The sequence below is a fragment of the Lactuca virosa genome, chromosome 4 (assembly GCF_052849685.1).
Source record: "Lactuca virosa cultivar CGN04683 chromosome 4, Lactuca_virosa_CGN04683_v6, whole genome shotgun sequence".
Lineage (NCBI taxonomy): Eukaryota > Viridiplantae > Streptophyta > Magnoliopsida > Asterales > Asteraceae > Lactuca > Lactuca virosa.
In genome coordinates, this window is record NC_136429.1 from 32,690,175 (window position 1) to 32,762,263 (window position 72,089).

The 72,089-nt window shown below is 38.2% G+C and overlaps 1 long non-coding RNA gene and 1 pseudogene across 14 annotated transcripts; one reads left to right on the plus strand and one right to left on the minus strand.

Annotated features, from left to right (window-relative positions):
* Nucleotides 1–21,168: 21,168 nt before the first annotated feature.
* Nucleotides 21,169–25,813, minus strand: LOC145103863 (uncharacterized). Of its 14 annotated transcripts, none has more exons than XR_013706909.1 (9): nucleotides 25,227–25,813; nucleotides 24,924–25,147; nucleotides 24,722–24,823; nucleotides 23,220–23,523; nucleotides 22,491–22,611; nucleotides 21,852–22,000; nucleotides 21,692–21,765; nucleotides 21,564–21,629; nucleotides 21,169–21,343 (listed from the first exon to the last, which is right to left on the minus strand). It is a non-coding gene; the product is annotated as an uncharacterized LOC145103863 (long non-coding RNA). The 14 variants fall into 14 exon arrangements; XR_013706912.1 differs by lacking the exon at nucleotides 21,692–21,765 and having other exon boundaries at nucleotides 24,924–25,013; nucleotides 25,121–25,147; nucleotides 25,227–25,811; XR_013706914.1 differs by lacking the exon at nucleotides 21,692–21,765 and having other exon boundaries at nucleotides 24,924–25,019; nucleotides 25,121–25,147; nucleotides 25,227–25,811.
* An 11,688-nt stretch (nucleotides 25,814–37,501) lies between these two features.
* On the plus strand, nucleotides 37,502–39,267 carry LOC145103865 (3-ketoacyl-CoA synthase 5 pseudogene; annotated as a pseudogene).
* The last annotated feature ends 32,822 nt before the right edge of the window (nucleotides 39,268–72,089 follow it).

The following is a 72,089-nucleotide window of genomic DNA, read 5'->3' on the forward strand; positions in this document are numbered from 1 at the left end:
CAAACATATCTATGACATTGTCGCCTTTGTCAAATTAACAAGAAGCGCATATCCCAACTCCAAAAGCATGGACATTTAGAGGCAAATGATACCAAGTCATTTGATATATGTGAAGCTTGTTTGTATGGTAAGATGAAAAATTCCCCTTTCTCTGGTTCAAGTGAAGGGCCAAGTGTTTTATTAGGTATCATACATATTGATATATGTGGTCCTTTCAAAACAATGTCAAGATATGGTGAAAGATATTACATCATCTTCACTGACGATTTCGGTCGTTTTGGTTGTGTATTTGATGAAACATAAACATGAAGCACTTAAAAACTTCAAATTGTTTCAAAGTGAAGTTGAAAATCAATTCGACAAGACCATCAAAATCCTTCGTTCGGATAGAGGTGACGTGTACTTGAGCCAAGAGATCCAAGATCATCTTAGGATTCGTAGGATTATCTCATAACTTACTCCCCCCAGAACACCACATCTTAATGTTGTATCTAAAAAGATAAATTGGTATGTGTCTAAAAGGAGAAATTGGACCTTGCTTGATATAGTTCGATTCATGATGAGCAAGAGTACTCTCCCTTTATCATTTTGGAGTTATGCCTTACTCACCGCAACCAGTATCTTGAATATGGCACGAACTAAAAAGGTAGATAATACACCTTATGAGATGTGGTATAGAAAAGATTCATCCTTATCTTATATGAAATTTTGGGGTTGTGAAGCTTATGTTAGACAGGAAACTTCAAGGAAACTCGAACCTAGGTCTACCAAATGCATCTTTGTAGGATATCCTAAAGATTGTTTAGGATATTACTTCTACATCCATAGTGAGAATAGATATTTATTTCATGAAAAGCTGAATTCTTAGTAAGCAAGTTTCTAATGGATAAGGAAAGTGGGAGGCGCGTGGAACTTGAAGAATATCAAGAACCACAACCCGATGCAACTCTATTTGGAACTAGTATTAAAAAAGAGGTTGTTGAAAATGAAGAGATCATTATCCTTCAACCTACTAAAACATAAGGTGTTCGGAGATCCGGTAGGATTTGTCAAGAACCTAAGAGATATGAATTTCTCATTGATGAATGCTTCAGGATGATGAATGTTGTTGAACCCGTCAGCTATCGATATGCAATGACAGATCCCGAATCTTACAAATAGCTTGAATCCATGAACTCATAAATGAAATCCATGAGGGAAAACCAAGTCTAGGATTTGGTTAAACTTCCTCTCCATTATAAAGCTGTTGGTTGTAAGTAGGTCTTCAAGAAGAAGACTGACATGGATGGCAATTTACACACATTCAAAGCAAGACTTGTTTCTAAAGGATTCATTCAGACCCAAGGAGTTTATTACGATGAAACCTTTTCACCAGTCGCTATGATTAAATCTACTAGGATACTGTTGGATTAGTGTCTAAGCCCGTAACTATATTTGGTATGTACTTGACCCGGTTGTGCATGGTCCTTCTGGGTTGCCTTCACCAAAGCAACTTGACAAGGTAATTTGATATGAGAGAGAGGATATTATGGTTTATTAGTATATTATAAGAATAATATATTAAAGGAGAAATCATATTTATTTAATTAGTATTAGTCATAAATTAATTAGGAATTAATTTGGTGACTAAAAGAGATTAATTAAATAAAGGGGTATAAACTGTCAAATGTGTGATAGTTGGATTTTGGGCTAGGAAACCTAATGGACAAGAGGGGGAACGAAAATATGATGAAAGGATCATCATATTTCGTCCAAGGCCCTATTCCAGAAGGTTCCTTGGGCTGCTTGGTGGCTAAGCTGTCCATTAGGGTTTAGACTGAAACCCTAGTAGCCTACAAGTATAAATATGACCCCTAGGCTATGGAAATCGGCTAGACATTATTCCAAGAGAAACCCTAGGCCGATTTCTAGCATCCTCCCTCCTCTCTCTTATTGCCTTCTTTCTACTTGGTGTTTGTGATCCATTAGAGGAATTACAATTGTGATTCTAAGCTCAAGCAAAGAAGATTCAAGCTATTTGAAGAGGTAAACATCTAGATCTGATGTTGTTTGTTATTTTGATAATATGTATGCTAGTTTAGGGTTTGCAAGACTTGGATTCAAAGCATGTACAATAGAGAAACCTAGATCCAAGCATTAGGGTTTGTATGAGCACATAGGATTGTTTCTTATGTATAAAACTCATCAGTGGTATCAGAGCCTTGATTGGTTTCAATTGTATGTGATGCTTAACTGTTTTGCTTGCTGAAAATCGAGTTTTTTTGCCTCTGCCCGACTCGACTCGGCGAGTTGGCCCCTACTCGGCGAGTTCAGAGCTGACTCGGCGAGTACGAGCGTCAGACAGAGGATATTTCGGGATTTAGTTGCTGTTTTGACTTGGATACAATGCCTAAATCATTTTTTGAAGTTAAAATCCGAATTTTATCTTAATTAAATGATTATCCTTGCCAAAACAATAGATAATTTCAAATCTTTTGAATATTGGTTGTTTATATGATAAATATGGATTATTTAAAATTATTTGGTAATTATCTTATGACTAAATAAAGTTAGATCAAATATAGATAATTATGAAATTAATTGTTTAATTTGAATTATGTGTTATTTGATCCCTTATGTTTTGAAAAAAAAATTCAAAACTTGCCCTCAAGTTTTGAAATTTGAATTTTGTGATTAAAAGTTTAATTTGAATGATTTAAATTTCAAACCCTTAGTATTTTACAAGTTTAAAATTCAACCCTATGCTATTATATTATTACAAGATTAATTAATATATATGTATAAGCATAAGCTAGTCTTATCGCTAGTAGGCCTCATTCACGAAGCCAGTCTATAAGGTGGGTATAAGGTTGCTGCCTATAAAATGGCGCTTAATGGGTGTACACTCACACCTACCGCTTGCTTGACTGGTGGAGGGTCGTTAGCCGAACGGATAGGATAGGGCGTTTAATTCCTCATTATAAGTATAATGGAAATATTAAAGTAACTACATTGTTTTATAAATTCCCAATCTTAGTTACTTTAGGGTAAAATGTGAAAATGATGCTATTCCATGGAATTACACTTTGTACCCCTGTCAAACGTTAGTGGAGCGTGCGTTGTTAACCGGCACATTAATTTGGGATTGACATTGGTGACAAAGGGTGGCTCGATGTTTTATCATAGATCAATGAAGCGTGCGTGGATAACCAGCACATTGATTAGGTGGTGAAGACATTGAGTGCACCATGTTGATTCGCATGGTTATTCACAAACTTGTTTGCGATCCTCGGCATCCCAGTCGCAAATTTGAAGTGCATATCGAGATTTAAACATGTCATTGAATTGTTCAATGAATCTCAAAAGAAATCTAGGAATTTTCAAACACATCTAAAACTTAATTTCCATTCGTTTTTATGGTGAAAATTAGTGAATCGTTATTCACTTACCTTCAAATTATTTACTTTTAGATTACGGCATCCCTTTTCTGAGTTGTAAATAATGTTGTTGGATCCTAGCCCTAATTTCTCATTTGGGTGTTTAATTGGGGATTCATTTCTAATCAAACTTTGTTCCTTTCTATTTCAGATGTCTAACGCAAACGCTAACAACAACACTTCCGGGTCATTCTCGTTGATGAACCTGTGTCAAAAGGTGACATTTGATGGCTCGAACTTCAATGAGTGGATGAGATACATTCGCATGATAACTCGCTACGAGGACAAAGAATATGTCCTCGACGAGAAGCTAGAGAAGATTAACCCAGAAGAAGCTATTCCTGAAGAGCTGGCTGCCTTTGAGGCCCACGAGCGTGATGCAACGAAAGTTCATTGCATCATGTTGGCCACCATGAACCTCGAACTCCAGAAGTCCTATGAGGACATGTATCCATATGAAATGCATCAAGATTTGGCTGGACAGGTACCACCAGAGCGCGAGGCAAGAGCGCTATGAGATCATCACCAACATGATCACTGCTAAGATGGGAAGTGGAGAATCCCTAACATCTCATTTGCAAAGAATGCAAAGGTATGTTGATCGTCTTCTCAAACTTAATGTTAAGTTTGATGAGGATTTGGCTATCGACATCATCCTCCACTCCTTGCCTCCTTGCTACAACCAAGTCAGGATGACCTACCACATGAACAAGGAAGAGGTCACCCTGAGTAAACTCCAAGGGCTCCTGAGGACAGCTGAGAGCAATCTCAAGGACAAATCTGTTGCATCATCCTCTACTATAGCTGCTCCTGTGTTGGCAGTTGGCCAAGGAAAGGGTAAGAAGAGGAAGGCTCCTTCCAAGAGCCACCATAAGGGTAAGACCCAAGATGGTTCCTCTTCTAGTGGGACCAAAGCAGGTTCTATTAAACCCTCTTCTGACCCAAAGGAAGCAGAGTGCTTCTACTGCCACCAGAAGGGCCACTGGAAACGAAGCTGCCCCAAGTATCTGCAGGATATCAAGGATGGGAAGATAAAGCCCACCTTCGCAGGTATGTATTTAATTATATCTAATAACTCATCACTTGCTACTTCATGGGTCCTTGATACAGGATGTGGTTACCACATTTGTTCTGATTTTCAGGGGCTAAGAAAAAGTAGGGAAGTGGAGCATGGAAGAATAAGCTTGATCATGGGAAACAAGAAGTCTTCACCAGTAACCAAGATCGGAGTTTATTCCTTAGTGTTGAGTAATGGGTTAGGACTAGATTTGAGTAATTGTTGCTATTCGCCAGATATGGCAAGGAACATCATTTCTTTTCATGGATTGTTTAGACAAGGTTTCAGATATTCGTTTGATAATAGTAGTGGTTCTATTAATGCTTATTTGAATGGTGTCTTTTATTTCAATGCATTACCTTGTAATGGGATTTATGAATCTGTGTTAGTTATTGATAATTTAGGAAATGATGTTTTGAATATTGATTCGTCCATAAGTTTGGACAAAGCATGCTTGTGGCATTGTCGCCTTGGCCATGTTAACAAGAAACGCATAGCCCAACTCCAAAAGGATGGATTCTTGGAGTCATTCGACCTAAGGGACGATGACGTGTGTGAGTCTTGTTTGCTTGGGAAGATGACCAAGTCACCCTTTACTGGCATATGTGAAAGGGGTGAGGGTGTATTGGATCTCATACATACAGATGTATGTGGACCCTTTAGATCCACCACAAGGGACGCTTGTCGCTTCTACGTGACTTTTACAGACGATTATAGCAGATATGGATATATCTACTTGATTAAGTAAAAGTCAGAAACCTTTGAGAAATTCAAAGAGTTTAAGAATGAAGTGGAAAATCAGCTGGGCAGGAAAATCAAGATGCTTCGATCTGATCGAGGAGGAGAGTACCTAAGTCTTGAGTTTCACGACTATCTAAAAGAGTGTGGAATAGTTTCACAATTGACGCCTCCTAGAACGCCACAATTGAATGGTGTGGCTGAGAGACGTAATCGAACCTTGTTGGACATGGTTCGCTCTATGATGAGTCGTGCTTCGTTACAAATCTCATTCTGGGGGTATGCCTTAGAGACTGCCGCCCATATCCTTAACTTAGTTCCCACCAAGAAGGTTACCAAGACACCTCACGAGATGTGGACAGGGAAAGCTCCCTCGTTAGCACATATCAAGGTTTGGGGTTGTGAAGCTTTCGTAAGACGAGAGACTCACGACAAGCTAGAACCTCGTAGTGAGAAGTGTTATTTCATCGGCTACCCACAGAAGTCTTTTGGCTATCTCTTCTATAGACCAAGTGACAATGTTGTCTTTGTTGCTAGGAGAGGGGTTTTCAGAGAGAAAGAACTCATAAGTCAAAGAGACAGTGGGAGTCAGATTGACCTTGAAGAGCTTCAAGAGTCAGGAGATGAAGGAACCTCTGACACTGGCATGCAACCTGAGGAGGAAACTCCGGTTGAACCAATTCACCAGTCCTTACCTCTTAGACGTTCAAGTAGAGTTATTGTTCCACCCCAGTTTTATGGTTTCCATATTACTACTGACGGGGACACATTTATTAGTGATAGTACACTAGTAAATCTGGACGAACCTAACAGCTACAAGGAAGCCATGGCAGGCCCAGAGTCTGATAAATGGAAAGAGGCAATGGACAGCGAGATTCAGTCCATGTATGACAACCAAGTTTGGAATTTGGTTGATAATGTACCAGGTCGTAAGACGGTCGGGTGCAAGTGGATCTTCAAGAAGAAGACAGACATGGATGGGAAAGTGCACACTTACAAAGCGCGATTGGTCGCAAAGGACTTTACTCAAACTCCTGGAGTTGACTATGATGAGACCTTTTCGCCAGTTGCCAAAATAAAGTCTATTAGGGTAATGCTCGCAATAGCTGCGTTTCATGATTATGAAATCTGGCAGATGGACGTAAAAACCGCTTTCCTAAATGGGAAGTTAGCTGAGGATGTTTACATGAATCAGCCAGAGGGCTTCGTCGATGCGAAGCATCCAAATAGAGTGTGCAAGCTTGAGAAATCCATTTATGGATTAAAGCAAGCATCTCGCAAATGGAATCTTTGTTTTGACGAGAAAGTCAAAGAGTTTGGTTTTCTGCAAAACGAGGATGAGTCATGTGTGTATGTCAAGGCCAGTGGGAGTATAGTGAACTTCCTCGTATTGTATGTCGATGACATACTACTCATAGGAAACGACATCCCAACCTTGCAGGAGGTAAAGTCCTGGCTTGGGAAGTGTTTCGCTATGAAGGACCTCGGAGAAGCTGCATATATTCTGGGAATAAGGATAGTGAGAGACAGAAGTAAGAGACTGATAGGACTCAGTCAGGATACATACTTGGAAAAGGTACTAAAACGTTTTAGTATGGAAAATTCCAAGAAAGGGGAGTTACCAATCCAATGCAATACCAAACTGAGTAAGACTCAGAGCCCAAGTATAGAGGCAGAGATAGCATATATGAGCCGAGTACCTTACGCTTCCGCAGTTGGCTCGATTATGTACGCTATGACCTGTACTCGCCCTGATGTGGCCTTCTCTTTGAGCATGGTCAGCAGATATCAAGGGAACCCTGGTAGAGCACATTGGATTGCTGTCAAGAATATTCTTAAGTACCTATGAAGGACCAAGGAATGGTTTCTAGTCCTCGGTGGGAGTGATGACTTAAGGGTGCGAGGGTACAGTGATGCTAGTTTCCAGACGGATCGGGATAATTACCGATCACAGTCGGGCTGGGTCTTTACCCTGAATGGAGGAGCAGTGACTTGGAAGAGTTCCAAGCAAGAGACCGTAGCTGATTCAACGTGCGAATCGGAGTACATTGCGGCAAGCGAAGCGTCAAAGGAGGCTATATGGTTAAAGAACTTCATAGGAGACCTTGGAGTTGTGCCAACCATAAAGGAGCTCATGGAAATTTTCTGTGATAATGAAGGAGCGGTTGCCTTGACCAAGGAACCAAGGGATCATGGCAGATCTCGACATATCGACAGGAAATATCATTTTATTAGACATCGGGTAGAAGAGGGACTCCTCATTGTGAAGAGGGTATCGTCAGAAGATAACTCAACAGATCCCCTTACGAAGGGACTGAGTAGGGTCAAGCATTTGAAGCACGCTAGGAGCATTGGGCTAAAGGACGATATTAGTTTAGATTAGATAGGTAGGAAACTTGTAATAGATAATTTTATATTCAACATTTGATGATTAAATAAAGGTGTTTTATTTATAAGAAAGTTACTATCCTATGTTGATTATTTATCTATTGTTTCAATTTTGCATGTTTTGACTTCCTGAATAATAAGATTATTCGAACAGTCCACAATCGATCATATGTTGGAAGTAGATATGAAAGAAGATTGTCATAAATTAGTTTGTAGATTGTCTAAAAGGTTTTAGACATAGCAAAGGTTTGCTGCAAAGTTTATGAGTGCTTATGAAATATGTTTTGAGCATTGGAATAAACCCGCACTTGCTAGTATCACTTCTTGAATGTTATCATAAGTGATCGCAAGATGATAATATCATATAATCTTAAAACCTAGAGATATGGTTGTTGTTTGCTAGTTGATTATATATTGATAATACGAAAACACATCAGTAACTTGATGTTATAAAACGTATTATTGTGTGTAACTTAGCTAGTAGATAATAAGAGCATATAAGTTGAAGTTTATCTGTTCCTTTTATTCTAAGAGGATAAAAGCGATATCATGGCCACTCGATGATTTGGTTTGACTTATGTGCCGGGCCCGGTCAGGATAATGTTGATGTGTTCAACTGAATTCTATGTCGAACGAATCAGAGATCGAGAAACAGAATGCTAGACAATAAGTATTATCTGCATGATATCTAGAACAGAGGATTATAGGATCCCTTATCTGAAGGACATGATTTTGATCAGAGTGACAGAAGCGTATAAGAGCTACGATTGCTAATCGGATTCTGAAGACGTATGTGAGATATAGTTACTAGACTTATTCAAGTGGGAGACTGTTGGATTAGTGTCTAAGCCCGTAACTATATTTGGTATGTACTTGACCCGGTTGTGCATGGTCCTTCTGGGTTGCCTTCACCAAAGCAACTTGACAAGGTAATTTGATATGAGAGAGAGGATATTATGGTTTATTAGTATATTATAAGAATAATATATTAAAGGAGAAATCATATTTATTTAATTAGTATTAGTCATAAATTAATTAGGAATTAATTTGGTGACTAAAAGAGATTAATTAAATAAAGGGGTATAAACTGTCAAATGTGTGATAGTTGGATTTTGGGCTAGGAAACCTAATGGACAAGAAGGGGAACGAAAATATGATGAAAGGATCATCATATTTCGTCCAAGGCCCTATTCCAGAAGGTTCCTTGGGCTGCTTGGTGGCTAAGCTGTCCATTAGGGTTTAGACTGAAACCCTAGTAGCCTACAAGTATAAATATGACCCCTAGGCTATGGAAATCGGCTAGACATTATTCCAAGAGAAACCCTAGGCCGATTTCTAGCATCCTCCCTCCTCTCTCTTATTGCCTTCTTGCTACTTGGTGTTTGTGATCCATTAGAGGAATTACAATTGTGATTCTAAGCTCAAGCAAAGAAGATTCAAGCTATTTGAAGAGGTAAACATCTAGATCTGATGTTGTTTGTTATTTTGATAATATGTATGCTAGTTTAGGGTTTGCAAGACTTGGATTCAAAGCATGTACAATAGAGAAACCTAGATCCAAGCATTAGGGTTTGTATGAGCACATAGGATTGTTTCTTATGTATAAAACCCATCAGATACTACTTTCCATAGTTACATATTATGACTATGAGATATGGCAAATGGATGTCAAAACTGCTTTTCTAAATGGACAGTTAGAAGAAGATGTCTATATGGTTCAATCTGAAGGTTTTGTTGATCAAAATCATCCTAATAAAGTGTGTAAGCTCAAGAGATACATTTATGGGTTAAATCAAGCATCTCGAAATTGGAATCATTGTTTCGATGATGAAATCACAAAGTATGTTTTTTTAAAAACGAAGATGAGTCTTGTGTTTTCATGAAACCTAGTGGGAGCTCGGTGACCTTCCTAGTCCTATATGTGAATGACATACTGTGACAACCCGGAACTTCTATCCTGTACACTTAGTCAATTCAATCAATATTCAACTTGTTTTGTTGATTTCTGGTACTGTTTAAGGGTTCATTTAAGTGTTCTAAGCTTGAATTTGACCAAGGATGAGATTAGGAATGAGTCAGCGTGTCACATAGTGAGAAAACCGGGCCATACACACCTCTTGAAGGAGTGTACGGCCGTACACATGGGTGTGCGGCCGCACACCCACTCCTTGGCCACACACTCACTTTTTGGCAGCACTCCCTCCTCTATATAAAGGGTAGACTCATTTCCCCTTCATTCTTTTCACTCCTTGGCCACACACTACTCTATTCTGTCAAGTTTCTCCAACCTTGAACCCTCCAAAGCTTCAAGAACGTGAGTACTTCATCCTCTAGCTTGCAATCCATGAAAGACCACTCTATCTAAGCCTTAAGTGTGCAAAAATCGACATGTTCTCAGTGTTTGGAAGTGAGTGCGGCCGCACACCCTCTTAGGGTGGCCGCACACCCTTAAAACACCCTCCAAAGTGAGAGTTTGACTTCCATATTCGAGATAGACATGCCCCTAGCCTTGTTGCACCTTGGAATGGACATTTTGGACATCATCTTGTGGGGTGTACGACCGCACACACCTGTGTACGGCCGCACACACCCTTGTGCGACCACACACTCAAGCGTGCGACCACACACTCTAGTGTGCGACCACACACTCATCATAGGGTCGCAAACCCACTTCTAGGACCCTTAACTTGCACTACAATTGAGTATAGACCTAGAACACTTCGTGGATGCAAGTATGGACCTTGAGAACACTTCAAAGGCATCTTCTGTCATGAGTGAACGGCCGCACACCCATTGGGCCGCACACCCATGGCCGCACACAAACTCAAGGTGGCCATACACTCCCCATACTCAATCCTACAAGGTTCTATCACTTGGTGCAAGTAGTTCCAAGTCCCTAGAGTGATTCTCTATGGTATTTAGTAGGGAAATACCTTCATTTGACTCCTATGTGTGTCATTACATGTTATTAGGATCAAATTTAGTTCAAGGTTTCACTCGTCACTCAGCATCTCGTACCGGTCTTTTGTTCAAACCACTCGCTCAAGGTGAGTTCATACCCCTACACTTTTACTGGTTTTAAAACGTTTTCAGGGGGAGAATACAAGCTAAACCATAAATGCTTTTGCAAATTAATACAAAGAGATTTTAACAAATATAAAACTCATGCAAGTCTCATACTTTAACCTTTTTGTACTATGTTGAGCATAAGGGAAGTTTTTCAACTTATCACTAAATTGCATAGTTTTCCGGACCCGATATTCACTACGCTATACATGCAAACTATAATCGGTATAGTTTGGGATTTTCGAAACATAACAAGTACAGAAACTTTCACTACTAAACATATATGACAGATTTAGTTATAGTTTACATCACAACATGAACATGGCATTCATAACTATAAATGTCACTACATACGGTATACATACAGATTTCACTACGGTATAATGCTACAACAATACATGTAAACTAGATTATACGATACTGTGAGGCTCTACTTCAACACTGTACCCTTTGGTGTACAAGGATAAATCCTATCATAGTATAACCAGAGTCTCCTGGAGGAGAGCATGAGATTTGTGAATAGATCTATTCGGGACTGACAATCCCACACCCGAACTGCTAGCTACAGTTAGGAAGGCATGCCTGGGGTGACAAATGTCATTTAAATCGATGCCTGAAGAACGTTGGAAAGGTCTCTTGTCATATCAAGTATGGTTATACGACTCACAATATGTATAAATCACCTTTAGTTTACAAGTTGGCACTCTTCAAACTGTTTTATTTATACTAGATAGAACTAATACACACTACGACTGGAGAGTTTCCAGGGTTTTCAAACAGAACCGATCATACAATGGTTTCACGTAAGAAATACTTATACATCATGATTAGCATTAGCTAGTCACATGAAGTATTATTTTCGCATATCACTACATTTTTCAGTAACGAACATTCATGGTTTTATACAGGATTGAAAACACTACATTCTCACTAAAGAAAATATCGGATTTTCTTGAAACTATACGAACACCTTTACAAGCTCATCAACAAGTTTTCATTACAAAATACCGCTTATGAACTCACCAGCTTTATGCTGATATTTTTCAAACTGCTTGTATTCTCAGGAAATCAGTAGACAGGTACCTGCTGGATTCTTGAGGAGGTGGAGCAATAAGGGTTTTATGTTTATATTTTACATACTATTTGATGTAATTCAAACAAGTTTCAGACAAAGTTCCAAACTGGTGTAATCATTTTCATTTAAGTAATCATTGTAATGGTTGTGTTGCTATGATTGCTATTATTCATTGGTTGTGATGCTATACATGACGTCCTCCACCCTAGAACGTTTCCGCCATTCTGGTTTTGGGGTGTGACACATACTTATCATGGGAAATCACATTCTGAATTTATGAGGTGTAAAGTCTTGGCTTGGAAAGTGTTTCTCAATGAAGGATATTGGTGAGGCGCAATACATTCTTGGTATAAAGATCTACAAAGATAGATCGAAACACTTAATATATATAAGCCCTAGTACATATATTAACAAAGTCTTGTAACGGTTTTCAGATGGAAAACTCCAATAGAGGATTTGTACTTATGACACATGGAACAACACTAAGTTAATACCAATGTCCTAACACAAAGGTTGAGCTAGACAAGATGAAATATGTTCCATATGCTTCAGCAGCTGGATCCATCATGTATGCTATGAATTATACTAGATCTTATCTTGCTTGTCCTATGCATATGACAAGCAAGTACCAAGTCATTGGATAGATGTGAAGAGCATCATTAAGTACTTGCATAGAACTAAGGATATGTTCCTCGTCTATGGAGGCGTGCAAGAAAGCTTACATGTAAAGTGTTACACTAATACTTCATTCACAACAGATCGAGATGATTGTAAGTCACAATCAGGATATGTGTTCATTATCAGTGGGTGTTCAATGTCTTGAAAATGCTTCGAGTAAATTTTTGTAGCGCAATCCACTACGAATTCAGAATACATCACTACTTCAAAAGCTGCACAAGAAGCTACTTAGATGAAGAAATTCATTAGAGGTATAGGCATTGTTCCTTCTATTCGAGATCCCCTATAAGTCTTCTGTAACAATGTGGATGCGATTGCATTGGGCAAAGAATCAAAATTGCATAAGAAGATCAAACACATAAACAGGGATTCAACTACATTCGACATGAAGTTGAAGATGGTGAAATTAGTATCCGCAAAGTTCACACTAATCAAAATTTGGTGGACCCTTTCACGAAGCCCCTTCCTCAAGCAAAGTTTAAAGTTCATTCTCGAGGGATTGGACTTTAGTATTCTAGTGATTGGATTTGATCTATGTTTTAGTATTGAATGATGGAACATTGTAAAATATCATCTATTGTAATGACCAAGATATATACGGCATATTATGTTTTCATTAAATATTTGTTGCATTTTCTTATTAACATGTTTAATCCTTGAGTAAATTTATCCATTATAAAATCCATAGTCGGTTATTACTATGGGAACAATACTGAAATAAGACTAATATCAATTGGAATGGTTGTCAAAGAAATGTAATCTGTTTCATATGTACCTGCTAGAGAACAAGTATTGGATAGACTTGTTCAAGATCACTTAAAGGATTGTTGTCATGAATGATACTTGATAAAGGTAATATCTGTATATCCTTGTTACTTGAGATGCATGTGTAGGACTTGAGTATCGGAAGTGTTATGCTTTAATGTAGTCAAATGGTGTTCTTTAAACAGACAGTTATAAAAGCTATTGTCAGGTATGATGCAAGCCATGCAAGAGGCATATGCAGTCAAGATGGGATTTGTTCCTCTTATTCGTTAAGATGTAGACATCTAAGGCCTTATATAAATTTGAACACTTAAATGAGATTGATTGCGATCCATATCTCATGTTCAAAATGATGTCGGTAGCAAAAGGGATAACTGATAACTTACCAATTGTAGCATTGAGCCTATAGGGAATTGGACGTTGATAGAATGGAACAAAGTCGTATGTTGTTGGGGCATTGAAATGTTTCTAGATGTTCACCATTGTCTATGTCAAGTAACATAAACTCTTATAACTTATTGAAAATTATTTATTTCATGGAAATAATAATTTTCAATGGCAAGTAACATAATAATATCATAGGATATGATTTATTAAGTCATGCACATCATTTTGGACTATAATGACTTTTGTCTTTTAACAAAATGTTAAAGTTTATATATATATATATATATATATATATATATATATATATATATATATATATATATATATATAAACTAGTTTATAAATTAATAAATTTTGGCTTTCTTTTGTCCTCTTGAAAATGTATGTAGATAAGAGAGAAAGGGCATGGGTTCTTGAATTGTATAATCAAAAGAACTTGCCCTAAGAAAGCATGCATGGACAACATAATGAACTAGGGACATGGTAGATCAAAATTGTTAAGATCTTATGGGTAATACTTTAGCTTTAAGACCACTATGAGGCTTTCACTCTTTCTAGTGAAAACCGTAAGCCTCCCCTCATACTCTCTTTCAAAGGTGATAAAGTTCTTTCTCCTTGCTTTCATACTCTCGCTAAGTCATACTTGGTTTAGCTTAAAGCTTAAGAGGTTGACTAGCGTCTCATATCAAGTTGGTTTCTTTTTGGTTTCCACAAAGGAAAGGATTTCATCCATATTCTCGATCAACTTCCAAGCCTCCCCTTGAAGAACCAAAGGCAACAAAGTTTGTTATATTCTTTTACCTTCTATGCTTATTGTTTTTCTCTCCATCACTTGCAAGATGATCCTTAGTGGATATAACTTGTTTATGTTTCTTTCGAAATTTCAAGTCTTAAATTGCTAAAATATTGAGTTTTTGAAACTATTTTTGAATAAAACTCAATAAATTACACATTTAATGTATAATAATGTAAAATAAAATATCATACATATATAAAAAGGCAATCATTACATAAACGATAGTGTCAAATTCAAAATTGCGTTCCAAATTCATCAAAAATTAATTGTCAAATACATATTAAATAAATTTTGTAACATAAGTATCCCATTCTTCACACACCTCATCTAGCTCGATGTTTGTATATTCATTCTTCCCTTAAAACTAAGACAAAATTACTATATTAGCAAAAAAAACAATTAAAAAAGTATATACGTGAATATTCTACAACACTTCAAGTCCATCAATTAACTAATAGATTTACTTACTTTGTTATTCAACACCTCAAGTCCTTTATCAACAACCGCTTTTATGAACTTACAAACATAATACCCGCATTCCGTGTAACCGGGATGAAGGGAACATTGTACAATTATATAATAAACTGATTAGTCAAAAATAATAATATATTAGCCAAATCCATCTGAAGTTAAAGTTGCAGTTTGTGCTAACCATAACATTTATCGAGTTGACATCAACCTTTTTCTTTGGTCCACTTTGTCTTGCGTGTAAAGACAATGCTCTACAAAAAAATAGATGAAACATATCAAAAAAATAATTTAATGTTTCAACAATTTATATTACTTACGCTTAAGTTATCTGCTTCAAGTCTGTATCAACATCAAGGGGCCTTAGAGAATCAAGTTAATGCATGTTGTTGTTTGCATGTCTAGTACTGCTAGAAATAGAAAAGTACATTGCAATAGACTATACTTAGGGACATAAAACGACAAGGAAACTTAAATGCAACAAAATTGAAAAGTACATTGCTATTTATGGGTACATAATAGGACAAGGAAACTTAAATGCAAGAAATAGCAAAGTGCATTGCTATTTCCTACACTTAGGGACATGAAAGGACTTGTATAATAAAAAAAAGTAAGTTATGTTTTTTCTCAAGTGAAATAAATTAAAGTAAGTTGCTATTTCTTACAATTTAACAAAAAAAAGTCCTAAATGCATGAAATAGCAACTTACTTATACCTATTTATGGTAAAGGTGGGTTAAATGTAAGAAATAGAGAAGTATATTACTACTTCCTACACTTCGGACATAAAAGGGCTAGTACAACAAAAAGATTAAATTATGTCCAAAGTCGAATCAACTAAAGTTTTTTGCTATTTATTCTATAGTAAATTCATGTTAAAACATCATACTATTATTTTCATATTCTAATTTTAGCTTAACAACAACCAAATGCAATTAATTTTTTTACTTAACCCATTAAATCATTATATTTTGATTAAGTTAATCAAATGGAAAATATAACCCGAGACTGTAAGGCATTAAGATGACATGGTTTCCTTTCTTGTGGATAGTCGTCATGCTATGACTCTACTTGCTTCATCGCCTTTCATGACGTTGCCCATATGTATATCTTTAGAGATCGCATGAAACAGATTCCATGATATGTTTTTCCTCCATTCTTGATTTCTTCATACAAGTACCTGTTAAGACACAAAAAAAATACAAAAGATACAAATGTTTAGTAATATGGTTAAATACACAAAATAAAGTAAAATGGGCACTTACATCATATAACTGGTTATTATAGCATCAATAAACTTATCCATTGTAAACACTATTTCAAAATCATCCCAAGTTATATAGGTGTAGCACTCAGACACATCAAACAGATCGTCTTCACATTGGATTTTTGTGATTGCCCATGAAAGTTGTGTATCAACTATATGTGAAGTCAATTTAAACACAAATTATGCATATATACATCTTATCATTCTACTTTGACTTATTTCTGTTACACCATTGGATTTCCAATTTGTTCCTAATAATTAAGGCATTGTTCTTTGAAATATTAAAATAACATGGTACTTTCAGTTTTTTCTTATTAGGACATTATACTTTGATACATTTAACCAATTATAGCAGTGGAAATTGCTATTAGAAATGAAAATAGGATGTTGTAATAAACAAATCAATGAAAGTATATTGTTATTTTTGACATTTTATTAGACACCCTCCAATATTAAAACATTGTAATAAACTCAGTAGAATCTTTAACCTTGATTTCATTGTTGCCAATCAAGGCTCACACGTTGACAACGTGATTAAGGGAAACAAAAATGAATAAATCTAAAAAATCATTAAAGACATCAGGTAGACTCACTTATGACTTATCCCATTTCTTTATTGACCCAATAAATTAACAAGAATTGACAAAAAAGTTAAATGTAACTTAGTAAAATGATACAAAAAATTACAAATTTCCACAGTCAAAAGATTTACATTTTTAATGTTAAATGGGGACTTTAAGTAGGAAAAGAAAGTGTTGGTATTTTGGACAGCCATCACAGAAAAATACAACAATGTGGTAGTTGGGCTTAATGACAAAGTGGAGAATCTTTTATAACAAAATAATAGTAAGTAAATACCTAAAATACCACTCTACTAAATGGATGCCTAATAGTTTATTACCCCTTTCTATAATACGTGAGTTAAGTGGATGTGTAGCTCTAGCATAATTTGGTTTTTCTTGATCATGAAATTAGGTATTCTAATGTCAACTTTAAATCTTAAAAGTAGAATAACATTGACCTTTTCTTGCTGCAAATCTTGGATGCAAATGTTTCAAACTGTAACTTACAAGTTAAAAGTACAACACTTATGTTTTTAATCTTAACCTTGCTATATTATATAAGCTAAATTTATTGAAAATGATACATGAATTCATGAAGAATATCAATTCTTAAGTGTAAGCATTTAGGTCATCAACAGATTACAAACTATGACAATGAAAATGATTTATTTACTTTCCTAACAAATACTTTTAGGCAACTTATTTTTATCACTTCTCATATTCACGAATAAAAAAAATCAAAAGAAATTGATCAAATAGTATCAAAAGCTAGCAATGGTGAGAAACTTACCAATGCATTCATGTCTTAATCCCCGTTTAATTTTGTGTTACTCCAGTTTGATAGGCTAATGTTTTGTTGTTCGATATATCTTGTAGTTAATTAGATATTTTAATAGATAACTAGTAAAAAAAGTTTGGGCTTCAACCCCGGGTCGTGTTTTTTTTTAACTTTTATTTTTAAAATAAACCAAAGCATGGGGGCCTTTAAATTCATCGATTAAAAAGCAAACGGTAAAGAAATCCACTACAAATTCAATACGCAATACAACAAAACAAAAAAAAAAAAAGAACCACATATGCCAAATAATAACAAGTATTTGGCCAAAAGTATCATTTAAAAAAACATTTATTCAAATTATGATTGAAAAGTCAAAAGAGAGAGGACTAAAAGTGTAACCTTTACACCAAATAGCTTGAAGCCTAGCAGTATCCGGTGTTGCCCTCCCTCCTTGAGGTCGAGGATTCAAGTCCAGCTGTGGACATAGGTAAAATAATTTAGGAGTAGTTTAGTATATTTTCCATTTAAAAAAAAAGTGTAACCTTTACAAAGTGGTGTGGTCAAAACCCAAAACAATGAAACTTTACTATTCCCTAAGGGTTCGTGCATTAATATATACCCACACCCCGCTTTGCGGGGGACGCAGACAGGGTGTACAGTGGGCGTAATCTATAAATTTATTTACGTAGCGACCATTTTTGTAATTTTTAAAGGCATGGGCGAAATCTATAAAACTGCATAAGGACATTTTCTGTAAATTATAGGAACAATTTTTGTATTTTATTTTCTATATAGGGGTCAAACCTGTCAACATACGGAAATCTTAAATATATGGACTATTTTTGGAAAAAGAAAAGAAATTTACAAGGACCTTTTCTATACAATAGTTATGTGGCAAAACTCTAAGGGGTTGTTTGGTTCGCAAAATGTTGCTGAAGGAATTAGAATTGGAATTGGAAAACGATTATGTCAGGAATTTGAATCCAATTCTATATGTTGTTTGGTTGGAAGGAAATGGAATTGGAATTAATTCCAAATTATGTTTGCTTAGCAGGAAATGGAATTTGAATACATGTAAAATGAGAAAATTATCGTTTTTGCTTGTGTAGTTTAATTTTACCTTATTTTCTAACTTATATGTAAAGATACATTATATAAATTATAAAAACAGTAAACTTTTGGCGGTGGTGGTAGTGGTGGTGATAATGGTGGTGGGTGATGGTAGTGGTGGTGGTGGTAGTGTTGTTAGTGGTGGGTGCGGTGGCGGTGGTGGTGGCGGTGATGGTGGTGGTGACGTTGGTAGTGGTAGTGGTGACGGCGACAGTGGAGGTAGTGGTGGGTGGTGGTGGTGGTAGTGGTGGTGTTAGTGTTGGTAGCGGCGATGACCTTGGTGGTGGTGGGTGGTGGCGGTGGTGATGGTGGGTGGTTGGTGACGATGGTAGTGGTGGTGGTCGGTGATGGTAGTGGTGGTGCTCAGTGATAGTAGTGGTGGTGGTGGTGGTGGCCGCAGCGGCGGTGGTGGTGGTGGTAATGGTGAGTGGTCGGTGGTGGTGGTGGTGGCGGCGACGATGGTATTCGTGGTGGTGGCGGTGGTGGTGGTCGGTGATGGTAGTGGTAGTGGTGGTGGGTTTTCTGATAAGTACAAGAGGTATTTTTATAATTTGCCACTTTCCTTGATGAGAAACAATGTTTTCCATCCAACTTTGGAAGGAATTCACTTTCCTCCACATGGTGGAAAGTTTATTTCATTTAGGAATCTTTTTCCCCCCTCTAAGTCCAACCGAACACATGAATTCAAGAGAATTAGAATCTTTTTCCCTCGAATTCCATTTCTTTCCTGCCAACCAAACGCACCCTAAAGTAAACAAAAGTTACTATTTCCAAGGGGTTAGTGAATTAATATATATATATATATATATATATATATATATATATATATATATATATATATATATATATATATATATATATTCTACATAAGGGTCAAACCTATCAACATACGAAAATTTTAAATATATGGACTATTTTTGTAAAAAAAGAACTTTACAAGGACCTCTTCTATACGATAGAAAATTAAAGGGACTAAATCTTGCAAAATACAATAGTTATTTGGAAAAACCCTAAAGCATACAAAAGTTACTATTGCTAAGGAGTTTGTGAACTATAATATATATATATATATATATATATATATATATATATATATATATTAATGGTTTACATACATGAATTCATTTGTCATATTAATCATATAAGTTTTGATGAGGATTAGGACAAAATTCATGATTTGGCGCATTTATCTTCAAACACTAAGAACCAAATCAACCTAGGATGGATGAATCACAGAGCACCTGAGATATCCGTCCCTTATGTATCCTTTGAATGCTAGTAATATATGAAATTCTCAAAGTAGTGAGCTTAAAACAAACTCGCTACATTTGTAAGTAACTGGAAATTTCCATTGTTCTTTATGTGGCAATTTTAATTCCTATAGACATTTTATTCAAAATAGAGTACAAATCATAAAGCATCGATGAGTTTATATATATATATATATATATATATATATATATATATATATATATATATATATATATATATATATATATAAATAAGAGGTTTTGTAACATAATTCCATCAAAGTATCAATAATATCATATTTACACACAAAATTTATGTTTCTAGCTAGGGTATGTCCTTCTATGAAGATGAAACTATAAAAAAACTAATTAAAATCATAAACTATTGTAACAAAATACGGAACATGGAAGGCATTCATCTTAGAAGCTATTGTTTAGAAATCAGAAATCATAAACAAACAATTCAATGATATTTTTTTGAAACTAGGGTTTATCAGAGGTTTTAATGTTAAAGTAGAAAGGTTAGAGATGTTACTTCTCAAGATATAACAGAATAGCGACAGGGTGACCGACAGCAGAAATCGTGATCACGAAGAATCATATCACAAATCGATGGCATAAATGACAATGGCGTGACCAGTGGGATCGTGGCAAGTCAAAAAGTGGTGAAACGAGGATGGAAACGGCGAGGCGGCGAGTTGATTTCTTGAGCGGAGCAACCCTAATCGATCGACGTTTGCTTTGATTTCTCGTGGTGTTGATGATTTTGAATGATAATACGAGAGCTTTGAGGGTATCAGTAGTACTAACTACTAAGGCTTTGAGAGTTTTGTTAAAAGACGAATCGCATAATTTGTCATTATTTTAAATAGATAGTCATTTTATGCAGAGAAGAGAATGTCACCTATGACATTTTCCCGAGCTAATCAAGATAGTCAATCACAATTATCGACTTTATCTAATTAATATAAAATATCCTTTGGAAATGAAATTTGAACGCCATTATGATATATTCAACCTTTTTTTTTTTAACTTTAATGCCATTTTAATATTTTGTTTGCCATTACTTTTTTTTAACTAATATAAAATATTCTTTCTAAATGAAATTTGTTTTTAAATAGATAAAATAGTTATTTGGTATTTTATGCAAAAACATGTTTACAGACTATAAATAATAAATTAAAATATCACTATACAAATTGTTAAGAATTTCATTTTATCGTTTTTCTTATCAAAAACATACTATTTTGTTGCATAAATGTAAATCATCAACCCTATATTTAAAACTAGAAATGAGGCCCGTGCGTTGCACGGGTCGGTTTTTGTTGTTGATGTTTGGCTGGTCACGAAAGTAGGATGCTATAATGTCATTCAAATACTAAGCAACTGTATAGATTGAATAGAGTATAATGTCTTAATGTAAGAAATGAAAGTAAACAAATAAATTAGTGTACGTTGCTATTTTTTGCATTTAACGCTTTTGGCTGATAGAAAAAACATTTCGAGTCGAAATCCCATTCCTCATAACTTGAATAAAGCCACCTGAAGAAAAGAAAAAATATTTTCTATTATTATCGTATTGACATTTTTTTTTGATGCAGTTGTGCATGCTAAAAAGGTTACAATATCTAACCCTTATCCATCAAGAATATGTTATTTAAAAAAAAACAAAACAATACTTTTAGGAACATTTTCTCCAATTGCCATTTTTTTAAAATTAAAGCTAAATGAACCGTGTTTGTTGACCACAATTAGAATCTACCTCAAGGTATTGAATATTAGAAACTTTGATGGTTTTCTCAACTTGAAGCCCACGTGGCAGAAATAACTGCAGCAAAAACAATAATTTTTTAGGGAAAATTAAGTACATTGTAGCGAAATTTAGACTACATTGTTGTTTTGTAGAGATGCGTTAGTGTTTCAGATATTCTTCTTAGCTTGATAGACTTTCAATGCACAATTCCCTAATAGGAAGAAATGAATGCACAAATCCATTATAAACAAACCAATAAAAGTACACAGTTATTTAAAAGCTGCTAAATATCCATACCTCGAGTGCACGGAGCATCACTTCAACCGGTGGAGATAATGTCGGAACAAAAACCGATGGATGTTTGTGATGGATGAAGTTTTTTCCTTCTTCTTTACCCGAAGTAAATGTTTTGGTGCTTGTTTTTCAGCTTCAGTGACTTTCTCAAGCTGTAAGTATTAACATTTCAAATGGGATATTAATATTTCCGTCTATTCCAAAGATAATACCATTTTATCCTTGTCTACATTAAGAAATAAAAAATAGTTACTAAAGATAGAAAGCTAATTGGTAAACATAAATAAACCTATCAATCCTCATATCCTAAATCTTTAATCAAACAGCAGGAATCAACAATTATGTTGCATGATGAGTAATGTCAAGATATAAAATCTCATCAACGTCATATTCATATAAACTGGAAATTTAGTCTTATGTCAAACAATTCCTTTCAGAAACTTAATTACCAGAGTGTTCTGTCAGTCCATGTTGATTGATAGTTCGATATTTATTCAGGTAAGAAACATTAGACATCCCAAACCATGGACCCGGAGTAACAAACATAGATAGATACATAGCATATCTTCAGGTTTGCAAATCAATGAAAACAATAAGCAGAACAGGACATGATGATGTAACGTTTAAAGGAGAAAATAACACCTTTTTTTGTATAAAGATGTATGAAAAGCCTTTGGCCATCATCAGGGAAATTTGACATCCAACCATATTCACAAACCTGCCATCATTTTTAGCTCGGGGATTAAAGATTCACAAGTTTAACCTGTCAAATAAAAAAAATAGTTAGAAGCACATCCAAAAAGCAAAAAATAAATAAATAAAGATAAAAGATAAAACGTGAAGGCTTTCAGCTTCTTAATAGTGTTTTTTCATTGTTTGTTATCTGAAATAGAATTCTAAGGCATGTAATACACATATTTTCGAAAGTGACTACCATATAAAGCAAATTAGCCATGTTTTTTGGTCCTAACAGGTTAATACCTGAATCATTCTCGCATTCATAATACCGACCCGAAATTCAATTCATAATTTTGGTCAACTATTAAATGTCACTATCTATAAGTTCAGGCAATTAGTCAACTATATAACATGAAAACATAGAAAACTTCAATGAATGAGATTCCTAACAGATAACCACTATATTACCCTTTTATTTATAACAAAACAGAAAAGGGTAATTATTTGAGATATTTATGATGTTTTTGTTCATGTTTTAAGCAACTGACAATATTACCCTTTGATTTAAAATAAAATAAAAACCAGAAAAGGGTAATGTAGCCGTTTTACACGGAAAATGACCAAAACGATTACAAAAAAGAAAAACTTTTGTAATTTATTTTTAAATTAGAAAAAAAAAACAGAAAATAGTACCTGCTTAACAATCATCTTCAAATGTGATGAACTTACAAAAGTTTAAGCAGGACCCCTTTCATAATTCAACTGCTGCAAAGATAACAGATGGGTGTTTTTCACTCAAGAAACATAGAAATCGATTGGAAATCATCTGTAAGTCAGCATGAGGCAGGAGAGTTCACTATAGAAATAGATTTTGCAGTTTTTCAATTCGATTAAGGTATTTCAGTTTCTTCAGTTTTTATAGATTTTTTTTATTGGGTTGGGTAATTATTCTTATAAGAGCATATGTCAAAGCAAAAAGTCAAAATATGTATATCACCTGCAAAATACAAACAAAAAAAGAACATGACAACACAAAGTACATCATAATAGAAGCAGAGAATTGACAAATACAAACTTCACAATCGAAGGTAATCAAAGAAGAAGATACATAATCATTGAAAAAGAATGTTACAACATGAAGTACGCAATAGAAGAACAGACAATAGAGAAATGCAAAGGTAACAATCAAAGGTAATAGAAAGCTGAAGGTATATGGGAAAAAGGGAGAATATGATAATATGACTTTCAGTAGTTAACGGAATTTGAATATAATTTTTCTTACAACATCCATTGCATACATCAAATAACCAAGAATGTCACTTGAAAAACATAAAAATATAATCTTTTCCTAAATTCCAAAATGAAGAACCGCCAAAAGTTACAAATCTTGAATAACTACACCCGCTAAATGACATAAATTAGTCTTTAAAACGATCAACTAATTCACTTTATGATACAAAATCTTTAAAAAATTTGACCAAAAATAAGTTTGTGATTTGAAAAAATTGAAAGAAGGAATGGATTCAAGAAACTTTGAAGACTTTGATAACACATAGTTCATAATTTATATATAAAAAAAAGGAATTATAATACAGAAAGATGGAAATTCAAGAACATCCGTGGACTGGGTGATTGATTTAATTAATTGAAACTTGTAAACTAAAACACCACGAATCATCAAAGATTAAAAAGTGAACTTCTTTTACCTATTTTTCATGAAGTTTTACCAAAACAGTCAACAAAACTTGAAATATGGATGCAATCAGGATATAAAAACTTCATGGAAATTGAAGAATGCTCGTGTGTTAGATGATGATCAAATTAAATACATGTTAAAAAATAGCCACACACATAATCATGAGAGATCAAACAATTGACTTCATTCAGCTAATTTTCAAGAAAATTGATCAACACAAAGTTGTTGAAGAAAAAAGAGTTTGTAATACTGAAAATTAAAAATAAAAAAAAAAAAAGAAAAAAAAAGAATCAAGAACAAATTTCAATTGGGTGATTGATCAAAATAACCAAACTTTTAAAGCCAACAACCTCATAATAAATTTGGAAGATCAGACAGTTTTTGACCCAACTTTCAAGAATATTGATCAACAAATTGTTCATAATTTTGAAAAACAAAAAAGATTGAAAAATGTTTATGCGTGCATGAAACCAACAATTACACAAATTTAAGAACAAACCTCAATTCGGGATCTGGAATACATTAAATGACTGAAGAATCAGACGTTTATTCTTGATCGGAAAATCTTCTCCTCATCGAAACTGTATCAAATTAGGTTTAGCTGTATTTCAGAATCCAAGATTGACGGATTAGGAAGGAGGAATCAGAATAGCATGGTATAAATTAGGTGAAATTATTAATTATCTTTGATAATGTTATACCTGCGGAATACATGAAGGTCATCGGCCTTGGGTTCTTCCAGAGCATCGGCCAGATGTCTTCTGGAAATAATGTTTCCATAGTGTACGAATCTGCATCTAACAGAAGAGTCAGGAGTATGTCTGCAACGTGAGATGTCATGGATACATGTTAACATGCAAAATACGATATTAGAATCAGGGTAATAGAATCAACATACACACGCCCAGCCCGAAAGCATGTTCACCTGCAACCCAAAGTGAGAGATTAATCTGAAAATTAAAAACAACAAACCACAAATTAAAAAAATTAGGGCTCAAACCTACCTGAATCGGGTTCAACATCTCCAGTAATACCTTAACAGGGGCTTTTGCCGGAGCACTGTTAGGTCGATGAAGTGGTTGTAGGCCGACGAAATCCGATTAATCAAAGAGACGAACCATTGAGAAATCGTTGCTGAGACTTTTGAAGGAAAGCGAAGGGGAAGTATTGGACTGTGATGCGGTGAAGACGGTGGATGAAGAAAAAACGCATGGTGAAAAGAACTTGGTGGAATAGTGAGGATCTGGAAGGATGAATCAAAGGCGATGGAAGAAACTGTGGGTCAATCGTTAGGTTAAGAAGCTAAGAAGCGGTTGGGTTCTTTAAAGAAGGAACCAAAAGAAGCAAGATGTCAGTCAGTCGGTGTAAAGGATGAGGTAGCGGCGGAATCGTGGCGTTATATTCAAGGAGATCCGCCCCGGAACAGTACCCGACTCGGTATTGTTCCTAAGGGAAGAAGAAGGGAGAAACGGTGGAGACGAAGAGGGTTGGGGAGACGGTGAAATTTGGAAGTGGGATAAAAGGAAGATTGTGGAAGGATCTGGGTGGAAGTATCGTAATATCGTAACCACTGTAGTAAATCCGAGGAACGGTACCCTGGTCAAGTACTGTTCCTAACTTTCATTTCCTTAATATATATATATTAATTATCACTTTCAAATTTACATCTTTAAGAAATGTATGATTATTTCTTTTTTTCTTTACATCTCTTAACAAAATAATATATATATATATATATATATATATATATATATATATATATTTTCCACCTAACTTTATCAAATATATCATATATTGAAAATTAGACTAAACTGTAAATTTGGTCACTATGGTGTTGTGACATGCTCTCTAGGGGATTTGGATGTTTGATGATGTACCGCCTCGGAAGCTTTCTTCAGAACACAATCACAGAAGAACCGTTAGAGGACGACCGAGTGTTCTCCCGGGACGTCGCTCCGACGATCAAGTTAGTTTTCTGAGAGAGAGAACTAGGGTAAATTCTGTGAGAGAGAAATGGATCCCTTCCTTGAGGCGGAATAGATGCTTTTATACATGTTACTTACGGATCGTGGGGACCTCGTCCAACGAGTATGATACGTGGCCTCCTCTAACTGAGAGAATTATGCCCACGTTAACTAACTGCCTGGTGATGTCAATTCTGGGCGTCACCAAGGCTTCTTGTCACGTCCTGATTGGTCGTGAGTGGATGAGAATATCACGGGGAATATTCGTCCCACGTGGAGGGAAGCGAACTGTTGCCCCGGTGTTGGATTACTTGGGCCAAAGCCAGGTCGGGCCTTGGCCAAGGTTTTGACGAGATAACGTCTCATTTGTACTTTCATTACATTTAACGTGACCGTTCATGGTAACGTTAAAAAGTACCTTAGGCCAGTAGCCTCCTGCGTTCGTGACGTAGCGGAGTTATTCTGGTCTACTCACAGACACGTGGTGGGCTGCTACTGGCAGCTTGTGCAGTTGGCAGGATGAAATCATCGTTGTTCGGCAGTTTCATCATAAGAACGGTTCGCTGCCCCATTGATGGCTTTAAAACCCCTGTTCCTCCTGGCGTTTCCTTATTTCCTTCTACTTGTTTCTCTTTGCCCTCTTGTTCTTGAGAAAAACCCTTTCAACCTTTACTTCATATTTTTTTCATGGCTACTGCTCGCACTTTAGGAAGAGATCTTACCACTGAGGAATGGGAGTCTTTCGAGTTCCGATTCGGGTTCGTTCCCGAACACAGAGTGCAAATCCCCCTACCTGATGCATCACTTTATAGTCCTCCTGAGGGAAAAGTTGGCATCCCAATCGCCTTGTTCGAGGCAGTTCTGCGCTTGCCTACCACTGATTTCTTCAACCTGATCATCCGGGAATACGGGTTTTCAGTGAGAGAGTTGACCCCTATCGCTATAAACAAGATAGTGAGTTTCGAACTTCTCTGTCGTGCCCTAGGCCGCCTGCCGACTGTTTCGGCTTTCAAGCACTTCTTCAATGCCTCTACTCAGTCAGGGACTCGAACCCTTTCCCGCAGGCGGGGAGTCCCTACTCTTATCCATGATAAGAAGTCAAAGAAAACTTGCAGGAGAAGTTCTTGTGGGTAAACAATGATCTCGAGGTGTTCAGTTATCCGAGGGATAAGGTGTACACGACCGTGATCCCACATTGTTTGGTGCCAACCAAGAACTGGCTGATGTCCTGGAGAAGATCAGCATCAACGGTGACGATTGGTTTGACTGCTACTTGGCCGCCGGTGGAATGAGCGCCGCTTGGAGGGCTTGCGGGAAGATGCCTAAGTTATTTGTTGAGAAAAATGGTATTTCTCTTGCTCCTCTTCCCCTTTTTTTTGAAAAATTGGTGAAGCACGTTTAAATCGACATTCTGTTTAACCGTCGTTATCTTTTTTTTTTGTTGCCAAGTCTGGAGGAAATTGTTTCTTTAGAGAAATTACTTCAGGGTCTGTTCGACGGTGAGCTTCAGTGCCGTGGCGTCGATCTTGCGGAGGCTCTTCCACCCCCTGATTCTGGTCAAGGAATCGGGGCCATCGTCGGTTCCGACAGTGTCGCTGGCACCGACGAGGATCTGGAGCTTCAAGATGTTTTTGTTACCGGCGCTTCTCAGAAGGATCCTACGCCTTCCGGATCGCCGAGGAGTCTTCGTCGTGTCAAGAGGCATTTTTCCCTCTTAGAAGCCTCTTCCGGTGGTCGATTTGAGACGGCCAACACCGAGCCCCCCCCCCCTTCGTAAAAAACGTAATCTGAGTTTCTTACTAGGGGGAACCAAGAGTTCTAACCGTGCCCCCGATGAAAGCCTCCGAAACTGCTGGAGGGGGCACAAACCAGGGGGACTAAACTGCCCTGTCATACGGGAGAAGGAAGCACCGAGAAGACCAGCCCTGTTCCCTCTACTGGTGGAGCCAAGGCGAAGACCGGGTCTTCGCCTTCCTAGGGTCTTGCATCAACTTCTTCCGGTAAAGCCGCAACTCTCCCCCTTTTATCAGGTTCTCATACAGATGCATATAAGCCTGCTTGGAGGCTAACTGCCCAAGACCTTGTCTCCGATCACGACACCGCTCTCGAGTGGTGTCAGCACGCCTTTCCTCCTGCTACCACTGAGGCCCTATCTGTCCTTTCAGATGAGCATATAGACGACGGCTTGCGTTACGCCGCCACCCAAGTGTCATCTTACTTGCTCGCAACCGTTGAACGTATTTCCGATATAGAGACCCTCCAGACTGACTCTAACAGGAAGAACATTAAGTGAGAAGAGCTGAGGGCCCAGGTGGAGAAGTTGGAACCGACAAGTACAGCTTGGAGGCCAAGCAGGAGGTGGTGCTGCTCGAGAAAGAAAGCTTGGCAGGTCAAGTGGCGAAGCCGGAGGAAGAGGTGAGGCGCCTGAACGATCGTGTGGGGGCCCTGAGTCTAGAGAACGCCGATTTAAGCGGACGGACGGCGGAAGTGGAGGTTGATCTGGTTGCTGAGAACGCCGCAAGGGGAGCGCTGGAGAAGGATATTTCTTGGATCCTTAGTGACGGGCCTAACCGGGTGGTGGACAGGGTGATCGAGAGCCCCCAGTTTCTCCAGGGTTTGGTGCAGGTGCGTGTGGCTTGTGAGGCGGCGGGGGTAGAGTAGGGAAAGAGGGCTGCTCAAGAGCTGTTAATCGTTGGGGATTTTAACGCAGAGGTTGAGGTGGACGTGGCCACCAAGGTCCAGGATATGGAAGATGTCATGGCTGCTTTTACTGAAACAGACTTTGCCAACTATCTTCGCTTGCGTAATCTGGACATCGTCGGGCTTCGAAACCTTTGTCAAGATGCTCAAAGCGATGGACCGGGCCCTAGCCCAAGCCCTCCCCTTGGTGATGGTAACACCCTTGCCCCCAAGTTTCACTATTTTATTTATTTTGATGTAGCACTTGTGAACAATATTTTATTTTTCTTGCTTTATTTTTTGTCTTTGCTGCCTTTAGAGGCAGCCTGAAAGTCCGGGAGTCCGGCACCCTTGACAATGTTCACTTTATTTTTGTGGGTATGAATGTTTGTTACCGCATATATTCGTTTGTTTGGTTGCGTCATGGATGGTTTATGTTGGCAATCACATGGTATTTACGGAGGGTTTGCTTACACCCCTGGTCTGAGTCCTTTCGTTGGTAAACTCGTTATATTTTATTAAAGCTGGTCTTTGAGAAATTTTTTCTAATTTGCTGCTTAAAGACCCTAGGTGTAGCCAAGATTATCAGCTTGAGGCTCACCCGATTATGCTTTGCTTATTGGTGGAAGGTTATGATCTATCTACACTCATGTCACATGTTCTTTCATATGTTTGCTATGATGTGATTGATGAACATGTTTTGGGAGGAAGGTTATGAGCATTCTCTATGTAAACTCCCTGGCTGCCTCCTGGTAACGATTTCGCTCGTGTGACGATGGATGATCAGTCCTTGTTGTCACACGGTAAATGTACACAACCTCTTTGTTTTGCTTTTCAAGCTTGAAAATAAAGGGGCATCTGAATTGCCCTTTTTGTTTACTCTAGTTTTGTTTAGAGCGTAATAAAATTGAAAGTAGTAAAGTAATTACATGTTAAAATTTATACACAATCCTTCTCTAGCACTGATTCCCAACGGTGGTGAGAATGGTCCCACTATATCGATCCCCCATTGATGGAAAGGCCAGGGGCTGATAATGTTGGTCAATGGCATGGACGGTTGATTTTGGAATGGGGTGAACGCTTGGCCCTCCTTTCATTTCTTGGTTAAGGTTGCGACGTCATTGTACACGTCCGACCAATATACCCCTAGGCGGAGTATTTTGCATGTGAGTGCATGAGCGCCTTCGTGTGCTTCTGCGTCCCCGAAATGACTTTCTTTGAGGAACGTCTGTCCTTCTTTCTTGGAGATGCACCTGAGCCATGGGCTTAAATATCCTCTCCGGTAGAGTTGATTGTCCCTGATTGTAAAATGCGGTGATCTGATTTTGACTTTTCTCGCCTCCATTGGGTTGTCTGGAAGCACTCCATGGCGCAAGTAATCAACAAACGGTTTGGTCCATTCCGGGGTAGTCGATACTGTATTAACCTTTTGGTTATCAATACTTATTTCCGGGAGCACTTCGACTAGCACTTTCTTTGTTAAGTGATCATAGGAAGTTGAGGCGAGCTTGCTGAGGTCATCCGCCCTTGCGTTCTTTCCCCGTGAGATTTGTTTTACGGAATATATTTTGAACGTGTTGGTTAGACTTCAGACCGCATCTAAGTACTTTTGCATCCTTCGGTCTTTAGCCACATACGTTCCGTTTATCTGGTTTGTGATAAGTAGCGACTCACTGAGGGCTGCCAATTGCTTTGCACCGACCTCCTTGGCCAGCCTCAGACCTGCCAGGAGTGCCTCGTACTCTGCCTCGTTGTTGGATACTTGGAAGTCGAATCGTAGTGCGTAGGTGATCTCTTCGCCTTTGGGGCTTTGAAGGATCAGGCATGCACCTGAGCCTTCCTTGCTTGCCGCGCCATCAGTGTACTGTTGGATTAGGTGTCTAAGCCCATAACTATAATTGGTATGCACATGACCCGATAGTAGCATGGTCCTTTTAGGTTGCCTTCAACAGAGCAATTTGATAGGATGAATATTTGAGAAAGAGATTATTTGTGATTTATTGATATATTATAAGAATAATATATTAATTGAAAAATCATATTTTTTAATCGGTACTGATCAGATATTAATTTGGAATTAATTTAGTGATCAAAAGAGACTGATTAAATTAACGGGGACTGATTAGGTAAATCAGTAATACATATAGTTTGGGCTAATGATCCATGTTGATTAGGGATGGACTAAATCTATGTGAGAGTCCATGAAGATTTAGTCCAAAGGGCCTATCAAATGAGTTATTGGATTGCTTAAAGACCTAAGTAAATGAATTAGGGTTTACAAGTTAAAACCATAGGAATTCCACACTATAAATGTAACCCCTAGCACTCCCAAAATCGGCCAAGACTTCCAAGAAGAAACCCTAGCCGATTTTTGGTGCCTCCTAGCCTCTCTCTCTCTCTCTCTCATAATCCTCCATTGTTCTTGGTGTTTGTGGCTTATTTGAGGTATCACATTTAAGGTACTAAGCTCTTGAAAGGCCAAGTTCTATAAGCTACAACAAAGAGGTATTCATTTAAGTTGTTTTATGTTGTAAATCTCAAAATTGTATGCTAGTTAGGGTTCATGCTTTGGATAAATGAAAATTGCATGTATAACTTGAGAAAACTTAGATCCAAAGCGTTAGGGTTGTATGTGCACCATAGAAGTGTTATAGTGCTCAAAACCCATCATGTACAACTTCCAAAGTTCTTGGCCAACTTCGGGCTTGAGCGGATCGACTGAGATTTTCGTCGGCACTCCCTAGATATTATCTAGGATTTCGACCAGGAAGTCCGCTGGGGCCTGGGCTTTGATGCTAGTCCGAGGATGATAATGGAAATCATGTTCGCCTAGTTTGATGGCCCATTTGGCCAGGCGTCCGAACTTCTCCGGCCTTAGAAGAACTTGCTTTATTGGGTAACTAGTGAGAACATCCACCTTGTGGACTTGAAAGTATCTCCGTAGCCGTCTGGCAGCATACACCAGGGCTAGGACCAGTTTCTCTAAGGCCGGGTAATTGACCTCTAGCCCTTGTAAGGCTCTGCTAACAAAATGGATGGGTACCTGCTTGACTTCCCTCTCCACCGCCAACACAGAGGAGATAGCTTCTTTGGAAGCTGCTAAGTACATCTGCAGTGTTTCCCCTGGTAGCGGGCAGGCGAGGGTCGGTAGTTGGTGTAAGGCATCTTTCAGTCGTTGTAGTGTCGCGTCCGCTTTTTCTGTCTATTTGAACTGCTTTTTGTCTAGGCATCCTTTGAGTGTTTGATATAGAGGAAGTGCCTTTTCTGCAGATTTGGCAATGAATCTTCCCAGTGTTATCAACCTACCGTTAATTTCCTGTACCCCCTTGAGGTTATGGGGAGTTTTCGACTCAAGGAACTCCTGAATTTTTGTGGGATTGAGCAGGATTCCTTCCTTGGATATCCGATATCCAAGGAATTGCCCCTCCTTTACTCTGAAAGTGCACTTAGCTGGGTTGAGCTTCATCTGCGCTCTAGCCAGCGTTTTGAAGGTTTCCACCACATCGTGGAGCACTGTTTCTTCGTCGCGGCTCTTAATTACCATGTCGTCGACATAGACCTCGATATTCCTACCAATTTGGTCAGCGAATATCTTATCCATTAGCCTTTGGTATGTAGCGACTGCGTTTTTGAGTCTGAAAGGCATTTTTTGGTAGCAGAAGGTACCCTTCTCGGTATGGAAGTCAGTTTTCGCCTTATCCTCTCGCTTCATCTGTACCTGATGATAGCCCTTGTACGTGTCAAGGAAGCATTTAAGTTGAAAACCTTCAAGCGATTGGACTTTATGATCGATCTCCGGGAGAGGGTAGCAATCCTTTGGACAGGCGTTATTGAGATCTGAGTAATCAATGCACATCCGCCACGATCCGTTGGCTTTCTTCACCATGACAGGATTTGCTATCCATGATGGGAACATTACTTCCCTGAGTATGTCGGCATTGACCAGGTCGGCCACTTCAACGTTAATAGCCCTGTTCCGGTCTGCCACCTGACCCCTCTTCTTTTGCTTTACAGGGTTACTTCCAGGCGCGATATTGAGGCTGTGTTCTATAACCTGCCGATCGATGCCTGTTAGGTCTGTTGGTTTTCAGGAGAAAACAGTGGAATGTTGCTTCTGGAATGCTACCAGTCGTGCCCTGGTTTCGTCTGATAGGTGAGCGCCAATTCACACGACTTGGTTTGGATATTCCATGTTTCTTTGATGTTGTTCGGTTGAACCTCACTCCTTCGACTTCTTTGGGGATCGCACCAATTCGGGAGCGGCTATAATCTGGTGGCAATGTTGTGCCTTGGTGTTTGTGGCGAGGACCATCGTCGATCTCTGGGGTGTGCTAAATTTAACGATTCCATGGATCGTCGATGGTTACGAGATGCAGTAAGGAGATTTCCGATCGTTCGAGCAGGATTTTTTGTTCTGTTGGGTACCGGATCACAGAGAATTCGATTGTTCTTGTGATTCGGTCCCTCTCGTTGTGACTGACCAACGTTAAGGGCAGCCGAATAGTGCCCAGTGGCCACAAGCTATGCCCGATGAATCCTACCAATGGTCCACTGGTTGGGGGCTATAGCCCCTCCTTCCATCCATCTCGTAGTTACCTAAAACAGTGCTCGTAGAGTATATCAGAGCAACTACCATTGTCGATGTATATTCGATGGACCTTCGTGTTACGAATGAATCCAGATGTGAGGTGTGGGTCTCGCGGATCCCAATTCAGTGGTCTGGGATCTCTACTTGAAAAGCTGATATTGAGTAAATTTATCGAGAGTACCTCTATCTCATCCTCCGCTTGATGAGTTGTGTTTCTCTTACGAGAATTGGAGATAGTAAGTACTTCCATGCCATCATGCAGAGGTTTCTGCAGCAGATCGGGATGCGATATCGTCGTCTTAGGCGATGAACCGTCCGATAACGGTTGTCGGAAACTGCTCTGGAGTATTGGCCTCGTAATCGGTGAGATCGGTGCCATTAACGCCTGGATTGGAGTCTGCATTCTATACTCACAGTGGTGTGCGTTGGTTATCGCCAAAAGTATTCAAAACAGATCTTCTATTATAGACACAGGTGTTGTTGGGTTTAGATCGTCGTTTTGCGCAGAACCAGTATCGTAAATTGGTTGTATCACTATGAGGATACGTCCTTATGGCGCCAAATGTTGTGACATGCTCTCTAGGGGGTTTGGATGCTTGATGATGTACCACATCCGAAGCTTTCCTGAGAACACAATCACAGAAGAACAGTAAGAGGATGACCGAGTGTTCTCCCGGGACGTCGCTCCGACGATCAAGTTAGTTTTCTAAGAAAGAGAATTAGGGTAAATTCTGTGAGAGAGAAGATGGATCCTTTCCTTGAGGCGGAAGAGATCCTTTTATACCTGTTACTAACGGATCCTGGGGACCTCGTCCAGTGAGTGTGATACGTGGCCTCCTCTAACTGGGAGAATTATGCCCACGTTAACTAATTGCCTGGTGATGTCAGTTCTGGGCGTCACCAAGGCTTCTTGTCACGTCCTGATTGGCCGTGAGAGGATGAGAAGATCACGGGGAATATTCGTCCCTCGTAGAGGGAAGCGAACTGTTGCCCTGGTGTTGGATTACTTGGGCCAAGGTCGAGCCTTGGCCAAGGTTTTGATGAGATAACGTCTCATTTGTACTTCCATTACATTTAACGTGACCGTTCATGGTAACGTTAACATATGGTGAGCCAAAAAATATGGATGGAGTCTAAAATCTTTTTAAATTTCAACACTGGTCCAAAATCATCTATTTATTGTGGTTATGGTCCCTGTAAAACATAAAAAAACTATTATACCCTTTTAGTTTATTTTTTATATTTTTTTCATTTCTTCTACTATTTTTAAAAGTTAAAAATAAAAAAGAAATACCAAACCCCAACCCCACGCCTCAGTTCCCCCCCCCCCCCTCTATCTCTCTCTCCCCTCTCTCACATATACATACATCATCTCTCATCGTCATCTTTCTATCTTTCATGTTCAAAAACACATATACATACTTAGATTATGCATACCTGCAACTAATAATACACATATACACACAACACACTGAAAATTGAAAATTCTTACCCAGCTAAATACCTCAAAGGATTCCTTGTTCATATGATTTATAAAACACGAGTTTGATCCATGGGACGTCTATTTTTAGGTATGAAGCTTTGGTTTGAGGCTAATTTATTGAAATTGTCTTCTCATTCAGGCCCACAACCTAAAATCGAAGGAGAAAGGGATGATTTTTGTAGTCTTATACTTCCACTCCTCACTCTCCAACCTTCTCTAATGGAGAAAATTGGGTTTCCCCTCCATTGTGTTCTTTTCACTTTATCACTCCTTTCCATTCTTTCTAGTAATGACTTACCCACTCCACCAGATGAATAATTTCAATTTAGAGAACATGTATCAGAATGTTAATTTTTATTTTTCTTTCAGCAAGAAAAGCATCTCAACCCTTCAAAACACCTTCCTTCTCCTATCAAGTTTGAATCTTTTCCAAAATCTCTTTAGTTTTGAGTAAAAAAAATGGCTCCTGCGATTGTGGATGATGATATTGAACACCTTCTTCTCGAAAAAACCAGTCAACACATTTAACGCAAAGGTGATCAGTAGAATCTAGTGACTAAACACTATTAATTAGGTCCTGATTTTATAGAATTGGAGGACATCCTCATGCCTACAAGAAATCTAGGTTATAAAGGGAATTGGTCAAATATAAGAAGGGATAATCTTTATTACCTAAAAAATTTGTTGAATGAATGGAAGCTCATCAAGAAATACAACTTATTTGCTCTTGTAGAAGATCATGAAGCATGTTTGAACATCAGTAAGAGCTTAAAGAAGATGATGAAGGAACTCAAGGTGAAGATTTCAGTTCAGTTCAATAGGTGATGCAGGATACTCTGTTACTCATCATCAAGACCCAAAACACCCCACTTTTGAAAGAAACAAGAAATATGTTTACAAGTGGAGCTCCATGCATGGACCTCGCAACAGGTGGGAGGTATTTTTCAGCGAGCATGGGTGGTTTTCCGGTGCAGTAGAGGTAGATTTATGGTAGGGATAGAGGAGTGTGGTTCTGGTGTTGAAGTTAGGATGAAGGGATGGTGAAATTAGGTAGATCTGGGTTTTCTTAAGGATGAGAGAGAGAGAGAGAGGGGGGGGGGGGAGGGGGGAGGTAACCAGGGGTAAGATTCGAGGTTAGGTGTTTTTTTATATTATAAAAATGGTAAAAGAAATAAAAAAATATAAAAAAATAAATTAAAAGGGTATAATAGTCTTTTTATGTTTGATAGGGACCATAACTACAAAAAAGATCTGATTTTGAACCAGTGGTGCAAGTTGAAAAGATTTTAGACTCCATCTATATTTTTTGGCTAATTACACGGACCGAATTTGTAGTTTAGTCTTAAAATTATCCATCTAAGATAATATCTATATAACAAAAATTATTCTATATTATCTTGAAAACTTTAATTCTCGCTACATTTCTTTTGGATTGAATGTTAATTTTCAAAAATATTTCTTTTACCTTATAATTAAGTTACCTCATATATCCTTTTCGTTTCAATTTTTTCTTATAGTATAAAAAACAATTTAATTTACTCATCAAAACAGTACGTGTTTCTTTTTCATTCTAATTTCAAACATTAAAATACAACAACATTTTTGGCTGTTGTAAATTATTGACATTTTACGATATATGACATAAAGTTTATGACAAACTCTTATATCTGTCATAAAACCGCTATACGTCGTCCTTTGTCTGTCAAGAAAAACTTTTTTTTAGGAGTGTCAATAGAGTTATTCAAATCCAAGCAACTCCATAGTCTTTCCCACATCCTCGTGGATGTATTATTTTCTAATTTTAATTTTTGTTTTAATTTTCATGTCTACCTAGGTTTTAATTTTTTTTCATCTCCAAATCGCCTTTGTTGCTAGGGATTTGATTTTGATTTATTTATTTATTTATTTTTGATTTTCATGGCTGCTTGATTTTGTATTGTTGTTTTGATATTCATCTCCAAATCGTGAAGGTTACATGGGTTTTAATTTTTAGGACTTAATGTTTGTTTTGATTTGTAGGTTAATTATTTTAATTTGTTTTTTATTGTAAGATAGATACATGCATGAATATTGTGGTGGTATATGGTAGCTACTAGCTAGCTTTTGGTGGTGGTGATTGGAACTTTTAGCTTGCAGTGCATATAGTAAATAACAAAATAGGAAAAAAGACAAATTGACGGTAGGTTATAGACGGAGTTAACTAAAAGGTCATTTTATAATATTTTGACGGTAGGCTATAGACGGGTAAAAGGTCTTGCAATTATTTGAAACCACAATGCAACTATCATATTTTCCAAAGTCTGAATAAACCTCCAAATTGACCAAACCATGCATATAGACAATTTGTCTAATTTACTCATAAAAAAATAAACAAAAAAATTGCTTTGGCTCCGATCCAACTCCATCCGACCATGCTACTAACTTTGACCAATACTTTTTCTTATCCTCATCGAAGTTGCGAATTATATGTACTATATTAATAATTAATATACGTAATGAAGTAATAATATAACAATCGATAAGGTCATTTAATCTTCTCATCTGCCCTCCACAAACATTTTAATTCCCGTCTACTCTTTAAATCTTCACCTTCCCCTTCCCTAAATATACTAATATTTTGGTCCTTCCCCTTCACTGCACTTCTGTCCTCATCACATTTCTCTTTAGATCCTCAATTCCTCATTATCTTCTTCATCTTCTTCAAAATGCTCCGGTCTGCAAAACGATCCTATGAGCATCTCATCAACCATGTCCCCAAGCTTCTCCTCGTAACCATAATATTTGCTGTCTTTATTCAAGCATTCAAACAAGCCCCATACCACCTTCTTGATGATAATTATTTCATCCACACACTCACTTTCTGTTTGCTAGCAATCTCCATTCTCGCATTCTACTTCTTGAACAAGCCTCAAACCATCTACCTCGTCGACTTCGCTTGTTTCAAGCCACCATCCATGCTCCGTGTGCCATATGCCACTGCGGTTGAACACGCCCATATCATCTTGGCCTCAGAGCCCAAAAGCGTTTCTTTCCAAGTTAAGATATTCGATAGATCTGGTTTGGGTGAGGAAACATGTTTACCACATTCATTACACTATCTACCACCAAAACCTAATATGATGGATGCTAGAGATGAGGCTGAGATGGTCATTTTCTCAGCCATGGATTCTTTACTTCAGCAAACAGGGATTAGTCCGAAGGATATAGATATTTTGATCGTAAACTGCAGCCTCTTTGCACCAACTCCTTCGATTTCAGCCATGGTGGTTAACAAGTATAAGATGAGAAGTAACGTCAAGAGTTATAACTTGTCGGGAATGGGGTGTAGCGCTGGGTTAATATCGATAGATTTCGCAAAAAACCTACTCCAAGTACATCCTGAATCGTATGCGGTTGTGATAAGTACTGAGATTATCACCCCGAATTCTTACACGGGTAAAGAAAGATCCATGCTCGTTCCAAACTGTCTTTTCAGAATTGGAGGCGCAGCCATTCTCTTGACCAATAAAAGGTCACAACGTAAACATGCTAAGTACACACTCTTGCATGTGGTTCGGACCCACAAAGGGTCTGAAGATAAATCATATCGTTGTGTCACACAAGAAGAAGATAAAGAGGGTCATGTCGGAATAGCGCTAAACCTAGATCTCATGGTGATAGCCGGGAATTCCTTGAAGTCAAACATAAGCAGCATCGGGCCGTTGGTTCTTCCCGCATCGGAGCAACTCTTGTTTATTTTCAATCTCTTTGGGAGAAAGTTCCTTAAGCTTGATCTAAAGCCTTACATTCCCGACTTCAAGAAGGCATTCCGTCATTTCTGCATTCACGCAGGTGGACGTGCGGTTATCGACGAGCTTCAGAAGAGCCTTCGGCTGACGTCGGAGCATGTTGAAGCCTCAAGGATGACATTGCACCGCTTCGGAAACACATCGTCTTCGTCATTATGGTACGAGATAGGTTACATGGAAGCCAAAGGGAGAATGAAGAAAGGAGAAAGGGTTTGGCAAATAGGATTTGGTAGTGGGTTTAAATGCAACAGTGCAGTTTGGGAATGTAACAGAGAAATCGAAGCAGCAAAAAATGGTGCCTGGGCTGATTGCATCCACAGGTACCCAGTAAACGAGCCAGAAGCTGTGAAGCCCTAAGCCTGGGAAAGCATATCATGTTACTTCGAAGACCCCGACAAACATGTCAATTTACATTACCTTAAATAAAAAGATTTTATATATGTAATCCAAAAAAACAAGGGAAATTAAATATAGCAAAATTTATTTGGTAAATGTCATTTTATTTGTTTACATAAATCATAACTTATCATTATATCTTTTTAATTTGAAGGGCTGAAATCATTATTATTATTATTATTATTATTATTATTATTATTAAATCAGTCTACACATTTGGTTTTTAGTTTCTATATATGGTTTGTACCAACCGAAAAAGACGTGAATGTTTTACTTTTTTTGTTGGTTTGATAATTGATAGATCATCCCCAAGTCTTATTGTTGGGGAAAAAAAAAGGACGACGAGGGGGGAGGGGTTGGTACGTACTACCAACATTCTTGTTCTTTTAAGGTCATTCAAATGGCCAAACATGAACTTTTCGATGTATCCTTTATCACGTTAATTAGTTTATAAAGAGTACGAATATGGATCTTAATTTTTTTTTCCATCAAATGCAAGTGGTTTGTTTGATGCAAAGTTTTATTCTATGATTGATTTATAAGGTAATGTTTTTACCTGTGTACTATTTACCATTTCTTGTTCAGAAAATTGTGCGCATTTTTATTGTCGATTTATGATTTTTTTTTTTTGGCAACCACTACCATAAGAAAAATTGATAGGAGAACCCGGCCATCTTATCAAAATGTCTAAGGTGTTTGAAACAAGATTTTTTTTTTTTTTTTGCATAAATATTTTTGGGAAGTTTGAAATAATAACTAGATTAATATATGTAATCGAAGGGGGGGGGGGGGAAGTGAATGGTAAAAGGAGAGAGAGAGAGAGAGAGAGAGAGAGAGAGAGAGAGAGAGAGAGAGAGAGAGAGAGAGAGAGAGTATAAAAGAATAATGAAACTAGTATTTGAAACTAACATTATATTAATTATTTTCTTATTTTATTAGGATTGTGTCAAATATAACTAGAGAATTGAAGACCATGGTCGACCAGTAGCCGACTAACAGACCATTAGTTAGCTATTGATCAACTGGTGGAACGCAGGCCGGAAAGCCCTAGTTCTAGCTAGGGTTTACATGTATATTTTGTGTATATAAAGGTTGATAACCAAGATTTCAACTGTACTGTACTATCGATTTTTAGCTTGTGAAAAAGAATACTCCATCTTGCATGTGTAGGTAGGCAACATTAACAAAACAATGTAAATATTGTGTATTTGTTTCTGTTTGTGTGAGTGTGATTATTATTATTTCTTTTAGGCAAGTAGTATCAAAGCTACGATTTGTTTTGTCGATTGAAAAAGATAACATCCCACAAATTCGATGTAACATCCTCTTTACTGTCATTCTTATTTCAGGGTCGTGGGCCGGAAGTTGATTGTGTAAAGACTTTGGGCCTTAAGGAGGTAAATATTAGACCTTGTGGAAGGAGGTAATGATGGTTGAGAGATCTAACCCTTGAATTGTGTTTTGGGCCGAATGGTAAAAAAGAAAAAAGTCATAGGTCGGGTGCTTGCATAAATATGGACTTTTGTTCGAGAAGTTTTTAGTCCAAGATGTCTAGATAATAATGGGGGGCTCTTCAATACCTTTCTGTGGATATAATGAACGCCAAAATCGGAGTTGAAACGAAGAAATTATAGCAGTTTGAATCTGGTGCTGAAGGTTGTAATACGCTAGGCGTATTTAATGTACGCTGGGCATACTACCTGATCAAAACACGCATTCAAGAGTGTACGATGGGCGTACCATTTGGTACGCTAGGCGTACACGATCTGATGCCAAACCCTTATTTGAGGGTTTTGAGCCCTATTTAAGCTCCTTAACTCCCCCAAACCCTTTCCATTCTCAGCCTGCACTCCTTCAACATTCTCCCATGAAACCCTAACCCTATTTTAAGCCTTGTGACCAAAAAGAGGGCGTTTTAAGTGCTTTGGAGTGTTCTTGGTGGATCTTGGAGAAGAAGGAGCTCATTGGAGAAGTGTTGGTTACATTGGAGCTTGTAGATCCAGACCTTATTCGCCTTGATCTTTCTTGTGGAGTTATAAAGTTTGAATCTTGATGATGAAATTATTAGAACTAGCCAGTTTTGGGTGTTATCAGCTTTTGGTCACTTTAAGTGCATAAAGTTTAGATCTTGAAAGTTTGTGACCTTGTTATGACCATCTAAACATCATATTGATTCAGATCTAAAGGTTAGAGACTTGGACTTAATGGATTAAGTTGAAAAAGATGCACTTTTGGTCCCTATGAGACTTAAAGACTTGATCTTGTTTGTTGTGACCATTCTAATGGATAAAGTTGGAAACTTTATCCATTATGAAGCTATTAGGAACCATAAAAATGTCATATTGGTCCTTCTATCCCTTCCATGCAAGAGTTATGATGTCTTAATAGATTAATAAGTTAGGGTTTTGGCTTTTGGACCTTTTCTAGCCATGGAAAGTCATAAAGGTGGGAACTTTATGACTTACGTCAATGTTTTGAGTCTAGATCTGAGCTTTGGATAAAAGGTATTAAGTGATAAGGTACTTAATGGAGAAATAAGATCAGATCGCGTACGTTGGGCGTATGCACCTGCCACAGACTTTGACTTTGTTGACTTTTGTTGACCGTTGACTTTTGACCAAATTTGACTTTAGGTCAAACTTGAGGGTTTTGGACTGTTAATTAAGGTTTTACTTGGTTTAGGTGATTAGCGGATTCGCGGGTGCACACGGTGCAGAAAGGGAAACACGTCTTAGTTTTTCGGGTTTCTTTATACATGTGAGTTTTGCCTCATTGTACCCGTGGGTCGAAGACACCAATGTTGGCCCACTAGTTTTGGTTATCTTTTAGTAGAAGGATGTCATAGGGACTGCATATAGTCATGTAGGATAGACCGAGGACTCTTGATCTAGGCTTTCTTGCCTGTTCCTTGTTTGGTTGTGGCTCTAGAGTAGGATCACCTGTCTGAGTGCTAACTCACCTCTGAGTATATACGAGTTTGTATTCCTTGGATTGTTGGTATTTAGTATGCTGTCATGTTGTAGTGATCTGTTAGATCTGTATCCTGGTATATAGGATGTTGCTATGCAGTAGTGATCTGTAGATTTGTATGTCTACTTGTACTTGTTGGTTATCATCTAGTGGAGTGCCCTTGGGACTGTATGTAGTCATGTAGGATAGCCTGAGAACTCTTGATCTAGGCTTTCTTGCATGTTCCTTGTTTGGTTGTGGCTCTAGAGTAGGATCATATGTTCGGGTGGCTATCTCAACTCTAGTTACTTATGGTTACGCATTTCATGGAGGTTAACTGGTAGCAGGACAGTGTACTGTGAGAGGATTAGTAGGTGGTAGTGAGTTGTACGATTGATGTTTTCCTGTATTATGTGCCTGCTTGATCCTTGATTGTTTTTATGTCGACATATGGTGGTAGTGGGTTAAGGCGGTCCTGCTTTGTGTCGTAGGCCAAGATACCCGGTGCAGGCCGGCTGTAAGTCGTAGGCACGGAGGCTCGGGAAGAGTGGTTGGGTTGAGGCGTTAGGCCAAAAAACCCTGGGTATTCCAGCCCGATGGTTGTGGGCCGTTATGCACGCTTGTATGTTTATCGTATGGGGTATTTTGGGGGAAACTCACTAAGCTTTGTGCTTACCCAATTGTTTATTATTTCAGGTATCATCGATCGTCATGGGAAGGCGAAGGTTGTTGGATTTGGTATCTAAGCCCATAACTATAACTGGGATGTACTTGACCCGATAGTAGCATGGTCCTTTTGGGTTGCCTTCACCGGTGTAATTTGATAGGATGGACTTTTGATAATAAGGTTATTTATGATTTATTAATATATTACAAGTATAATATATTAATATATGGAATCATATTATTTAATTAGTATTGATCAAGAATTAATTTGGAATTAATTTTGTAGTCAAAAGAGACTAATTAAATATATGGGGATTGATTATGTAAATCAATGATTCTTGAAGTGTGGGCCAATGATCCATGAGACATCCCCAAATTCACGGCCAGAAAAGACCGGTTTAATTTATGCTTTTAAAATAATTTCAGAGTAATCTTTTGATTAAAAGAATTGCAGAATTTGTTCCCAAAATGAAATATGATAAAAATAAGATTTACCAAGGCATTTCTTAAAGAAATGTATATTTATTATATAACAAAACTCGGGATGTCATGTTCCGATACAGACCAAAAGCATAAACGGCACATTATAAGCCTTACAACAGTTATATACACTACAGGCCTATAATCAAAATATCTTGATAAGTCGTTCAACTTATGCTCTCGCGCCACTACCTATAATACAAAGAAAATTGAGTGGGTCAGGCTTGGAAGCCTGGTGAGCATATAGGGTTTTCAACCCACAATAAATAAATTTATTAATTTCATCAAACAACAATAACCCGATTACTCATTCCCGTTATCCTCACTTTAAGTCCCTAAAACAACTATCACAAGGGACCTAGTCTAAGGATTTTCATCGAGGCGACAACACTGCTTTGGGGGTTTCCCAGCAATTTATGTCAAATAAGGCAACCATGTGGGGGATGGAGTACAACAAATTAACACCCAAGCTCATTAACACCTACAGGTTGCGAGTCTGCCAGCGTTCCACTGGACTGTCTAGAAAAGTCTGTGGTCGTCATCCATACTCCGCTAGATGACTGGATCACAATAACATCGAGGCCTCTCATCATTTTATTTCATCACACATCAACTATCTACCCATGTTTTACCCAACATATTTCTAGATAAAAATACATATACAGTTTAATTTATTTAAAAATCTGTATAAATCATTCATTCATTATCCATCTCAAATAAATAAACAATATATAATCACATAACACGTATTTTATATAAAATACTTCATATCTATGTGTAAGATGAAAGTGACTATACACTCACTTGATTTAACGATAATCGGGCAACACTTCGTTTCCTAAAACAATTGTTTCTAATAAAACCGGGAGTTTTATTGAGAAACCGGGTTCTGCGAGGGTTGGACTTCAAAACCGAAAAGATAAAATTTTTCGGGTCTTCGGGCACTTCGGGGCGTGTTTCGGGTGTTGGAAATGATCTCCGGGCTTTGGGGGAAGTCAAAATAGTGAAAATATGAGTTTAGGGGTAAAAAGTGGCAAAAATCCAAACTCACCCGGAAAGTCTCGCAGCCCTCCCTTTTATAGGGTGCGAGCTTCGGATCTGAGGGCTGAGAAGCGAGCACGTGGTAGCAGATGCGAGGGGCTCCAGATGGCTCGCATGCGAGGGGGGCAAGTGGCGGGTGCGAGCCTCGGATGACAGGTGGCTCGGTTCGGATTGAGGCACGCGTCCGAGTTCGGAGGCTACAGCGCGACGCCACGCATCGGAAGGGGAGAGGGCCGCGGCTTCGGTCGAATCAGATAGCGACGCGTGTCGGATTATTGGCTGCACAGCTCATCGACGTCGGACACGAGGCGGACACGGGGTGAGATCCGGACGAGGGTGACATGGCCAATCCGGATAAGGCTTATCCATGCGAGATTCCTCGGAATTTGTGCCAAAATCTTCTAAAATCCATAACTTTCGCATACGAGCTCCGTTTTTGACGTTCTTTATATGAACGCGTATGGAAAATTAAGCTCTACAACTTTCTTTTAGACTTCGTCAGCTAATTTTGACTTTATTTTTAATATTATTATTTTTAACAGACCGGGACAGGAAAATCCGTTAAAAATTCATAACTTCTTCATCCGACGTCCGTTTTCGTCTGTCTTTTTACCGTTGTACTACTATTCATGAGACCTTCGATTCTCATTTAGATTGTGTCGGCTAAAAATCACTTGATCTAAAATTCGAATTTTTAGCTGTCTACTGCTAAGCTGAAATTTAGAAAAATCATAACTTCCTCATACGAAGTCAGATTTGGGCGTTCTTTTTACGCATACCCTCGGTTTAACGAACACTACGACTTTTATTTAGATCAACTAGGCTAAAAAGTAGTTTATCAAAAACTCACTTTTTACGTCATTCGTCGCTGTGCCGGTTTTGTCGCGAAACTTCGACATGTCATAACTTCTTCGTTATAACTCGGATTTCGGTGAGGTTTTCGCCTAAATGTTTCTAACAAGATTCTTTACAACTTTATCCTTAGATATCGGCTTTATCTAATATTTATTTTCGACGCTTATTTTTATTCTTAATTCATTAATTATAATAATTAAGCAGATAAGCACATAATATTCACATAATTCCTCTTTATTACTTCAAAATGAGTTACAAAGGTTAACCTAGACTATTACATCAATATTAATGCCTAGCCTAGAAACACGGTCGTTACAATCCATGATTATTTAGATGGGCTAAACACATAAGTTAATCCATGGATAGTCCATGGAGGTTAAACCCATGGAGCATAAGAATGTGGAAAGTCATGGAGCATTAGGGTTTACAAAGTGTAACCCTAGCATTTGCCACACTATAAATAGAACCCTCATGAGCCAAAATTGGTTACCATCTTTTTGAGATAAGTAACTTATTCTCTTAAGCCTCCTCTTGCATATTGGTGTTTGTGAACCATTAGAGGCATCACACTTGAGGTGCTCAAGCTTTCAAAGGTCAAGTACTCTACCCTACTCAAGAGGTAAGCATCCAAACTAAGTTTTTATTATATAGCTTCAATTGTATGCTAGCTAGGGTGAATGCTTTGGAAAAACAAAATGCATGTATAATTAGAGAAAACATAGATCCAAAGCATTTAGGGTTGCATGTGCACCATAGGAGTGTTATAGTGCTCAAAACCCAACAAAGGCGTGACTGTACACATTCATCAGCAACAATGGAGATTTTGTGCTTTAATATTACTCTGATTTTGCAATGGTTTTGTTGATAATGGATTTATAATTGGGAAACTCTACTTTAATAAAATGAAAATTTTTGGTTGTGAAAATGGGACGTTACAAGTTCGTATCAAAGCCCTGGTTTGAGCGAATTAGAGGAACACTTGTGTGAATCCAGTCTCAAATTAGGATCCGAGAGTTTTCACAAAACGTTTTTGAAAAGGAATTTATAATAAAACAGTTGGGTTAGGAACATAGGCTCGGTCCCTTGTCATGTTCTTGTTTGATTGTTGGATTGGGATCGGGAATGTAGACCTTGACTTAACTTTAGTTATACAGAAAGATGTAGTGTGTATAGACAGCTAGAGCCCGAACAGGAAAGTGGTTCCCAAAATACTTATACTTGTTATGTTTACTGAGTTTTGATTTTGCTGATATATAGATTGTTAGAAAAGCATGCTAGTGGATAAGGTTCTTCTAGAAACTGTTGGATACAAGTGCCTGAGTTAGGTATTGCCATATGATATAGGGAATTGATCGCTATATGTTACTTAATTTTGTGATTGCTACCTGTATGTTGATTAGTTATATATGGTCAGGATTGAATAGCCTTTGAATGGTCGACTTAGCCTTACTTTCTATTCCTTGTTTGGTTGTGGACTTAGGGCAGAGTCGATTATTCGACAGTCTACCTGATCTCGTATTGTGTACAACAAGCATGCACAAATGCAACCGGTGGTGCGGGAACGTGATAATCCTATTAAGATTGACTAGAAAGTTAGTTATAGCTCGTAGGAGAAGTAGGTGTTAGCACACCTAGGAGTGGTCTAGTGCAGTGACTTAGGACCTTGGGATGAATTCTGAATCTATTACAAATAGGTGTGGAAGGTAGTATGGGCCCATACTACTGAAAGCACCGGGTTTGTATGATGATCAGGAGGAATCTTGAGGTTACTAGGGAACTAATAAGAGTGTGGCATGGTATGTTGACCACTATGTTTTGATGTCTGATCTTTCCTTGGTATATTTTCGAGGTTACTCTGATTTTCAATAAATGTATTTGGAATAAACGGTTTTCTTCATAATGGATTTATAATTGAGAAGCTATACTTTAATAAAATGAAAATTTTTGGTTGTGAAAATGGGACGTTACATTCGAAGTTAGAGAAATACAATGGATCGAATGACTTTACTTTATGGAAGATGAAGATGTGAATTCTTTTGGTTCAACAAGCTTGTACGACGACTTGGAATGAGAAGAAAAATTATCAAAAAAAACATGGCTAAGACGTTGAAAAAGGATATTCTAGCAAAAGCGCATATTGTTATTATATTAAGCTTGACTGATGAGGTGTTAAAGGAGGTTGTTGGTTATACGAGTACTGCTGGGCTTTGGAAGAAATTATGTGATAAGTATGAGAACAATTTTCTCATGAATCAACTGTGTCATAATCAAAGTTTGTATACCCTTCGGATGACAGAAGGTACCCTGGTAAGGGATCATCTTGATAATTTAACCGTATTATACTTGATCTTCAATGTGCGGACTATAGCTTGGTTACATAGGAGATTTCCATTTCATATTATTTATATTTATGTTTTAGTTGAATTCTGAGTTTTGAATTATGATATTGTCTAATGTTGTTTAAATTGTGGATCTAGTTTTAAGAGCAAAAGGTTTTGAAATAAATTGTGTTTTTAGTTAATAAAAGATTTTTTAAAAAGTTAAAATTATTTTAATTTTTGGGACATTATAGAAACAGGAACAATGTGTCACCCAAAAAGGTGGAGTTTGTAACACAAACCCCAAACATAGTCGATAAATAAAGATCATAAAACATGAAATGAACAATCTTGGGTATCTGTCTTACAAAGAGGTTGCAACCAATAGAGAAGAAACAAGTTGGATAATGGAGATGAATGAACAGATGAAATCTTTAGAGAAGAATGAAACATTAGAGGTGCAAAGCCAATGGGATGCAAATTAGTATTTAAAAGAAAAAAAGGAATTCTAGAATAGATCCAAAAAGGATTGGCGCATGATCGATAGAATAGAGGTTCTCATAAAAAGAAGGAATGGATTATCATGAGGTATTCTCGCCTGTTGTGAAGAATAAGATGATTTGGGTTCTACTAACAATGGTAAGTGCACTTGATTTGGAGCTTGAAAATCTTGATGTAAACACTGCATTTCTTCATGGCAGTCTAGATAAGAAGATTGGTATGTCTTAGACAGAAGAGTTCCTTGATTCAAAGAGAGATCATTTATGTTTGTTGAAGAAATCTCTTTATCGTTTGAAGCATACTCAAAGAACATGATACAAGAGATTTGATTCTTTTTTGACTTCGTAGCCTACATTCAAAACCACTTTGTTGATTGTATTTACTCAAAGAATTGTCTAATGGTTCCTACATATATTTGTTGCTATATGTTGCTGATATGCTCATTGCAGCCAGGAATATGGATGAAATTAATGACCTGAAGGTCCTACTGGAAAGTCAGTTTGAAATGAAGGATTTGGTAGCTACAAAGCATATATTGGAGATGGATGTTAGGTATCACACTTTAAACTTGATCGAAGCATTATACAATTTATGAATAAGGAAAGAGATTACATGAGCATGGTTACATATTCGAGTGTTGTTGGAAATCTTGTTGGATTAGGTGTCTAAGCCCATAACTATAATTGGTATGTACTTTACCCGATAGTAGCATAGTCCTTTTGGGTTGCCTTCAACGGAGCAATTTGATAGGATGGATATTTGAGAAAGAGGTTATTTGTGATTTATTAATATATTATAAGAATAATATATTAATTGAGAAATCATATATTTAATTGGTATTGAGAAGGAATTAATTTGGAATTAATTTAGTAATCAAAAGAGACTGATTAAATTAACGGGGACTGATTAGGTAAATCAATAATACATGTAGTTTGGGCTAATGATCCATGTTTATTAGGGATGGACTAAATTTATGTGAGAGTCCATGAAGATTTAGTCCAAAGGGCCTATCGAATGAGTTATTGGATTGCTTAAAGGCCTAAGTAAATGAATTAGGGTTTACAAGTTAAAACCCTAGGAATTCCACACTATAAATGTAACCCCTAGCACTTCCAAAATCGGCCAAGACTTCCAAGAAGAAACCCTAGCCGATTTTTGGTGCCTCCTAGCCTCTTTCTCATAATCCTCCATTGTTCTTGGTGTTTGTGACTCATTTGAGGTAGCACATTTGAGGAACTAAGCTCTTGAAAGGCCAAGTTCTATAAGCTACAACAAAGAGGTATTCATCTAACTTGTTTTATATTGTAAATCTCAAAATTGTATGCTAGTTAGGGTTCATGCTTTGGATAAAAGAAAATTGCATGTATAACTTAAGAAAACTTAGATACAAAGCATTAGGGTTGTATGTGCACCATAGGATTGTTATAGTGCTCAAAACCCATAAAATCTCATATATGATATGATATGTACTAGAATTGATCTGGCTCATGCAGTTAATGTGATGATCAGGTTTATGAGTAATCCGAGAAACACTTACTAGGAATCAGTCAAGTCAACTGAGCGATAATTAAAGGGAATGGCTAACATTTGTCTAGTGTATGGTGCTTACATACAAAATAACAACATGGTTAGAAATGAAGAGCTAGACCATGGTAGCGATCTGGTGAAGAGAAGATCACATACATGCTATATCTTAATTGTGTTGCGTCTTGGGCTTTATGTTTTGTATCCGGATTGGGCCTGTCCATCCGTGATTATCTAGTAGGGTTATACTATAAATATGCATGCATGTATGCATAATATGCTGTTGAATATAACGTTTATTGTTTTGTAACCCTAAACACCTCTACAGTCGAAGTTCTTAATCGAGCTCTTCTGAGGTGTTGAAGCATTAATCATACGACATATTCAAAGCCATACTCGTGTTCTTATTTACGTTCATAATTGTTTGCTTGCATAGAATCTAACGATCCTAATAGAACATTGTTCTAACAATTGGTATCAGAGCAGGAGACTGTGTGATCAATACATATTCCTTCTGTATTCAGAATTCCTTAGGGTTTTCGCTTTTATAGTATAAATAGAAGTCGTCTTCTTCATATCGACGGTAACTCTGTTTCTGATAAAACCCTAATCTCAAGTTTACAGGTTTGATTCTAGCAGCTCACCATGTCTCACGAAGATTCGCAAACAAATCCCATCAACATCTCAAACAGCATTGGATCTACAACCAGAATACCCATTCTCTACACTCAAGACTATGAAGTATGGGCGCATCACTTCGAAGACTACGTGGTTGGATCTGAAGACAATTGCTATCTCATCTGGGAAGCTATCACGCTTGGGCCGTTTGTTCACTCGGGAACGAACACAACAGTTAAGTCTCAAAAGGAATATAACAAGCTGGTGGCGGATGTAGATAAGATGCCACAGGACGAGAAAGACAAATTGCTATGTAATGTGAAGGCCATGAGAATGATCAGATTCGCCTTGCAATCTGACACCTTTCGGTTGGTTGGTTCATGCACGACGGCCAAAGAAATCTGGGATAGGTTGAAAGAACTTTATTCAACTGATGAAGATCTGGAGCACTCCATTCAAACCTTGTTGCTGTCAGAGTTTGGAGTTTTCGAACAGAAACCAGAGGAGAAACTCATACAAACTTTCGATCGGTTCAATCATTTCCTAAGTAAGATGATCAAGCATGGAATAGAAAGAAAGTTGATCGAGCAGAAGGTGACCTTCATGAATGGATTGAGACCGGAATGGATGGCTGTGGTTTCAACCGTGAAAGCACACGAACAGTTTAAGTCTTACTCACTAGCGAAACTTGTGGGAATACTTAAGTCCCATGAAAGTGTAGTAACCAAAGAAGCAAACGTGGTTTCTGGTGTGGGATCGCTGGCTCTTGTCTCAAAAGGAAAAAGCATTGCAGAAGAAGAAGAAGAGTCTGATATGTCTGAGTGTGATCTTACAAGCGAAGAATATGCTATGATGGTCACCAATCCAAAGAAGTTTGCACGAAGAAAATTTTCTGTCAACAAGAACCGAAACTGGCAGGGAAGTTACAGCTCTGAGAAGGTAAAGGATGAAGCGAAAATCACCTCTCAAAAGGATGAAGATAAGAAGGAGAGCAAGCTTGCAGGAGACTCTGGGTACGACTGCAATTACTGTCACGGCAAAAACCACTTTGCCAAAGATTGCATGCTAAGGAAAATGGCTGAGAAAAGAGACAGTGAAGATGATGAGGCGTACTACATGCGCAAGTTGGAAGAGATCAAGAAAAAGAAGGCAACTAATAGCTCTATGAATCCCCTGATTGTGCAGGAGAATGCAGGTGAAGATGAGTTCGGTGGCGTCGAAGTATGGTCAACCGATTCTGAAGATGAAGAGGTGAGAAAGCCCACTCATGGAAAGGCTTATGTGGCAAAGGAAGTAGGTTCGGCTGGAAGGTGTTTAATAGTCACAACTGGTTCATCAACCGAAAGTGCAAGTGAGGAACCGAACTTGACTGAGGACAAGTCTTTTGCAGCCAAGCCTGTGAGTGAGAAGATCAACGACTGCGATCGGCTGATCAAAAAGGTACAATCCATCCTTGAATCACTTACAGTTCCAATAACAGATTATGAAGAAGAATTAAATGAATTAAAATTTAAATTTTCTAACTTAAGTGGTAGTCTCATGCAAACTCGCTTAGCGAATTCTAACCTAACTGACCAACTCAGCAGGGTATCTTCAAAAAGTGAGGAGAGGAGGATGTGGATTGAGATAAAGGAGGGAGAATTGAATAGAGCTAGGGACGAAAGTATTTATTTACAAAGAGACAATTTAAAGTTTTTAAAACAAAGGAATGTTTTTTGTTTAATTGCTAAGCGTTTATACTTTAATATTGCTCAATTGCATTTAAATTGTGAGATAGGAAAGAAGATTCATAAAATGATGTTACCCTTCCTTGAATTTAAGGAGGATGAGGTCATAGCAGAATGTGAATCAGAAGTGTCCTCAGAAGAAACGTCAATTCATTACAAAATCGGACTGGACAAAATAGAAACCTTCATTGACTCTAAGGAACATAAATGTATGCTCAAAGATCTTTTAGATGAAAATGATAGGTTAAAAATAAAGTCCGAAACTATTAAATCATTTGACTCGTCTAACGCAAAATTGATATCAGAAAATAAAATGAACTTAGAAAATACGTCTGAGTTTGATGAGGAAAGTGAGATGAGCGAGATCTCAGTTGAAGACGAAGTTGATTGCTCTGAGTTCATGAAGAAAGAAACCGAGAATGAGAAACCCCTTATTTCATAAAATTCGGTTGAATTCGCTCGCTTGTCTAAAGAAAAGCCACAGAAACTCAAGGAAAAAGCTATGGTCTATTAAAATGTTCAAACTGTGCCGAATCAGGTATATGCAGTTACAGGAGTCACTGCTAAACAAACGGCAGAATTAAAGATCTTGGTTGACAAAGACAATGCTGAAGGATGTGACGATTATTTCTGGTCTGCCCCTATTGACAACGCAGACGAAACCGTAGGCTTATCTGAGCAAACGTCATGGAGGGTTAAAGGAAGATATGTTGCTGAACCCATCCACAAACCCTCAAGTTTTGACAAACCAAGCACGAGTGGAACTAAAGAAATTCCTGAAGAACCAATGACAGAAACAACTGTTCCAGCCAATACAACTGAAAGTCATAAGGAGAAGCTAAAGGCCAGCTTCAATATCCACAAATCTCAGAAAGACTTAGCTGAACAAAAACGCTTGAGAAATCAAAGATACACAAAGAATCTGAATGAACGAAAACGTCATTGGGAATCTCAAAATCCCAACTACGTTCCTCATAAGAAAGAATCAACAGATAAAGGAAAGGAAAAACTGAATGGAAAAGAAAACTTCAGCCCAAGTTCCTATTATTCCAAAACTCATAACCGAAAGTCCAGTTTCGGTCCCCAAAAGGGCTCTCAGAACCGAAAGTCAAGTTTCGGTCCCCACACAGGCTCACAGAATCAAAAGATAAGATTCGGTCCGAACGTTACGGTTAACAACCGAAAGTACGCTTTCGTTCCCAACACCGTCACTCAGAATCGAAAGTCAGGTTTCGGTCCTAAGTCCAGTTTCGGTCCTAAATCTAGTTTTGGTCCTTCTAAGTCCCAATGCAAAACAAATCCTGTGAAGGACATCAAAGGAAAGGGAAAGCTAGCATCAGATTCTAAGTTCCATAATAAGAAATTATCAGCTAACCCTAGGAGTCAATAGAAAAATCCTAAACCATCTAACAACACACCAAGTAATGCACCAAAAATCAAACAAGATAAAACTAAAATCAAGGTGTATACCATTAAAAGAAAAGATCAAACCACTCTAGTAAAAAGAACATATTTGGTTGATATTTCTTCTGTAATTCCTTTCTCTGTGAAAGACTCACCAGGACCCAAGAAACTTTGGGTTCCTAAATCTGCTTGAATTTGCAGGTAATCAGTGACGAGCAGTTCGATGATGAATGGTATATAGACAGTGACTGCTCGCGTCACATGACAGGAAGGAAGGAAGAGCTGAGGGAGTTTCGGTCCCTGAAAGATGGTGGGTGTGTAAAGTATGGAAATAACTCCTATGGAACAATCAAGGGATACGGTATGATAACAAATGGAGATTTCTCGATTCGAAAAGTGGCGTATGTGGAAGGATTGCAACATAACCTCATTAGTGTGTCACAATTAGTTGTGGGCACAGGTTTGAAGGTTTAATTTGATGATGAGGAATCTGAGATAATTGAGAAACAATCTAAGAAAGTTCTGTTGAAATCTGAACGCAAGGGAGAGATGTACCCTTTAAATCTCAACCCAATACGAGGAAAACCAGCAATATGTTTGCTGTCAAAGGCAAACAATGATGAAAGCTGGTTGTGGCATCGGCGACTATCGCACCTGAACTTCAAAGACATTAATAAGTTGGTGCTTGGTGATCACGTTTGAGGCCTCCCTCTTCTCAAGTTTGACAAAGAACATCTGTGTGCAGCGTGTGAGATGGGCAAACAAAGCAGAAAGAGCCACCCTACACGAATCAATACGAAGATTGTTGAAGCTCTTGAACTTCTGCATACTGACCTATGTGGACCTTCGGCTATCGAGAGCATCGGTGGTAGTAAGTACATCCTAGTTATAGTAGACGATTTTTCGCGCTTCACCTGGGTTTTCTTTCTTAAACAGAAATCAGATGCAACTCCCAAGTTGAAGACATTTATCAAGCAAGTAGAAGTACAACTGAGGAAAACGGTGAGGAATATCAGAAGTGACAACGGTCTAGAATTCAAGAATAACGATTTTGAAGACTTTCTGGCTGACAAGGGGATCACTCACAATTTTTCAGCTCCTTATACACCACAACAGAATGGGATTGTTGAAAGACGAAACCGATCTTTGTGTGAAGCAGCCAGAACCATGCTTAGTTTCGCTTCTCTTTCGTTATACTTCTGGGCTGATGCAGTAGTAGCCGCATGCTACACTCAGAACCGATCTTTGCTCAACAAGAGATTCTCGATCACTCCATACGAGATCATAAACAATCGGAAACCCAACGTCAAATTTTTCCATGTGTTCGGTTCAAGGTGCTTCATCTTTAATTCAAAGGAGAACAGAAACAAGTTTGACGTCAAAGCAGATGAAGGAATTTTTCTTGGTTATTCACTCTCTTCAAAAGCTTACAGAGTGTTAAACAAACGCTCCAAACATATTGAAGAAACATATTACGTCACCTTTGACGATAATTACATGAAGAAAGTGCAAAGGAGTGAAGGTGACTTAGCTGAAATATTTTCGGAATCTGGACAGGTCTCGGTTCCTATCTCCAACTTGTTTGAAGAGTACATTCGGTTATTCGATGAACCAGAGAAAGCGGCACACTCAGAGGCGAAAGCAGCAGATAACAAAATTGATAATCTCAAAAAGATCATAGATGAAGCTGCCAAAGAAATGGAAAGTGAACCTCTTAAAACTACAGATGGTCAATCCTCAACTGACTCTCCAATTAACGGCCCAATATTCAAGGGGGAGAGTTCATCAGCACCAAAGACAACTGGAGTATCTTTTGAGGGGGAGAATCCAATTTCATCCCCGATTCTTATAGGTCCAGGTGTAGGGGACAACTCTGCCACAAACCCACTCAATAGCAGTTCAATCGAGGGGGAGAATCCATCTCCAACAGAGGATGCAAATTCTGATACCGCGACAGGTTTCACTTCGCCAGTCGAGGGGGAGAAAGAGAATACAACTGACGAAGGCGAGGGTGATCAATCAGAATTGGAAGAGGAGGTGGATGCCGAGTTGGATCCTGCATATGACCCAAATTATCCTCCATTAGTCAAATGGACCAAGGACCATCCCAAAGCTCAAATTATTGGAGAATCATCTGAAAAAGTGCTCACTCGTTCACAGTTGAAAGTGAAACAAACTGCATTATTATCTAAAGTTGAATTTTGTATGTTTAATTCCTTCATCTCCAAGGTTGAGCCAAAAACAATTAATGTTGCACTTGATCATTCTGATTGGGTTCAAGCAATGCAAGATGAGCTCCATGAGTTTGAACGTAACCGAGTTTGGAGGCTGATTCCTACACCAAAGGATGCTTCAGTGGTTGGCTTAAAATGGGTCTTCAGAAATAAATTGGATAAAGAGGGTAATGTCATTCGCAACAAGGCTCAGTTGGTGGTTAAAGGTTATTGTCAAGAGGAAGGGATAGATTATGAGGAAACCTTTGCTCCAGTAGCTAGGTTGGAATCAGTAAGAATCTTCCTTGCATATGCTGCTCATAAAAACTTCGAAGTTTTCCAGATGGATGTCAAATGCGCTTTCTTGAATGGAGAATTAGAAGAAACAGTTTACGTTGAGCAACCGCCTGGGTTTGTGAACGAGAAATTTCCTGATCATTGTTATGTACTGGATAAAGCAGTCTATGGATTGAAGCAAGCACCAAGGGCCTGGTATGAAACTTTAACTCGCTTTCTGAAAATGTCGAAATGTAAGCAAGGTTCGGTTGACCCAACCTTCTTTCGAAAGAAAGAAGGCGAACATCTAATGATAGTTCAAATCTATGTCGATGACATCATCTTCGGCTCTACAAATCCTAGCTTAACAGCTGAATTCAGGAAGTTGATGGAGACTAAATTTGAAATGAGTGCAATGGGTCCGATTAATTTTTTCCTTGGTTTGAATATTAGACAGGGACCAGAAGGTATCTTTATCAACCAGGAGGTGTATACGAAGACCTTACTAACAAAATTTGGCATGACAGGCGACTCTAAAGTGAAGGTTCCTATGGCATTTGGCACTAAGCTAACACCATCTCTGGAAAAACCTGCTGTTGACATAACACTATATCGTCAAATGATAGGGTCCCTTATGTATCTAACAGCTAGTAGACCGGACATTATGTTTTCTGTTTGTTATTATGCCAGGTTTCAAGCTAATCCAAGAGAACCTCACATGGTGGCAGTGAAGAATATATTCTGTTACCTGAAGCGAACCTCATCTCTCGGTCTCTGGTATCCTGCAAGATCTGGATTCTTCATTCAAGCCTTTTCTGATGCTGATCTTGGAGGATGTGGTTTAGACCGAAAGAGCACTACAGGTGGATGCCAATTTCTTGATGGAAAACTCGTTAGCTGGCAGTCCAAAAAGCAAACCTGCGTGTCACTTTCAACAGCCGAAGCTGAGTATATAGCTGCTGCATCTTGTACTTCTCAAGTCATATGGATTCAAAGTCAACTGAGAGATTACGGGCTAAATATGAAGAAGATTCCTCTCTATTGTGACTCAGAAAGTGCAATAAGGATTTGTCACAATCCAGTGCAACACTCAAAGACTAAGCACATTGCACTTAGATATCATTTCATCAAGGATCACATAGAAGATGGGAACGTGGAAGTGCATTTTGTTCGATCCTCTGATCAACTGGCTGACATATTCACTAAGGCCTTACCTGAAGCAAGTTTCAATAAAATTTTACAAGGCCTGGGAATGATGGAAGCAGAGTCGGTACCGAATCCTCAAATCTTACACTAAAAATTAGACAGGCGAAATGGAGCGACCGCTCGGTCTATTTCGGCTCCATAATTTTCGGGAACCGAAATGAACCGAACGCTCGGTCCATTTCGGCTCTGGAATTTTAAGGAACCGAAATGAACCGAACGCTCGGTCTATTTCGGCTCCATAATTTTCGGGAATCGAAATGAACCGAACGCTCGGTCTATTTCGGCTCTGGAATTTTAAGGAACCGAAATGAACCGATCGCTCGGTCTATTTCGCTTCATTCAATAAAGATAAGGTTTCGGTTGTATATTCTGTATTCTCTATAATCTCTATTCTTTTTACTGCTTTCTGTTTTTATTATTTTTTTTTCAGAAAACTTCAAAACTCCAAAAATATTTTCTCTTTCTGTTTTTATTATTTTTTTCAGAAAACTTCAAAACTTCAAAAATATTTTCTCTTTCTGTTTTTATTATTTTTCAGAAAACTTCAAAACTCCAAAAATATTTTCTCTTTCTGTTTTTATTATTTTTAAGAAAACTTCAAATCTCAAACATATTTTTTTTGTTTGTTTGTTTTGTTTGTGTGGTGTGTTTGTTTGCTCTTTCTTTTTATTAGATCATAAGTGAACCAGTCCAACAGAATTTGGAGCTAAGGCAAGTACAATCATTTCCATAAGAACTAGTTAAGGGTCCCTAGAAGCATGCTGCTGCATGTTGACCAAAGCCTCTTTGACTAAGAGCAAAGCCTTAATGAATCGATCTCTACCTATCGTTTCTTCCCAATCAGGCTATTAAAATTAACTCAGTCTAGAGCTACCTTACTCTTCTCATATGAGTTAAGAGTTTTTATGCATTGTCCCACCTATATAGCAGAAGGTACCTTCGGTTCTTTAAACCACCTTCCTTATATTCTCCATCTACTTTCGGTTCATCACTGCAACCCTTGAGACTCTCGGTCCTTACCACTGAGGTTTATGGTTGCACAAAATCTGTGTTTATGATCTTAGATGCGTATACCACGTGCTGAGTGAAACCCAAAATTCAACACCTACAATGAATTGACGGTGAATTCTTACATTCAAGATCTTACTGATTACCGATTGAAATCTTATTTTTATTTTTGAGTGATCTTTTATGAATTCGTCTAACACCAAGGCTTTTCTTCCCATAAAGATCCAGTTTATTTTTGTTTTTAAGATTTCTATATCTTCTTTAGTCATAATAAAATATCCTACCTACTTGTTCAACAGACCACATCGGTCTCACAAGTACTTCTTCCAACGTTCGGTCTTATGTTAAGACTCGAAGTTCGGTTGAAGATAAGCTACCCAAAGCCTAACAATTAAAAGAAGCCTTTCATTGTTTCTCAACAAACACTTGATCGTATTTTTCGGGAAACCACACAAGCACTTCAAGTCTCTCTTGACTTTGAAGGAAGCGATTCTTGCCCGGAATCCCCTGCTTTATGTCTTATAATGAGATATCACTCACATCCCATACACATTTGCTTTATTTCTTTATCTTTTGTCACTCTATTGCACGAAAATTTTATTTTCCAACTTTCTGGTTGCTGTTGGTTCGAGTTTTGTTTATCTTTTGGCTAAACAGGGGTTATCCTGAATTTTGGAACGACGCAGAATTTCAAACGACGATTGAGGATAAGAATTTGGGCGCGTGAATTTGAACGGTCTCTATACCCACGCGTGGTGACGTATTCCTGTGAGTAACCACACTGTCACATCGCGCTTTTTCAGGCGACGTTTTAGTGATCACGTCATTATCGTCATGATTTTTCTCTCTCCTGGCAACGGTATATAAAGGGGTTCTACTTTTGTTTGTCTTTTACCAGCAACAAAATCTCTCAAATTACAAGGCAAGTTCAAACTGTTCATCTTCCTTCTTCGATCGACAACGGCGACTTCTTCATCAGTTCACGATCAGACTGCTTCGTCTACATTGCTTTCGATAAAGCCAAATCAGAATATGATCATCGAACTCAATCCGTTTTTGTATGATTCATATATGCTGCACGTAGTTGAATGTTTGAAGTATTCACCGTTGTTTCTAGCCCTTACGCAGGTGGAAGCTGTTCCGATGTCGCTCTTATCGCAGGTCTACTCTACTGCCATGTATGACAAGAACAAAGAACACATCTACTTTCAAATACATAATAAAAAGGCTTCTATTTCAAAGGGGGAGATTTTTTTCGTTGATGCATCTTGCCGTGGATTCCTCTGTCATCTCGCCAGACTTTATCACGACTACTCAATTATTCTCGATGCTTTACGAGATGGGGTATACATATGTGCTCACCACAGTTACAAAGGTTAAGAAGTCGTTTTTACCATCTCAGTAGAATGGATTGCTTACTCTTCTCATCAAGAGTTTAGCAGAAAGGAGTGGTGGATCTGATGGCACCAGCAAGGCTTTTCTGACCCTTCTCTATGGACTTTACAATGGTCTAAATCTTGATTATGGGACGGTTATCTGGTCTCAAGTGGTGCAGAGCCTCAACACTTCTACGAGGCATTCAGAGATTTCGTGTGGACGCTTCTGGACTCTTATTACACGCAGGGCAATTAACACTTTGGATATTCCTGTAATGAAGGATGCCCTAGTTGCGTCAATTGCCACGTTTCACACCAAGAAGATCATTATTTCTGATCCAATCAAGTTCCCTCACAATGGCTCTATTCCTGAGTCTATGTATCGATGTGTCACAGCCCAGAGTACGGTAATGGCTGATTATCGCAAACTTACTCCTACAGGACCGAGAGTCCTTTCTCCAGAACAGCAGGCTGCCCTGGAAGCTGTGGACAAGCCTGGAAACCGAGGGAAAAGGGCTACAACAAAGGAGACAACAGAGGAGGACAAGTCTAAGGCTTCTAAGTCAAAGTAGCGAAAGTCTGATAAAGGAGATTCTTCCAAGCCCAAGAAGATTAAAAAGATGGCCAGAAGGTCCAAGAGTCCCACTCCTCCTACCTCAGAAAATGACAAGGAAGATGAAGAAGAGGAAAGTCATCATGAATTACCGAGAGGTAATACTCCTCCCCGCTCCCCAACTCCAACCGAACCTATTCATGACAAAAATCCTACCCCACCTTCATCACCGAAACCGAAACCGACAGTTCCAGTTTCTATTCCACCTATCCCTCTACCTACCACATCACCAACTACAACTTCTTTACCACCACCACCACCAGTTACTTCTACTCCTATTTCTACGAGTCCTGTACCACCTCCTATAATCTCCCAATCTACCACCACCACTATTCCTGAACCGACAGTAGTGGTCAACGTATCTGATACGGGGGCAACTACTGAAACCAAACCTCCTGTCATCACTAAACCTCTTTCACCCACTAACTCGACCGACTCTGGTGCCACTCTTGGTGGTGCTAATGATGAGTATGACTCTACATACTTCAGTCCCTATCGGATTCCTACTCATGAGGATGATGATGCTCCTATTACCCGCCAACACTTGCAGAGCATTCATGAGAAGTTGGATAAGTTGCTTGAAGACAGCAAGTCCTATAGTGGTGTGGTGCTCAAAGCTTTTATGGACACTGCTCTAGAGCAATACACAGAGTCAATTGAAAAATCCATAAAAGCCATTGATGCGTCTACCTCCTCTTGCAAAAAGGCCACCAATGATGTTACTGACATTGTTCATACCACTTAGATTTTCCTTGAGTCGCTGAAAGGGCATGCCGACACAAATACAGCCAAGGTTCAAGCCTCTGTGGATTCCTTTTCTAAGTCTCTTCAAGAAGAGCAAATCAAGTTTGAAGCTGTGCGTTCATCTATTCAAACCGAGAATTCATCCCTTGATCTGCAAGAAGGCCTTGTTTCCCTCATGGACTAAAGAGGCACTTATCAATCAAGCTATAGAGTTTCCAAGTGTTTATTGGTTGGAACCTGTCGCTTCGTTTGACTGTGATAACTCTAAGGACTCGCAGTTCGACATGCCAATCACAAGAAAAGCATTCACGTTTCACTGCTTTGACTCGACTGCTGAGGTTCCTTTTCCTCATCCCAAGGTTGACCGAGAGCTTATTGATTTTTATCTGAAGTATGGACAACCTCAGTACTTGACATGGAGCGCACAGAAAATAATCACTGTCAAGGTACTCAAACCAACACCTGCTGGGAAGTTTGTGAATGTTAATTTCAAAATCACACGAGGTTCTGCAAACTCGGTGTCGATTATTTCTTTAGCAGATCTTCCTAATCTTAACCCTCATGATTGGATTTTGTTGTTCAACATTCTGCTCACAAATCCGAGAGAATATGAGCCGATTTTGGAACACTTGAAGAGGATGTTGGCTTCTTACATCCATGAGGTTGCGGCTATGGATCAAGAGATAGCAAAAGTGATGAACAAGAAACCGACCATCAAGCCAACACCGAAACCAGGAGATGTGAACAAGATGAGAATGGGCCAAATAGATTCAACACATCTTACTGTGATGTTTACCAAAGGCGAAGCTCACAGATTTTTATTCGCTCTTGTGGATAAACAGTTGTTTTCAACCGACTGCTTAGAGCACATCATCAACATTATACATCGGTGCAAGCAGAACTCGGAGGCTGACAAGAAGAATTTTACTGGCATGCTTCGGTGTTACATAACGTTTCGTCATCATCTTTTAGCTATCATTCCGAAGGTGTTCAAAACAGTAAAGAAGACTTCTGCAGCTCAGCCGAAGTGAGCTTTCGGTTCCAATGACGCAAAGAGGGAGATTGTAGAGTTTAATTGTGTTGCGTCTTGGGCTTTATGTTTTGTATCCGGATTGGGCCTGTCCATCCGTGATTATCTAGTAGGGTTATACTATAAATATGCATGCATGTATGCATAATATGCTGTTGAATATAACGTTTATTGTTTTGTAACCCTAAACACCTCTACAGTCGAAGTTCTTAATCGAGCTCTTCTGAGGTGTTGAAGCATTAATCATACGACATATTCAAAGCCATACTCATGTTCTTATTTACGTTCATAATTGTTTGCTTGCATAGAATCTAACGATCCTAATAGAACATTGTTCTAACAGATGTGCTATAAATTGGAAGTCAATAATTATAGCCTAATGTTTCCATGTCTACAACTAAAGCATAATACATATCAAATAACAAAGGAATAAATGAGTGTATGTCACACCCCCAAACCGAAACGGCAAAAACGTTCGGGGCGGAGGACGTCATGTATAGTATCACAACAATTGAATAATAGTAATCAAAGCAACAACAACCATTGTATTAATAGTATAGTTTTTACATTGTATTTGAATCATACATGATTGACTCCAAAAGCAAATAACAAGTAAAGACTCGAAGCTACTATGCTCCATCTTCTTGAATCCGATGCGTGTACCTGTCTACTAATGTCCTGAGAATACAAGTAGGTTTTGAAAGAGTATCAGGATAAAGCTGGTGAGTTCATAAGCGTTTTGTTTTGGAAAACCGTTCTTTGATCTTTCAAAAAATGTGTTATGTTTCTCCAGAAAAACCTCTTATTTTCTGATGTAGTTAAGTAAAAATGATTCTTACAAGTTCTTACTACGAGTACTTAGTGTATACAAATTATATACAATCCAGATCGAACAAACAGTCGATTGTGTGGTTCTGCCCCAAGCCCACAACCAAACAAGGAACACGAAAAGTGGCGGAGGCCACACATTCCACTGGTTGTCGGATCCTCATGTACATAATCCTGAAGTATTCACTAGATACTTACAAAGTTAACTGTATTGGTCCTTTGATATCTGTTGATATTGTTCCTAAAGAAAATCCAATATTTTCTTAAGAAAAGCATGATTAAACCATTCCTTCTATGACTTCTTAGTTCATACTAGTTAAGTATTAACCAATATCGGATAGACAATTAATTGTGTGGATCTGCCCTAAACCCACAACCAAACAAGGAACAGGGAATGAGGCGGAACCCACACATTCCACAGTCTATCAGATATTCTTAATACGTAATCCGGATGCATAAACTAAGCAGTCATGGAATTAATAATGAATATTCGTTAGTTGAATAATGAACCAACTGTTTATAAAGTATTGATGTTTACCCTGGAAAATCCTATATTTTCCCTAAGTGTAAGTTGTTGAATTATCTGTTCCAAAATCGTAGAGTACAAGTATCTACCATACTTATGTTGTTTAAGCATTGTTCCGTTTGAAAACCTTTGTATGAAAACCTTTGTACGAAAACCCTGACTACCACCAGTAATGTATAATAGTCGTATTACATAAATAAAACTAGTTGAAAACGTGTTGTTCTGTATACTGAAAGTGTTGTTAATACCCTACTGTGATCACCTAGTACATACGAGTTATAAAAATCTAGATCGAACAGACAGTCGATTGGGTAATTATGCCCTAAGCCCACAACCAAACAAGGAATAGGGAATGAGGCGGAGATCACACATCCCACTGCAAATCGGATGTTAATCTCATATTACCCTAATGTACATACTAAGTCACCACATAGTTACTAACCATGTTGACTGATTGTTAGGTATATTATTACGTGAACGAGTCGTTGTTTCACCTGTGGATTCTTATAATCATACTATGGACGATCAATAATACGACGTACTCGAACGTACGTCGATAAAAATGACGTTTGTCACCCTCGGTTGACTATAGCTAATAGTTAGGGTGCGGGATTATCACTCCCGTATAGACCTATACACAAACTCACGCTCTCCCTCTCAGGAGACTCTGATTACAAGGCGTCTCACACTGCTGGCTCTCTCAACGAATTCACGAATAATACTATGAAAACCCTTTTTGTTATGAAAATGATATCTTTTATTTCATAATTTATAAGTTTGTTTCTTTGTTTGAAATCTGTATTTGCAACATTTATACCCTAACATGTTTATAAAGTTGTCCGCAAATCTAGTAGTAACTATGTTCTTTATGTTTAGTAAGTTTTATGTTCAATGTAAACTAATGATAGGAAAATATAATAAACCAAATTATATTTATAAACACAAGAATACTTGTGCTTTTACTTGTATTCCCCCCTGAAAACATTAAAAACTCAGAAAATGTAGGGGTATGAACTCACCTTATGTGTTAGATTCGATTGAAGGTTCGCGTAAGGATGAGAAGTTCCACGAATGAATTCCCGAGACACAAACGAGTCCTAAATGACATATAATGGCATATATAGGCATGTAGTTAGTGTTTTGGACAACTAACATGCAAGGAAACACCCTTAGGGACTAGGAAATACTTGCTAGGAAGTGTTACAATCACATGTGATTGACTGAAAGGGGTTTACGGCCTAACCATGGAGTGTACGGCCATGGGTGTACGGAAATGGAGTGTACGACCGTACACTCATGGTAAAACATGCACAATAGGGTGTTTGAAGCATGGGGAAGCTTGTGGGTCTATTGCTCATCAAGATTACGAACTAGGTTCTCATTTTGGAGGCCCTTATGGGGTGTTTTGAGGTGTGTACGGCCATGCAAGGGTGTACGGCCGTACATTCCTTTTGTTTCAGCTAAATGGTCGATTCTAAGGTATTAAATAAGAGTATCTAACGTATACTAAGCATATGGAAGGGATACTTACGATTTGGAGGCTCAAAAGAGGGTTCACGGCCACCAAGAACAAGTGTGTGTTCTTGGTGTTCTTGGTGAAATGGATGAATAGTTGAGAGAGAAATCCGATTTCTAGACTTGGAAGTTGAAGAAATGGCTAGAAATGAAGGGATCCTCTATATATGGGATGGGTGTACGGTCAACATGGGTGTACGGCTGTACACCCATGTGTACGCCCGTACACTCCCTTTGATGGAGTGTTTGGCTCGATTGCAACACGAAGAACTTTAGCTGACACATCCCTAAACCCATAGCTTGATTGTACTGAGCTTAGAACCCTTAAACAGACTCTAAACGATGCTAAAAGATAGCAGAAACGGGTCTGACACTCGGTTGAATTGAATGGCTGGACTTACAAGGCAAAAAATTTCGGGTTGTTACATCATCCCCCCGTTAGAGGAAATTTCGTCCCGAAATTCAAGCATAGAATACAAATCATGGACTTGGAAAAAGGATGAGGATGGTTCTTTCGTAGCTCTGAGCAGCCTTCATCCTGAAATTCATGATAGTACTAATATCTGGTCCATCTATAGGCTAACTATATATGTCCCTAGCCTCTGTGCTTGAACTTGACTTGTTGCGCGAGTGGTGTTTCCAAAATGGTCTGTTGAGGGTGCTTAAGGAAGGTTACGGGTGAATACCATACTGCTCGCATGAGTATTTTCGGGGTTTGAAGCGAGATGAAATTTCGAGGTTCACATCTAGTTTGTCGTTATGAGTGACGAGAGTTGTGTTATTCGGTCGGTTTAAGGCAAAGGGTCTCCTCGGTGACACGTGGGTTTGGTATAACGCAGACTCAGTTAGACTAAGCGGGATGACATCGTAGGATCGCATGTTAAGTTAGTTCGGAAGGAGTGTTTCGTGATGGCGTCAGTGTATCTGTGTGTGAACGCTTCTACTGCTTTCCGTGTTGACTTTGTTATTACTACTGCGAATGTTTTGTACTGTATTAAGTGTACTAACCGAGAAATTGTTCTAGTGAATGATACTTGATATTATGATCCCTATCCGGTTCTTCTATAATCGCTTGGTGTCTACAAGTCATATATAATTAAGATGATTAAGACAGTCGACTGAGTGACTCTGCCCTAAATCCACAACCAGACAAGGAATAGGAAATAAGGCGGAATCACGCACTCTAAGTCTATTGGTCCTTAATTATATATGGCCCTACTGTTTACACAAAGTCATTATAGCCTACCGGAAAAGAGTATTCAGTTTCTACATAAACTATGTGCTTTGTTTAGACGAGGAAGAAAATATTATAGTTAGAATTTAGTTGTGAGACGGTTTCCTTGAAAATGTAGGTTTGGGAAAAGATTCGAGTTGGAAGGCGTACCGCTGTTCTCAGGTGATTCCGGGGTAGACTCTCCTGCAGTGATCATTAGCACTCTTCCTTCGTCACCAGGGTTCTTGACCAATGGACAATCTCTCCTGTAGTGTCCCGTTTCACCACATTCGTGGCAGGTCTGACTCACTTCTTCAAATGGGACCTGAGAGATTGGTCGTTTCGGTGCCCTACAGAAGCGGATTGTATGTCCCCTTCTGAGGCATTTCTTGAAATACAACTTCTGACACCTTCCGATATGATGGAAGTTGCACTTATTACATTTAGGGAGGGTTCCAGCGTAACGACTACCTGGTGTTGATGTGGTTGGTGTCGTAGCAGCATAGGCTGCACCCGTCTGTTGCTCCTCGGAGGGTTCTTGTGTTGACTGTCTCTTCTTCCCGCTCTTAGACCTTTGTTTATCATCATTTCCTTTCGTTGACTCCTGAATCGGGTGCATTATGCCTTGGCGGATCCCATAGTCCACCAATGTTCGGGCCAGGCGTTTGGCACTGTCAAATGTAAGAGGTTTTTCTGCCAATATGTTTCCTTGGATTGGAGAAGGCAGTCCCTAAATGTACCTCTTTACCTTCCTGCTTTCCGGGGTAACCATTCACGGGCATAGTACAGCTAAGTCGCCGAATCTGTCGGTGTAAGCTTTTATGTCTGAGCCTACCATGGTAAGATTCCACAGCTCATGCTCTAGCGTTTGTACTTCGCCCCTCGAGCAGTATTCTTCCAACATCATTTCCTTTAGACTTTCCCAGCCCATTGCGTTTGCTATTGGAAGAGTCAATGACTTGACATGGCTGTTCCACCATGTAAGGGCCATGTCAGAGAAGGTGCAGGCAGCAAAATTCACTTTGCTTCCTTCGGGACACGCGCATAACTTGAAAATCGATTCTGTCTTTTCGAACCATCGCATCAGGGTGATGACTCCCCCATTTCCATCGATGGATTTGGGTCCACAAATCATTAAGTCTTTGTATGAGCACTCCCTTCTGTGTCCGTGGTTAAAGCTGTTGGTACCACTACCCGATCCACCGGTACCACTTGCATTGATTTGAGCCATGACAGTTGTCACTGCGGCTGTTACTGCCGCCTGAAAGACAACCGGGTCATACTGAGGAGGTGGCGGCGGTGGTGCGTTGTTCTTGTTTTTGTTCGACTTTTTCGGTGGCATCTTGCTGCCAAAAGGTTTAAAAGACGAAACGAGGGTAAGTCCTTAGATGTTACGAATCGAGTTTATTCTGAATCGAAGTTATCTTAGTTCTGAGTGTTTCATGTGCTGACGTTTGAAGCAATTCATAACTGAGGTCTACGCAACATAGACTTATGAATTTGATAGTGACTACCCTCTTAATGAAGTTATGGAATCTGGTTTACTATTACTTAGCTGATATGATAAAGGCAATAAGCCTGACACATAGTATGAGCAGTGTAATCACTAACCCACTAGATCATACTTGTTAGTTAATTATTAGTATGACGTATATGGTGCTCTACCACCTTGCGCGCCTCAGGAGGATTTTCTGTTCAGTTATGATGGTCCTGAATTCAGCTGTGAGGGTTTGTTGTTTCTGGGCCTTCTTATGGTTCTCCTATTCACTGTAGATTATGCTTCGGTTTTACCACAGATATCCATCACTTCCTGATGGAAGATTTGCATCCTCGTATGATTCCTTCTAGGAACCCTTTTTATGAATCCTCTCTGATTCCTCCTTGACTCCTCTGTTGGTGATTGTAGTGGAGTGGCTATCTATATCTAGGTTTCTCGCGCGAGAATGGGGATATCTAAAGAATCTTATGAGATTAATTAAATCATTTCTTTTGTAGTTATTGATGATCAAACTGGGTCCTCCTATAGTCAAGCAGTGCATGCAAGCTGTATATAACCAAGATCAAATAGACCTTCGAATAGGTGATCCTACTCCAAAACCACAACCAAACAAGGAACAGGTAGTAGAGCGAAGATCACCAATTCTAAGTCTATAAGATCCCAATTATATATAACCCTGGAAGCATGCACTTCGCAACTATAGACCTGCCAGTAAAGGTCTTTTAGTTCTCATTCAAGTTTGTTATAGTGCCTAAAATACTCCTATAGTATTTTATCTTTATGTTTTGTTCTAAGGAATCTTTTGTATATGGAATTAGGTAAGTTTTAGACTCGTTGCAACACCACCATCACTCCCAAACACATGTTGGTCATATCTCAAATAAATATAGTTGATCAGGTTATATTTATTCCAGATATGATTACATAACTGCTCAGGTTTGACTGTAGTGTCCAACATCTAAATACTTTTGTTTGTTTTGTTCTTACTTGTTCTTATTGGGATGCTTGTTCTTAGTATGTATGCTTATTAGTATACCTATCGAAAAATATTTATATTTTAAAAGTATACTTTTAGTCAGAGCACTTTGGCCCCATTGTATTTATAGTTGTATATCTTTTACTGGTTGATATACTAAGTTTACTATAAACAATGCTCTGATACCAATCTGTCACACCCCCAAACTGAAACGACGGAAACGTTCGGGGGCGGAGGACGTCATGTATAGTATCACAACAATTGAATAATAGTAATCAAAGCAACAACAACCATTGTATTAGTAGTATAGTTTTTACATTGTATTTGAATCATACATGATTGACTCCAAAAGCAAATAACAAGTAAAGACTCGAAGCTACTATACTTCGTATTCTTGAATCCGGTGCGTGTACCTGTCTACTAACGTCCTAAGAATACAAGTAGGTTTTGAAAGAGTATCAACATAAAGCTGGTGACTTCATAAGAGTTTTGTTTTGGAAAACTGTTCTTTGATCTTTCAAAAAATGTGTTATGTTTCTCTAAAAAAACCTCTTATTTTCTGATGTAGTTAAGTAAAAATGATTCTTACAAGTTCTTACTACGAGTACTTAGTGTATACAAATTATATACAATCCAGATCGAACAAACAGTCGATTGTGTGGTTCTGCCCCAAGCCCACAACCAAACAAGGAACAGGAAAAGAGGCGGAGGCCACACATTCCACTGGTTGTCGGATCCTCATGTACATAATCCTGAAGTATTCACTAGATACTTACAAAGTTAACTGTATTGGTCCTTTGATATCTGTTGATATTGTTCCTCAAGAAAATCCAATATTTTCTTATGAAAAGCATGATTAAACCATTCCTTCTATGACTTCTTAGTTCATACTAGTTACGTATAAACCAATATCGGATAGACAGTTAATTGTGTGGATCTGCCCTAAACCCACAACCAAACAAGGAACAGGGAATGAGGCGGAAACCACACATTCCACAGTCTATCAGATATTCTTCATATGTAACCCGGATGCATAAACTAAGGAGTCATGGAATTAATAATGAATATTCGTTAGTTGAATAATGAACTAACTGTTTATAAAGTATTGATGTTTACCCTGGAAAATCCTATATTTTCCCTAAGTGTAAGTTGTTGAATTATCTGTTCCAAAAGCGTAGAGTACAAGTATCTACCATACTTATGTTGTTTAAGCATTGTTCCGTTTGAAAACCTTTGTATCAAAACCTTTGTACGAAAACCCTAGCTACCACCAGTAATGTATAGTATTCTTATTACATAAATAAAACTAGTTGAAAACGTGTTGTTCTGTATACTGAAAGTGTTGTTAATACCCTACTGTGATCACCTAGTACATACGAGTTATAAAAATCTAGATCGAACAGACAGTCGATTGGGTAATTATGCCCTAAGCCCACAACCAAACAAGGAATAGGGAATGAGGCGGAGATCACACATCCCACTGCAAATCGGATGTTAATCTCATATTACCCTAATGTACATACTAAGTCACCACATAGTTACTAACCATGTTGACTGATTGTTAGGTATATTATTACGTGAACGAGTCGTTGTTTCACCTGTGGATTCTTATAATCATACTATGGACGATCAATAATACGACGTACTCGGACGTACGTCGATAAAAATGACGTTTGTCACCCTCGTTTGACTATAGCTAATAGTTAGGGTGCGGGATTATCACTCCCGTATAGACCTATACACAAACTCACGCTCTCCCTCTCAGGAGACTCTGATTAAAAGGCGTCTCACACTGCTGGCTCTCTCAACGAATTCACGAATAATACTATGAAAACCCTTTTTGTTATGAAAATAATATCTTTTATTTCATAATTTATAAGTTTCTTTCTTTGTTTGAAATCTGTATTTGCAACATTTATACCTTAACATGTTTATAAAGCTGTCCGCAAATCTAGTAGTAATTATGTTCTTTATGTTTAGTAAGTTCAATGTTTAATGTATACTAATGATAGGAAAATATAATAAACCAAATTATATTTTTAAACACAAGAATACTTGTGCTTTTACTTGTATTCCCCCCCCTGAAAACATTAAAAACTCGGAAAATGTAGGGGTATGAACTCACCTTATGTGTTAGCTTCGATTGAAGGTTCGCGTAAGGATGAGAAGTTCCACGAATGAATTCCCGAGACACAAACAAGTCCTAAATGACATATAATGGCATATATAGACACGTAGTTAGTGTTTTGGACAACTAACATGCAAGGAAACACCCTTAGGGACTAGGAAATACTTGCTAGGAAGTGTTACAATCACATGTGATTGACTGAAAGGGGTTTACAGCCTAACCATGGAGTGTACGGCCATGGGTGTACGGCAATGGAGTGTACGACCGTACACTCATGGTAAAACATGCACAATAGGGTGTTTGAACCATGGGGAAGCTTGTGGGTCTATTGCTCATCAAGATTACGAACTAGGTTCTCATTTTGGAGGCCCTTTATGGGGTGTTTTGAGGTGTGTACGGCCATGCAAGGGTGTACGGCCGTACACTCCTTTTGTTTCAGCTAAATGGTCGATTCTAAGGTATTAAATAAGAGTATCTAACGTATACTAAGCATATGGAAGGGATACTTACGATTTGGAGGCTCAAAAAGGGGTTCACGACCACCAAGAATAAGTGTGTGTTCTTGGTGTTCTTGGTGAAATGGATGAATGTTTGAAGATCTAATCATAAAAAGATGTTTTCATGGATGGATCAAGAGATGTTTACAACACTAAGGAAGATATCAAGAAGGGTAGAAGAATCACTTACGTTTTTTATGATCTATGATGAAGAACTCGATGATAGTTGAGAGAGAAATCCGATTTCTAGACTTGGAAGTTGAAGAAATGGCTAGAAATGAAGGGATCCTCTATATATGAGGGTGGGTATACGGTCAACATGGGTGTACGGTCAACATGGGTGTACCGCCGTACACCCATGTGTACGACCGTACACTCCCTTTGATGGAGTGTTCGGCTCGATTGCAACACGAAGAACTTTAGCTGACACATCCCTAAACCCATAACTTGATTGTACTGAGCTTAGAACCCTTAAACAGACTCTAAACGATGCTAAAAGATAGCAGAAACGGGTCTGACACTCGGTTGAATTGAATGGCTGGACTTACAAGGCAAAAATTTTCGGGTTGTCACAGTGTATATGGTTAACATGATCTCATCCAAAGTTTTTATTTGAAGGTGGATAAACCTATCTTGTTTTTTGATAGTCAAAGTACTTTGTGTCTTGCAAAGAATCAGTCTATCATGAGTATACAAAACATATTGACGTAAGGCTAAATTTCATTAAGGATGTTTTGTTAAAAAAACTTGTTTTCTATTCAAAAGTGAATACTAAAGAGAACTCAACTGATATGTAGACAAAATTGTTGTCCATAGAGAAGTTTAAGCTTTTCTTTGACTTAGAAGATTTCTGCATGAGTTAAGTCTCTACGGTGAAAATTGGCAGGAGGTAGCATGAGTTAAGCTTTTCTTTGACTTAGAAGATTTCTTTGACTTAGAAGATTTCTGCATGAGTTAACTTGATTTTTGGATCAAGTTAAGATGAAGATTGTTAAATGTGACATGAGAAGTGAAGACCATCAATTGATTGACCGATATTGGATGACCAACAGTTGGATGACCAATAGTTGGTTGACCAATAGTTGGTCTTACTCTTTCTTGTCCATAGACATATGTCACATTGACCGAACCATGTATATTTTGTGTCTTTATATATGTGTGATTATTCTCGTTTCAGCCGGTCAGATTTCAAGTAAATTTTATATAAATATATTTTGATAATATATATTCGACGTAGAT